We start from the raw sequence: 72089 nt of genomic DNA on the forward strand, positions 1-72089 counted from the left end.
AATTATCCCTAACTGCATGTTGAAAATTTTGTCTTAGAGAATCATAATAAAAAAATACCCAAATATAAATATATCTTATATAAATATTTATGGGGTGTTAGTTAGATATGAGATAGTAACAAATAAGAAGTAAAGGATGCACGAAATCGATTAGGAACAGAAATCGTTTCTTTGATTCTTCCTCCATGAAATCGATCGATCAAAGTGGAGCAACTTCTTTCCCAAAAAAAATAAAAAGATTAGGTATTTGAACATACCTGACAAATGAGATTCACATTTTGATTTGAGAGATTTTGATTTGGCTGAAATTTTTGCTAAGGAGAGAACTGATTCTAGAGAGAAGGCCGATTCTCTAAAGAGAGTTTTGTGCTTTCTATTCTTTCACTAGAGGAGAGTTTTGGGCTTTTGTTTCAGCAGACAATGTTTAATTAGGATAGGTATTTTTATTTTCCTTATTATTTTAAAAATAAAAATCTACAGTATATGAGCGACCCAGTCGTTGCAAGAGAGATTTACCACCGACTTTTCAAAAGTTGCCACAAAAACTATGGATCCAAAATTTATTTGTAGCGGGACTGAAAATTTCAGCCACATCATAGGCGACCTAAAAAAAGTCGATGCTAAACATTAACCATCTGTAGCGACTTATAAAGTCGCTGCTAATAATATAGCTATTGTAGCAACCTATAGGGTCGCTGCTATATGTTGCCACTAATAATCCAATTTCTTGTAGTGTCACTACCTTTCCTATCTTGGATGTCAATCTCAAATTCTTGCAACAAGAGCACACATCTCATCAACCGAGCTTTGGAGTCCTTTTTGCTCATAAGGTAACGAAGCACCGCATGATCCGTGTGGACAATGACTTTTGCACCCATCAAGTACGGGTGAAAATTTTCAATTGCAAATACAATAGCAAGGAGCTCTTTCTCCATAATGGTATAGTTGACTTGGGCACTATTCATGGTCTTACTAGCATAGTATACCGGATGAAATTTTTTGTTGAAGGGGAGGGGGAGGGGGTGACCGTATAGGAAGGGAAAAAAAATACCCGTATATAAAAATACTAGAAGATATGGGGATATTTGGGCAAATAGGATCATTTGAGGTCACTTAAATTTTGTCTACATTTAAGAAATCTTTACAAAAAATGAGAAAATTATTCACAACTTTTATTAGCGGAGCATAACTTTGATGTTCATTTTAGTTTTTATTTTTATTTATATTCTCTACTTATCTTGTTAAATTATTCACACGTTTTATGGAATGAACAATATTTGGTACTTCAATCTATCTAATTGATTTATTGACAAGTGAGGCTAAATGAGCAAAACTTGGTGTATTTTAAATAGTACTCAACTATTACTTATACTAGTGATGTGAGAGAATTGGCCCAAACAGCTAAAAAATATATTTTGCCTCAAGTCAATGAACGTGTTTGGCCAAAGAATTACAATCTATAAAGCTCTAGTAATCTGTCTCTACAGTTTATATTAATTGCAACATTCTGTTTGTTTTGCTTTTCGCAATTGATGTATTCATAAAGTATAGTTCCTTATTAGTTTTCTTTTTGATATTGATTTTATCTATAATTATATACACAGACGGAATTAAATTTTTAATTCTAGAGGCTCAAGATTTCGGTTTCAATCATTAAAACTCTTCATCATGTTTGAGATGTGGGTTCATAGCTCAATTTTTCCAGCAATTTTAATGAATTTTATACTTAAATCCATACTTGTATAGGGTAAAATATGCTATGCTACGTGGCTGCCCTAAAGAGGGACACGTGGAACCTATGACGGGGGATAGCCAAAACCGAAGGCAACGGTCCCGTCTGTCATAGGAAAGAATAACGCTCATAAAGATTCAATAAATACTCTTCACCCGATAGCATTTAATGGAGAATATTCCACAGTATTAAGTACGTTACCCGTTACAAGGAATTTGACATTTATACTCACTGTTACATCTTGATCTATGACCCTCATAATTGACATTAAATAAAAGAACGATCCTAGGACCTCCTTTCCTAAACGTATCTATAAATAGTGGGCTCATTGCCCCAAAACAGCCCCAACCGCTACGTCACTTGCATCACACATGAGTTCAAAAGGGACACTCTTATTGGAAGCGGTAATGATGGGAATAGTTGTCAACTTGAGCTTCAACAATTCAAAAGCTCTCATGCAATCATCATTGAAGTTAAACTTAGCATCCTTCTCAAGAAGCTTGCACAACGGGGTTCACCACTTTAGAGAAGTCTTTGATGAAGCGTCAGTAAAAACCCGCGTGGCCTAAGAAACTCCCCATACCCTTCACCGAAGTTGGAGGTGGAAGATTAGAAATTACCTCAAAATTTGCCTTGTCAACTTCAATTCCATTCCTTGAGATTTTGTGGCCAAGGATAATACCTTCCTAGACCATGAAATGACATTTCTCCCAATTGAGCACTAAATTTGTTTCTTCATATCTAGCCAACACTTTGTCCAAATTTGCAAGACAATCATCAAAAGAATCTCCAACCACCGAGAAGTCATCTATGAAAACTTTAAGGTAGTACTCCACCATGTTCGTGAAAATAGCCATCATATACCTTTAAAAAGTCACCAGTGCATTACACAAACCAAATTGCATCCGCTTTAAAGCAAAAGTACCATAGGGACATGTAAAGGTTATTTTCTCTTGATCTTCCGGAGCAATGAGAATTTGGTTTTAGCCCGCGTACCCATCAAGAAAGTAATAGAAAGCACATCCGGCCAATTTATCGAGCATTTGATCTAAGAAAGGAAGTGGAAAGTGATCCTTCCTTGTGACTTTGTTGAGCTTGCGGACACACCCTCCAACCAATCACTGTTCTTGTAGGAATCAACTCATTCTTGTCATTGATGACCACCGTCATGCCCCCGTTATTTGGGACACATTGAACCAGAGAAGTCCATGAACAATCGGAGATGGGGCAGACAATCTCGGCATCCAACCACTTGATAATCTCCTTCTTGACAACTTCTTACATAGCCTCATTGAGTCTCCTTTGATGTTCAATAGATGGTTTGGCATTATCTTCCAACTTGATCTTATACATGCAAAAAGTGGGGCTTATCCCCCGAATATCTGCCAAGGTCCACCCAATAGCCTTCTTTCTCTTTTATAGCACCGCCAATGTGGAATCTACCTGCATGTTAGTCAAACAAGAGAAAAGAATAATCGGTAAAGTAGAAAAAGGACCAAGAAATTCATACCGAAGATGTGGAGGCAATGGCTTCAACTCCAAGGTAGGAGGCTCTTCAATAGAAGTCTTTGTTGGAGGACTTGTCCTATTTTCAAGATCCAAGGACAATTTTCGGGGTGCATAGTTATACGACCCCATTCCTTGCAAAGAGTTCACACATTCCATGAAGCCATCCATCTCGCCATCATCAAATTTGAGCAAGACGACCTCCAAAATATTACCAACATTGATTATAGCACTTGTTTCATCAACAATAACATCGGTTACCAAGTCCACAAAAGAACACACTTCATTGATATTTGGATGCCGCATGGACTTACACACATGGAATACCACTTTTTCATCACCAACCCGGAAAGTCAGTTCTCCGACTTCAACATCACAAACAGCCTTACCCGTTACAAGGAATGGTCTCCCAAGAATAATCGGTACTTCATAATCAACCTCATAATATAGAATGACAAAATCCGCCGGAAGAATGAATTTATCAACTCGAACCAAAACATCTTCAATCACTCCTAAGGGTCTCTTCAGGGTACGGTCGGCCATTTGCAATCTCATAGAGGTGGGTCTTGGTTGCCCAATTCCCAAAGTTTTGTAAACCAAATATGGCATCAAATTGATACTTGTCCCAAGATCACAAAGAGCTTTAGCAAACTCGGCACTTCCAATTATACAAGGAATCGTGAAAGCACCGGGATCCTCCAACTTAGGAGCCATTGAATGCATAATTTCTCTCACTTGATGAGTGACTTTGATGGTCTCAAAGTTCATTGACCGCTTCTTTGTCACAATATCCTTCATAAACTTTGCATAACCGAGAATTTCTTCCAAAGCTTCAACTAATGGCACATTGATTGAGAGACTTTTCATCATTTGAATGAACTTCTTGAATTGATTCTCACCATTTTGCTTGGCAAGTCTTTGAGGGTATGGAGGTGGAGGCTTAGGCAATGGTGCCTTAGATTTTTGCACTACCGACTCCGGTATGTCAATAATGTATTCCCTAGATGGGTTCACCTCCTCTTGAGTCTCTTCCACACTATCATCAATATCAATCCTAACTTCATCATTAGGTTGCACCACATTGTTCGGGAACTCTTCTTCTTGCATCACTTGATCATCATCAACAAGTTGCCTTCCACTTGAGGTGGGTGCATTCCCGCCTCTTCCACTTCTTTTGATAATCGCCAAGGCATGCCTCGTGTTGTTACCACCCTTTGGGTTTACCACCGTGTCACTTGGTAGTACCTCCTTAGGACGAGAATTTAAGGCTTGAGATATTTGCCCCATTTGAACTTCTAGGTTGCAGATTGATGTTTTGTGTGAGGCTAGTTGGGCATCCGAATCGGCATTCTTTTCCATCATTTGCTTGAACATATTTTTAATACGCCCATCTCATTGTTTGAAGAACTCGAACCATGGGAAGGATAAGGAGGTGGGTTGCTTGGTTGTTGGTATATTGTGGGCCTTTGAAAACCCGACCCCCAGTTGCCTTGATTGTTATTCCATCCGCCTTGATTGTTACCTCCCCAATTTCCTTGGTTGTTTCTACTCCAATTTTCTTGATTGTTGTTGTTATGCCAATTCCCTTGATTGTTGCCTCCACTCCAATTTTCTTGATTGTTAGAATTCTTATTGCCTTGATTGTTTTGATGTTTCCATTGTTGTTGGCTTGGGCCTTGAAAGTTATTTCTTTGCCCTTGAAAATTATTCATATATTTCACCTCCTCTCTTGTTCATTATAGGAATCATCTTGCTCAAAACTACTATCTTCTTGCACATAGTTCTCTACTCGATTTTGCACTCGTGGACCCTTGGTCCTCCTTTTGTTCACCATCATGTTTACTCCTTCCATAACATTGACTTGCTTAGAATTTTGCACTTGATTTAGTTGGGCCTTCGCTAGTTGAGTCATGGTAGTTGTCAGTTCGGCAATGGCTTACCCATGATTTTGCAATTCTTTGTGAAGATGGATCAAATTCGGGTCACCTTGTGAAACATTGACCCGGGATTGCCAAGCCGATGACATTTCCGCCATCTCATCCAAAATATCACACGCCTCTGCATAAGGCATAGTCATAAAGTTCCCACTGGCTAGTTGATTCACTACACATTGGTTGATTGTGTTAATCCCACGATAGAAGGTTTGTTGAATCATGCTTTTCGTCATATCGTTGTTGGGACATTCCTTGACCATAGTTCTGTAGCATTCCCATATCTCGTGTAGTGGTTCATTCGGCTCTTGCTTGAATGCTAAGATCTCATCTCGAAGTGTTGCCATGTGTCCGAGAGAGAAAAACTTAGCAATAAACTTTTCTGCCAACTCATCCTAAGTGTGAATTGAATGGTTCGGCAATCGTTCCAACCAATCTAAAGCTTTCCCCCGTAGAAAGAAGGGAAAAAGCCTTAGCCTCAATGCATCCTCGGAGACATTTGTTTGCTTGCTCCCCCAACAAGTGTCCACAAACCCCTTCAAATATTTATAAGCATTTTGTGTTGGAGCACCGGTAAAGAATCCCCGTTGCTCAAGCAAAGTGAGCATCGCATTGGTGATTTGGAAGTTGCCCGCCTAATACGGGGAGGGACTATTGCACTAGCATAACCTTCGTTGGGAAATATCCGGTGTGGAGCCGCTCGTGGTAGAGGTGGGGGTAGAACGGGCACATTGTCATGAGGTACCCAGCCTCTCCGATTAGCTTGTGGTTCATGAGGTACCTCCTCTACTTACTCGTCCTCCGCATCCAAATTCCCCAAAGGCAAATTTTCGAGCTCATTGTTCACCATGGTTGTACTTAAGATTTCTCACACAACTTAGTAACATAGAAGGAAAAGAAGATATTCCAAAAACAAATCCAAATATATAGCTAATGCTATTTTAACTCCTCGGCAACGGTGCCAAAAATTGATCCACGTCCAATCCGCACTCAATAGTGAATGAAAACAATCGTTGGAAGAATAGTACCCAACAAGAGTCGGAGTCGATTTCCACAGGGAGTTACAATGGGTGCTAGGAGTATACCCCTGACGAGAGTGAATGGATTAACTAAATTTGCACTTCCACAAAAAGGTTTTGATTTCCAATTCTATAATTACTCTAACAATTGTAAGCTAAGATAAGAATCTAGAAGCGAATGATTGTTTTTGGTCTTTTTTCAAATAGTTAAAAAGCATAGGGATGTGACCATAACCTAAGTGTTCGCCTAATGGGTTAAATATGTTAATACTTATTTTATTTATTGGGGTGCATTATAGCTCTCAACTCTACATTACCCACTCAATACCTGCCGGTCAAAGAGTAATTTTGCCAATTTGGTTTTCTCAAGTCCAAATGGGTATCAAACAAAATAGTTGATATGAGCTCAAGTCAGGTTCTTACTATCTCTAATTTGAACCATTTAATTAGGCTAATCAAACTCTCAATTAACTCAATTCTTTGTTAGCCAAGTTATCCTAGATTAGGTCCCCCTTTCTCAAGTAGAGACTCACTCAAAAAGGCATGAATCAATGTTTGCAACCATTAATTCTAAAATTGAAGCATGAACTAAGCTAAATAATAAACACTCAATCATAAACAAACATTAAATTAATTACCCATAAGGTTTACACACTAGGGTTGGGTCACCACCCTAGTACGAATCTAGCTACTCATAGTGAGAATTGAAGAAAATAAAGAAGAAATGCTAATTAAACCCATAATCAAAGATTAAAATGATAAAATATAATGTTTAAACACTAAAATAACCACAAACTTCCTAAAATGACAAAATGTAACGGCTACAGCAGCTCACACTTCAAAACTTGACCTAAAAATGTGTAACTCGTCTATTTATAGTGGCACAAAAATTTCTGACAAATATGCCCATCGGGAGGTTCTGTTACCGCACAATTCCATGTGTAGTTCGCAAATATTTTGAGTTGGCAGGAGCTTGGATTCTACAGCCGCACATTTCTGGATTGCGGCTGCGAAGCATCTTCTGCGGCCGCACTTCAGCAAGGCTTCAGGACTTGGTCTTTTGCACACTCTCTGAACTTGGGATCATTTGTTAGTGCAGACCCTGTTCTGCGGCCGCACATTGGCCAAAGTCCTATTGGGTTCTTTCACTTGGTTTGCGGCCGCAGATGAAATTATGCGGTCCGCACTTTCTTTTGCGGCCGCAAAAATCCTTTTGCGGACCACACTTCTTTGATTATGCGCCCTTTATTGCCTTGTGAGTCAGAGCACTCTCTTTTGAGTCGGATTTCATCACGGGAGACCAAACTTCCAACATTCCTGCAATTTGCATATTTTCATTAGTTTTGAGAACATAAATAAATACTTTCAGACTAAAACAAAAACAAAAAGGTATTAATAAATAATCAAAATCCCTACTTATCAAATACCATTTTTAAAAATACTATTGCCGAAAATCCAAAACAATGTGCCTCAAATTAGGATTACAATATGACTACAAGTGTCCTACACGTGTCTCCTTCTAAAGAAACAAGCGAATCCAACACCCAAACAATTGATTCCTCAAATACCAACGATAAAGGACAAAATCATATCACTAAAAACTCTCACCAAAGCAACAAATTGTCCATTAACTACTATAATGAGCAAGCTGCCAATAATCATGTAGATCCTAACTGTGATAAATACAATCAATCCCCAAATAAACCTTGTAATAAACAACTTATAAACTCCTCTAATCACCACAATGCCAATGATTCCAATCTCTCTAAGGGGAAAATACCGTCCCATCCAAATACTCCGCCACATAATTCCAACCATGGACAACTTTGCAATAAACAATAAGCATTGGCATTGTGGTGAACAATATACTACACCCCTTACTCCATCGATAAATCAAAATCCAATTCAGACATTGCGAAACCAATGGAATCCTCCCAACCACTACAACATCTTCCCACCGTAGAACACGACATCAAATCTGACTTCTTTCCTCTAGAGGAAGTAACTCATCTCAATCCCATATTCATACCATGGGAAACTCAGGGGAATCAAGCATAATCCACTGCCTATGAATGCTCAACCAAATTCACCACCCAATGCTCCAGGACCAAAAGACAATGTAATGGGGACTAGAAGAGATAGTCTAACCAACCAGGGAGCTCAGAGCCGAATTCGTAAGTCTAAACGGTGTCAAGGCCAAATAACCATTGTTTTGCCGAAACATGAAATGTTCCAGCATAATATGCGGGATTATGGAGCTCCTACGAATAAACTTCCAGCATATTATGTTGTAACTCCAGGACACGGAAAGTTTCAGCATAATATGCAGGATTATTGAGCTCCAACGTATAAACTTCCAGCATATTATGTTGGAACTCCAGGGCACGAAAAATTCTAGTATAATATGCGGGATTATGGAGCTCCTGCATATAAACTTCTAGCATATTATGATGGAACTCCAACACATTATAAAATTTCAGTATACTATGCTGCAAGCTCATATGTAAAAAATTCGAACTTCAACATATTATGCTGGAATATTTCTGGATTTTTAACAGTATTTTGGTCATATTTTATCTTTACATGAAAAATGTCTAAATTTAGATTATTTTTGAAATTGTGGATAATTAAAAATAGAAGAATTAACCCAAATAGCCGCCCACTCAACTGCTTAAACTAGAAATAGCCGGTGGAGGTATAATATATGCATAATTTATGTATTATATCTGCATAATGAATATATAATCTATGTATATGGCTATAAAAAGTAAACAATGAATATGACCGGTTATTTGTGTAAAGATCCCTTAAAAATAACCAGTTATAAATCTGGCTATTTTTGAAATTCACCCAAAATAAGCTGATTTGATGCAAACAAATGATTTTCCTCAACAGCTCTATACTTTACAATTGGCCCAATTGTGAGGCCCATTAATTTTGGTTTAGCCATCTAAACTAGAGCCCATAAACATAGGATGAGAGTAACAGACTGGCCCGAAAAGCAAACGCGAGTAAAGTTGCTAGTAGTATTATTGTGCTTCTGGTGCAGTAAAACAGATCAAGAAAACGCAGAGCAATGGCGGAAGTGCAGAGAAGGGGAAGACCGTTGCCTCCTCCTCCAGCGAGAGTCCCACCGGGTCCTCCTCCCCTCAGAATGGGCCCTCGGGTCCAACCCGTTGACCGTGAAAAGGTCCTCCTCTCCTTTTCCCTGTAAAACTTTCAAGGGTACTTTGTATTATCTCTAGGTTTTAGAAATAATGCTTCTTCGTTTTTGGTATCCTTAATTATAGGTTAAATTTTATTTTAGAGTACCTCTAATTTTTCTTCTTGTATTAATATGCTAGCATAATCGGCATCTTATTCCTCAATGTCTGAAAAACATCCTCTCTTTTTTTGCATACTATTAGTTACTAAAGAAATCTTTTGCTTTTGTTTTTTGGTTTCTATCCCAACACCAGACTTGTCCACTCTTGCTTCGCGTTTTCACCAAGGTATGCACTCTGCCAAAGTTCTGTATAATCTTTCTTTATTCGGATTTTCAGTAGTATTAACAAATGTTTAAAGCAATAAGTTTTATTTCTTAGGTTTTGCATTCTCGTAGTCTCTTGTACTCTCCAGTGTTGTCAAAGGCTCATTTAAGGCGCGCTTAAGCCCTGAAGCTCATAAAAGCTACGGATGGTGTTTTGCCTCGCTTAAGCTATGCTTTGGTGTAGGGAATGCACTAAGGCGTGGGCACTCATTGCCCGTGAGTTCTATCTTGAATGGAGCAGTACTAAACAACAAATATAACCTGCACATAAGTGTATTAGTTGTTGAGGAAAACATTAAGAATGAATTTGTTACTTTTTCTGAAAATATATATATATGTGTGTGTGTGTGTGTGTGTGCCCTTCATTGCGCCTTTTCTACTAAAGCCCACACTTAAATTGTGCTTTGAGCTTAAGGCCCCAATAAACCTAAAGCGCTTTTTTGGCTTCTCGCCTTTGAGAATACTGGTACTATCTACAAAAGCATCTGTACATAATCTTACAATTTATTGGCATATTGTGTACTGTTTTACTATTACCATAAAGGTTACCCGTTCTCATATTTTTTGGCTTCTCGCCTTTGAGAATACTGGTACTATCTACAAAAGCATCTGTACATAATCTTACAATTTATTGGCATATTGTGTACTGTTTTACTATTACCATAAAGGTTACCTGTTCTCATATTTTTTGGCTTCTTCCTTCTTGGATACAATTATGTAAGTATTTGATATAAATTATTACCTTATCAGAAGAAATGAAGTATTTGATATAAAATACTCTATCAACAATAACCTAGCAAACATTTGCTTCGAAACTTGCAGATTGGAGGCCATCATAGTGATAATGATTTTGCCGTGAGAGGCAAGGAACCTAAAGATGAGGTCCAGATCTATACATGGATGGATGCTACTCTGCGTGAATTAACTGATCTGGTATGAAGAGATAACTATAATATGCTTTTCCTCTGATCTCCTTAATTTAGACTTTGCTTTCTTATTTCTCTATCAGTGTGTTCATTCCTTGACTATGCATCAGAAAGTTGTGCTTCAAGATATTATTACATTGTTGCAAACTTTCGCAATCTTCCTCCTGGGACATTGACTTGTAGGCATTACCAATCCAATAATTGTCTAGAAGAATGAGCTAGGCTTGGATTTTGTGAAGTGCTGAGTTACCTCCTGTACAAAATAACCGTATTTGAATCCAATCAGTTGATTTCCAAAATATGATTGAAACATAGGAGTATTTTGGACCCAAAATGGGCCAAAAAACTAGCTAAAAACAGAAATGGGTTGTCCAAACTATTATATCGCACAAAAAACTGCATATACAGTTAACTAGGCCTTAAAGGCCGTTAGCCGGCTCCGTCCGGAATTTATTAATTTTTAATGTATATCGCAGGAAAAAACTGCGAACAACCCATTTTTGTTCAAAATAGTTTGGACAACCCATTTCCGGCTTTTCCACCCATTTTGGGTCCTAACTCCATTGAGGTGATATGAGTTGGAATATCAGAATCTCAAATATGACAGTCAAGAGCAGTTGGTGTTGAGCTTGTCAAATCTGATTTTCTCCAAAAATTGAAAGTTAGGTCAGACTTTTTCTTTCTTCACAAACGTAGTAGTATTCTACATTGTATATTAGACTTAGACGTATCAGATGACTCAGATTGCCAACCAAAAAGCGGCAATATAGTGGATAGCTTTTAGTGTTTGCCTTAGTGGTTGTGCTGCAACTTTCTTCGCCTTCCTTTGTGACCCACTTTACTTATGTGGGAAATGTTTAAGTTATTTATGTTGCATCCATTCATTGAACTGTTTGGCAGGTTAAAGAGGTAGCTCCAGAAGCAAGACGAAGAGATGCAAGTTTGTCATTTGCTTTTGTGTATCCTGATAAACGAGGGCGGTTTGTGGTTAGAGAGGTCTGTCTCCCATCTCTTATATATGTGTTAATGTAACCTCATTGCTCCTTTGGATGGGGGGTGGGGTTGTTGTGCACCTACTTTTAAGCATTGAGAAACGATCAATGGTGCGGCTTGTTTTTTGAAATTGATGATGTGCATCTTACCCTGTGCCTATTGACCATTTCCATTTTTAGTGTAAGATGTCATTATCTGATAATGATATACTAATATTTACATTCTACCAGATGAAAATTGAGGCTACAGAACTAAAGGAGGGGATACTCACTCTATTGACTAAAACCTTCTAAAATGTTGGTAGATAGAGTGTCCACCTTTCAATTTCCATGGACTTCGAGTCTAGTATATGCGATAATGTCTCAGTTCAGCACCTTTCAATTTCCATGGACTTCGAGTCTAGTATATGTGATAATGTCTCAGTTCAGCGCTATTTGAACTTGCCTTGTTTGTCTTCCACGTTCAATTTACCTTTATCTGCTGATTTGGAGCTGTTAAATATTAACCTCAGTGGCCGGCCGCGAAGTGGAAGGAGCATCTTTCTGGGGAACGGTCTTGGAAGTCTTTGCCATTTCTTTAAAATGTAACTATGAAGGAGAATGAGGGGATGAAGGATGAGAACTTGTTAATGAAACCAAACACACTAACTTTAGAATATTGGGGGATGAAAGAAGACCGTAGTCTCTTAAAAGATCGAAGGTGGAAGTTTGAATGTAAAGTGAAAAATGAACAAAGCAGGAGATATTTATAGGGGTTCCGCGACGGTTTGCGTACAGGAACAACTAACCGACGGCTGACACGCATTTAAGGCCATTATGACATGACTGATGAGACGTTTCAGATTTTTTGTTATTTTCGTCACGGCGTATAGAAGAAGGAATCGGGGAGTTCATATCGTTTCTCGTCAACTCACTCTCCGAGAAACGAGGGGAAGCTCGAGACATGATGACAAGGGACCGGAATCGAGACAAGGGTCCCATCGAGTTAGAATTGCACATTTGTTCTCTAGCTTTTGCGAACCAACTTCGGTTGCTAATGTGCGAGAACTTGAAAAATTGCTGCAAGCTATCATCTGGCTTTTTTTCTCTTCTGGGAGGATTATATAAGAGTTTTTGGTTGTCGCGTTTTTCCTCTAACTTTCTTTAAGCTGTAATGAGTCTCCATTTCGAAATGTAGTTCATGTCTCTTGACTCTTAGTTCCTGCTTGAACTAGATTAATGAGGATATTATCACCAAAGATATACAACAACAACAATAACACCAACCCAGTATAATCCCACTAGTGGGGTCCGGGGAGGGTAGTGTGTACGCAGACCTTAACCCTACCATGAGGTAGAGAGGCTGTTTCCAATAGATCCCCGGCATCCTTCCCTCCAAGAACTCCCCACCTTGCTCTTGGGGTGACTCGAACTCACAACCTCTTGGTTGGAAGTGGAGGTTGCTTACCATCAGAGCAACCCCTCTTGTCTATCACCAAAGATATAGGCAGATGATATTGAAACAATTATGGCAAAACATGGTGAAAATGAGTTCATCGAAAAAAAAAACATGGTGAAAATGAGTTTGTGTTGGTTCCTACATCTTCATACTTCAGCTTTTGTAATGAGCAGAACTATATCAATCAATCAATCAATTAGTTAGCTGATAATCATTTCAGTATGATGCCATTTCGAATTTCCCGTATAATCTTAATTTATTTCAGAAGACAAAATGATGGAAAACTTGGAAGTTCTGGGATTTGGAATAATCCGCAGGTAGCTGAAGTGTTCCATCCTAAAAAGTTCTGGGGTGGTGGAACATTCTGTCTAAATATAGGGTGTTGGATGTTATAACTTATAACTATGTCTGTAATCTGTACTCCGCTGACCGTTCCTTTTATTAACCGTGAGCGTGTTGAAGCTGATTCCTGCCTAATCATATCAAGGAAAAGCTAATACTGGCCTGATTCGGGTTTTCTATTTGTTGTGAAGGTGGGGAGAACGTACTCTTATCCAAATGGGAGACGACCTGATAGTGGCAGCAAAAGCTTGAGTGAACTAAAATTTCAGGTAAACTTTGTTCGATATGTTTTTTTTCTTATAGGCAATGGTGAAGTATCCATTGAACTGTACTGAGTTTGTTTAGATTGTAGCATCAATTGCATATAGGATTCTGACTTGTTTTTAACCCCTGCAGATTGGAGATTACTTGGATGTGGCTATCACGTTCCAGTGACCTGTAACAGTACCCGCATTAAAAATAGAACCATCTTAGCTTGTAGTATACTTTGTGTTCCTTTTCTTAACTTCCCTATCCTTGATATGTATGTAGCCCCACTTATGCATTAGTTCATTATATGCTCTGGGCTAATGCTACCTTTTTCTGTAAAATTAACATCAAATCCAGTGTGTCGATGCATTCCAGACCTATATCTTGTATTCGTTTATATCTGCAAGATGGTTTAAGTAACAAGTATCTAAGGGTTTTTTCTAACCCATTGAAGACAAGGGTTCAATTTACAACAAAGACATTACAATAGGTGATCTTTCTTACTGTGGAAGATAGCAGGTATCCGATGAATTAACCGAGAATGCTACTGTTACATTAGATTGTGTCTGCCCATCCCATCCCAATGTGAAATCAACTCCGTTGTTACGTTAGACAGTGTCTGCTAGCAAGAATGCTCTTGACATGGGGCAAGTGTACAAATAGTCATTTTTAGGGATGCTATTTAAAAATTAGTCAGCATTTATTTTGTCTTAAAACTTTTAACTAAAATTTTTAACTTCAGCACAATTTAAAATATTTTTGTTTTAAAATTTTGAACTGAAAAACTAAAATTCTAACACACCCTTTGAAATGGCTACTGACTTGGCCAATGGTGACATTGGACTTCGTGATATACTAGTACTATCATTTTTGCTCACGACTGAAAATGTGCCCCGTTCAACGAAGGCTTAACAGCAATTTCATTATTTCGTGTCTTTATTCTGTCAAAAGCACAAATTCTCATAGCTTATTATATTACTCAATCTATTCTATTTTATTTTGTTTCTACGGCGGAGGGTCTATTTGAAATAAAATTACTATCTTTATAAGATAGTGATGAGGTTTGCCTATGCATTATATTCCCTAGACCCCGCTTGTAGAGTTGTAATTTATTCTATTTTATATAATTTTTTTTCTTCTTTAATCTATTCTAAAAAATGCTATTTTTACAATCCTATATCCATAAATATCATGACATACTTAAAATTGTAAGTTGCTATGTACTAAATTTTTTATTTCCTTCGTAAATTCGGTACGCAATCAACTTTTGTGGTATATAATCTAACAGGAGTACTCTTTGGCAATAAGATGGGAAATTTAAGAAAATGAAAAATATTGAGTTATTGAGTACAAAAGTGATTTGGAATTTTTGAGTTAATACAGGTAGTTGTTAATTTCATAGAACTAGAATTGAGAGTTGAGACCATAAGATACATTCATTAGGTTAAACAACTAGAGGATAAGTAAAGGATCTTAAATGAAGGGAGATATTACAAATTATTACTACTCCATTTATCTATTCATTAATAATGATTAATAAGTCTATGGCTTTCCTCACCACTAAATTATTAAAAGCTGCATAGTGTGGCCCCTGTCGGCGAAAGAACGACGTCGTTAATCTCCACTTTACACTATTTCTTAAACCAGGAAAAAAAGAAAAAAATCAGAAATTGAAAGAGAGAGAAGACAGAAGAGAAAAAGAGAAAAAAGCAAAAGAGTTGGGTACATTTTTTTATCTTCCTCAAACTCGAATTTCTCAGATCTCTTTCTTCTTCTTCTTCTCCTCTTTTTGGGGTACCCTTCTTCCCTTTTGATCCATCATTCTCTCTCTAATCACATTTTGATTTCAGGAGTCACCCCCATAGACCCACTCTTTTCATTTATTCTTCAGATTTTTTTTTCTTTTAGGGTTATGAACTTTTGCTAGCAAGAGACAGAACTATCTTGAAAGAGTCCCTATGTAATCTCCCTTTCTCTTTCTATTTCTTCTTTTATTTTGATGGGTCATTGTTGTTTCCTTGAAAAATTTTGACACTTCTTTTTGTGCTTAATTTTATGCCTTTATTACCTATTTATTTATTCATTCATTCATTCTGTATATCTGAGTGTTTGCTTATAAATTTGTACTTTTTTTTTATTCTTATTTTTGTGGATTTGAATGAATGTATGGGACACAGGATATGGCATTGAAGAGGGGATCATCAGGTTTAGGAGGCAGCCAAAGGAACAGAAGCACTAGATCTAGTAGCTTCCCTATTTTGGTTCTAATCTTCTGTTCATTCCTTGCTCCTTTGATTTTCTTTGTCGGCCGTGGCCTCTACACCTCGATTGGTTAGTTTTATATTCTCTCATTGAAGCTATTGTAATTATATTTCTGGGTTTTGATTGTCTGCCGATTAGTGCTTATTTCACTACAGGACATTGTGTTTTATTCAACTCAGTTAATACTAATTGAGTGTGATGTATCACAACAACACTTACGCCTCGATTCCAATGTAGTTGGGATTGGCTAATGAATCATCTATATCAATTTTGTTTTCTTGGGCCCCCCTTTTGTTCCAATTATTAATAATTTGTGTTTTAAGATAAATCTAGTTCTCAAAAACTAGAGGTTCTTGCACCGAAGAGTGTGGCCTAGTGGTCTATGAAGTGGGCGCAAACCTTGGAGACCAGGTTTCAAATCCCAACAAGGACTAAAAACACTACCTGATTTGCTATTGCATCGATACATTTGTGTATATTTTAGCTCAGTTTCTAGGTTTTCATTCTGCTATTATGCACACTGTTTCTGGTCACTAGTTTACTTTAAGTGGTTAACTTTCTCATTTATCCATTTCTCAAGGCCGGGTAGATAGGTGGTTCTCTAACATTTTCTAAAATCATATCAAATACGTATTTATTATACTTTTACTGTAACAGTTTGAGATTGAGAAACTAAATGGCAGATATTTCTAACTACTAATGGTATCTCAGAATATTAAGAATTTTAAAACTATTTCATTGGACTCCTTGAAAAGAAATTAAGAAAGTAGGTCACATACAATTCTTTTGCTGGAAGGAGTAAGTAGGGTTGTCGTTGGGCAGTTTGAGGTAGCCACTAGCCAGTACTAGTTTGGTTGTCGTCAATTGGTGTCTTATGAGTGGGAAAGCTGAGGTCACGGCTGCATAAATGGCTGTTTCAAGTGGGTATTCACTATTATATTTGTGGGTTGAAATACCCATGCTGTAATTGTTATGACTGCCACAGTTGTTTCACATATTATCCTCCCTGCGATTGTGTAAGTTGTTATAACTCAAGTTATTGTGCTTTTGCAGATCATAATGATGTTTCCACCACTTCAAGTAAACAGGTATCAGGCTTTGCTATATTGTACCCATGTATTAGAATTCCAGGCTGCTGAATGTAGTTGGATAAGGAAAATTTTCACTCTGCTGCAGGATTTAGACTGGAGAGAGAGGCTTGCTCTGCAACAAATAAAACCCTTACTAACAAAAGAGGCAAGTAATTTTTCAAGTTCTGTTTTTAAGTTTAGCATTCTCCTTTGGTCTACAGTGATGGTGATTTCTTACTCTAAGTAATTGTGCATACCTTTAGGTGATTGATATCATTAAAGCCAGTACAGATGATTTAGGACCTCTCAGTCTTGATTCTTTTAGAAAGAACAATTTGTCTGCCTCATGGAGATTTGTCGGGCAAGAAATCGTGGATAAGCACAATGTAGCTGATGTAGAGGTCAGGATTGAGCTTGGCTTTCCGTAACTAAAATTCTTATCTGTCCTGGAAAAATCATTTGACTAGCAACCCATAAAAAAAAATCATGTGACTAGCAAGATACTGATTTCTTTTCTTTTTCGATGTATCACAGGTAAATAAGCCAAGTCCAATAGCTGCAGATTCCAAACCAGAAATCACCAGAGGCAAACAGCATAATCCTGTTAAAGGTAAATGCTTTGTTACAGATCTGGTATTAATTTTAGTTGCATCATACGTGTTTCAATAATCAAGGGCTTTCTAATTTTCCAGGGGATAATTCCCAGTTTCTGGATTCACCCGCTAAGTTGGCCAGAAGGGTATGTATAGTTATCAGCTGATTTAGACTCACATTTATTTCTTACTTCTGATAATAGCAATTAGAAATCAAGAATTTTGAACTCATCCTTCACTGCACACGGAATACTTCCCCCTCAGGATCTTGCTTGCATTCCACCTATGAATAATTGAGTTAATAACTTTCCAACCTGCTCTGCAGCAACTGCGAGAGAGAAAACGTGAAAAGCGTGCTGCTGATTTACTCAAACGAGATGATGATGTGACTGTGAAGCTTGAAAATGCTGCCATCGAGCGCTCCAAGTCAGTTGACTCTTCTGTGCTGGGGAAGTACAGTATATGGAGGAAAGAAAACGATAATGAGAACACTGATTCAACAGTACGCTTGATGCGAGATCAAATGATTATGGCAAGGGTGTACATAAGCATAGCTACAATGAAAAAGAAGCTTGACCTGGCCCACGAGTTACAGACTCGGCTTAAAGAAAGTCAGCGTGTGTTAGGTGATGCAGGCTCTGATGCTGATCTAACACGCAGGTGATTTTTGTTGACTTTTTTGCATGCTCGATCACATTGCTTTTTGTCTCCGCTCTATACAGTGAAGAATAACACATTCATGTTCCCCTGTACAATAGTGCACATGAGAAAATGAAAGTTATGGGCCAGGTGCTATCTAAAGCTAGAGAGCAGCTCTATGACTGCAAGCTTGTGACAACGAAACTGAGAGCAATGCTGCAATCTGCTGATGAGCAAGTCAGAAGTTTGAAGAGGCAGAGCACTTTTTTGAGCCAATTAGCGGCAAAGACTATACCTAATGGGATCCACTGCCTGTCCATGCGTTTGACCATTGACTATTACCTCCTTCCTCCTTTAAAAAGAAAGTTCCCTAGAGGCGAAAATCTGGAAAATCCTGATCTCTTCCATTATGCGCTATTTTCGGATAATGTTTTGGCTGCTTCAGTTGTTGTCAACTCAACTATTGTGAATGCTAAGGTGAGGGATTCTGTTTGATATTTTGGAGACCATCGTCCACATATGCCTTTATACATTGCTTTGGATGTTTGAGAAACTCTATTGTATTTTCTGGCTTGTTACTTGCTGGTGCACTATCGCTCTATCCAATCCATGATAACAATCACCAAACATCAAAAAATTGCATGTTATACTTGGTTTCCCCTTGGATTTCTTTCGCTGCCTTGCATGTTTCTGTAGTTCATCACCTATTATCTTGGCTTTAACGAAATTAGCACTATGTTTGATGTTTCCAGTGGGTTGTTGAAGAATACGACGTGATATTTTGCAGGAACCAGAGAAACATGTATTTCATCTAGTCACTGATAAATTGAACTTTGGAGCTATGAACATGTGGTTTTTGTTGAATCCTCCTGGAAAAGCTACAATCCATGTTGAAAATGTTGATGAGTTCAAGTGGCTTAATTCTTCATATTGTCCTGTTCTGCGGCAGCTTGAATCTGCTGCTATGAAGGAGTACTATTTCAAGGCAGCTCATCCCAACACCCTATCTGCTGGTTCTTCTAATTTGAAGTACCGGAACCCCAAATATCTTTCAATGCTCAATCACCTAAGGTTTTATCTCCCTCAGGTTTATCCGAAATTGAATAAGATCCTTTTTCTTGATGATGACATTGTTGTTCAGAAAGACTTGACAGGATTGTGGTCAGTTGACCTTCATGGGAAAGTGAATGGTGCAGTTGAAACCTGTGGTCAGAGTTTTCACCGTTTTGACAAGTACCTAAACTTCTCAAATCCTCATATTGCTAGAAACTTTGATCCAAATGCCTGTGGGTGGGCATATGGGATGAACATGTTTGATCTTAAGGAGTGGAAGAAGAGAGATATAACTGGCATTTATCACAAGTGGCAAAACATGGTGAGAATTATTGTGCCTTTCCATCACTCTTATTTTCTCTTAGTTATTTCTCTATTTTGGTTCTAACTGTTTTCATACCCATATGGTATCAAATGAAGTAAAACCTTTACTTAGCGTCAGGATATGTGATTATATGTAAAAGTAGCGTATGGACTAAAGCAAGTAGCATATGGACTACATCGTGGTGTTACTCCTTCCAAAAATCTTTTTAGGACACTGCTAGAACACAATATTTAACCTAATATAGTATTGTACTTGATATGATTTCTTGCTAAGTTGGATTTTGGTTCTCTTCTGCCTTTGCATTAGAATGAAGAGAGGGTCCTCTGGAAGCTGGGAACTCTACCTCCAGGGCTGATCACATTTTATGGGCTTACACATCCGCTAGAGAAGTCGTGGCATGTGCTAGGTTTGGGATACAATCCAAGCATTGACCGGTCAGAAATTGAGAATGCAGCTGTGATACATTACAATGGTAACATGAAACCATGGCTAGAGTTGGCAATGACAAAGTACAGATCATACTGGACCAAGTATATAAAGTTTGACCATCCATACATTCGCAGCTGTAAACTAAGTGAATGAAGCATCGATGAGCTATAGTACAGTTGATCTACTCATTTATCTCATCTTCTGTGCGACAGACTGGTCACATTTTCTATAATTTGGTTGTGACCAATGAGCTCTTCTATGCAGCAATTTTCTTGTCTTCTTCGTGCGATGTGACCTAATTCTTTATTCTTCCCCTGTGAGTCAAATATATTCATTGTTGAGTTTCTGATGCCTTGTTCACCTGTAACGAGTCCCCTCTGCTTGGAGCTAAGCTCAACTGGGGTAACAAAGAGTTTGTAATTTTATTTACTCCAGTGTAATTCTTTGAACAGCAACTGACTTATATTCTAGAATTAAATCCAAGTTTAACCACTTGAGCGGGTATTTTCCCTTTTTAGGGTCTAATTAAATATAGCTTCTTGATCAAATTTTCATGATTCTTTAGGATCTAACCTTGTATTGTAGGGGTGTTCATCGTGCAGTTTGGTGCCGTGTTGAAAGATTTTGGTTTTAAAAATGTTGTACGGTATGGTTCTTTTCTTTTTTTCACTTTTGGGTTTCGGTTTGTACAGTTTGGTAACTTTTGGTATTACTTTTTAAAGTTGTATTTTATCAACCAAACTTATAATGGTGATTCATGAAAGTGATTTTTCTATTCAAGTTAAAAGAAGAAAAACACTACATCAGAGAACAAATTAAACCAAAATTGCAAAGTCTCTGTACACGCACATTTCAGACTCTCTCTCCCTCTCCCTCTTTCTCAATTCTTCTTATGGTGCATCCGCATGGTAGAGTTATAATCTCGCAATTTCAAGACACAACGTCGTAAAATTCTTTTTTCCCCCCTCTTCTGTTGGATCACTTGAAAGGTAAAATTATACTTATATAGTTACCAACAATAAGTGGAACTAGTAATTTTAAAAACAAGGCAAGTTAACTTTTATGGGGACATTGAAAAACTTTACTTAATAATTAATATACGAGACCTATGAGCTTCTGGTAGAATACATGCTTTGACGTGTGGCTACCGAACTATTGTGTCGAGGGAGAGCAAACTCGAAAATAAAGAAGATAAAGAACATCAAATTCTAGGTAAAAATTACGGGATCACAAAGATTCAAAATGTTCCATTATAACAATAAGAGCGTTACAAAAGTTCTCCAACAAGTATCAAACACGGAGCAACGATAACAACAAGAGTAACGACAAATCAATTGAAGGAGGAAAAGTCACAAAACTGGAGCTACTGTTCGGGGTTCGAAATCAGATGCTATGAGGCTCCAAATACGATCTCCACCGTTCAAATCAAATATCAAGATGTTACTAACACTCAGTCAAAATTTTAGCCCAATCCAACGGTTAAAGAATCAGAAAAATTGATTTGAAGTTGTCTGGTCGGAATAAAAATCTGCAACAAAACAAATATTTTTCTAATTTTATCTTCTCTCTTGATGAAAGCTCTCTCAAAAACCACTCTTATGTGCTTAAGTTTTTCAAAGATAATTGTACCAATGGGTCCTATTTATAGATCATGAGTGGTGCTTTCTCTTAGCAAAACCAACTCTAAATAGGAATAAAAATCGAATCCAATTCCGAATAAAAAAGAATAGGATTAGACCATTTGATCTATTGGTTGGTTACTAAAGAATACAATTATGGTTCTTTTGCATCCTTAACACAGCCAAATGTGATCATCATCATGATTCATGTGGGGATAAGATAAGACTAAAGGTTAGGCAACTATGTTGTTATCCTTCGAAGTAGCGATACAAATGATTATATCTTGTGTTTTCGTGGTGAACAAAATGCAAGACAAATCAGTCTATTTCTTTGAAACCTAAATTTTCCCTACCAAATAATCCCAAGTGCAAATGGCCAGTTTTGCGAAAATGAGCATGTGTCTATATTATATATTTGCAGATGTCACATCTTCTATTGCTCAGAAAAGTTAACAAGAAAAACAGAAAGCAAACGTGATTGAACATGGGCTGTTGCCCTCTTTCTGTTTGGTACGAGCCACTCATATATCTTCCCCATAAAAATTTACTGCTCTATCCTTAACACAAATACTAAAACAGTAACATAAAAAGTTTTTTGTTATCATTGGCTAGAGCAGATGTGTAACAATGGCATATTTCTTATGGGTCTCATCTTGAGCAGCTAGCCTACAACACACCATAGATCATATTAGTGCACCTCCAATCCAGAGTTATCAGGGTGGTTATCTAGGTCAGCTACGTTGGCTGAAGGGTGATCAATAACCTTTTACTGTTTTACACTACACACACATATATATGACGGGCCTCCACAAGCAGTGGAGCATGTGGTTTAATTCGATGCAACGCGCAAAACCTTACCAGCCATTGACATATGAACACAAAAACCTGTCCTTAACAGGATGGTATTGACTTTCATACAAGTGTTGCATGGCTATCATCAGCTCGTGTCGTGAGATGTTTGGTAAAGTCCTATAACGAGGGAAACCCTCGTTTTGTGTTGCTGAGACATGCGCCTAAGGAGAAATCTTTGCAACCGAAGTGAGCTGAGCAGCGTTGCGTGCCACAATATATATATATATATATATATATATCTAGTTTTACCTTTAGCATCGGGTTCTTATACAATGTACGGAAAAGGTCCAAATATGCCCTTGTACTATACGAAATTGAGCACATTTACCCTTCGTTAATACTTTAGCTCAAATATGCCCTTACCGTCACATAGTTGGTCCATATATACCCTTAGAGTTACACAGTGGCCCATATATGCCCTTTTCAAAACGGAATCCACCCAAACTAATTAGCTCTTTCATTAATTGTATTAAAGTGTATTACAAACACTATTTCCTTTTTATTAGTACTTTTTTTTCTTTACCTATCTCTTTTTTCTTCTTTTTTCTTTTCTTCTCTATTTCCTCCCCCCCCCTTTTTTTCCTTATCCGATTTCCTCCATTACTGATGTCTTCTCCATTTTCGTCACTAATTTCACTTGACAAACTCATGAATTCCAATTATTAAGAAAATTCTCGCATAAGAATATTTTAATAGATCATATGTTTGTCAATTTTTTAATTTTTACAGAACATATATTTAGTTCTAAAAAATTTAACAAAGTAAGATTGAAATAATATTTATGTAACAAAAAACCCGAAAAATTCAACAAAATCGAACAATCCAAACCGATATAATTGAACCAACCCGTTCCATGTACACCCCTAATTTACATAGTTAATAAAAAAATAGAAAATATCCATCTGAAAAAAGATGAAAAAAGACTAACAACTCAAATTTATAACACTACAACTTGAATTCTAGGCTTTTAATCATTAAATTATCTTTCTGAAAATAATTTAAATATTTTGGTCTTTTGAGTATTGTTAAAGGTTGAGATGTTTTTATTAATTTAAAGTTTAAACCATAATTTTTGGAATAATTTAATTTCGTTTATTTAGAGGGCTAGTGAAATTGAAACTTGATTACCTTATGGGAGAATTTTCTTAGTAATTGGAATTCATGAGTTTTGTCAAGTGAAATTGGTGATGAAAATGAAGAAGACATCAGTAATGGAGGAAACGGATAAGGGAGAAAGAAAAAGTAAAAAAAAAAGAGAAGAAAAGAAAAAAGAAGAAAGAAAAGAGAAAGGTAAAGAAAAAAGTACTAATAAAAAGGAAATAGTATTTATAATATACTTTAATACAATTAACGAAAGAGCTAATTAGTTTGGGTGAATTCCGTTTCGAAAAGGGCATTTATGGGCCAACTGTGTAACTCTAAGGTATATATGAACCAATTATGTGACGGTAAGGGCATATTTGAGCTAAAGTATTAACGAAGGGCAAATATATTCAATTTCGAATAGTACAAGGGCATATTTGGACCTTTACTTTGCCCATATATATATATATATATATAATGCTATAAGTTGAGAGTAAGCACTTTGGCATTTTCAAATTCCTAACTCTGGCACCCCTAATGAGAAGCATAAACGAAGTCACTCCCATGACCATAAGCATTCATTTTTCTTGGACTTAATTGTTTCACGGATTTTTTTTAAATATAAAATAAAGTGTACGGGAAAGTAACCAAGCACTCTTTCCGTTCTAGTTTATATGAACATATTTTCTTTTTGAATGATCCTTTTCTAAATTTGGAAACTTACAATTCTACTCCTAATGAGAAGCTTTTATAGCCACACAAATACTCTGGGTTCCTTTTTGACTTGTTTAGGACCACAATTTCCAAAAGTCTTCATTTTTTCTTAAACTCCGTGCCTAGTCAAACATGTTCACATAAATTGAAACGGAAGGAGTATATGAGAATAAGGTGATCAAGACTTCAGGAGTACTCTTACATTATTGTTTTGTTTGCAAAAACATACAGCAATTTGTACGTGTCTTTGGAGGATATGACTCAATTATAAGAAGGTAAGAAACCAATAAATTAAAGGTCGTGATAGAACAGTAATTAAGTACTCTTTCATCCTGTAATCTCAAGTTGAGCTCTGGTATGAAGTTGTCTTTATCATGGAGTGTTTTAAATCGTTTCCCTTTTCAATGTGGGATTTTCGATACAAATCCATATTTGATCAGGCTCATTGCAAATACTGAATATTGCATGGGAAATCAAAAATAGTTATAAGGAGGCTTAGATTGAGATATGTCATGTCAATACGCTAATTTGCAAAGGAGATGTGTATCACTATACAATACAAGATATAAAGGGGACAAAGACAAAAATTCGTACAGACACATAAAGAAGGGGCTGGATACACATATGAGCATATCTTAGCTTGTTTGATTTCTATTTTCTGTCTTTCGTTTTTCTTCAAACCTATACCATGAAAATATATATAGGACGAATATGATAAAAGAACATCAACATGATGCTTCGAATTGTCAATACTATCTTTGTATTTATTTCTGTTTCGGCCATACAATTTATCATGTCTCGAGGGTATATGTACTGTCCCTGTATTCTTAAAATTGCTTTTCCAAAAGTCTTCTCAAACCGAAGTAGACACAATTTGTACTACATGCTACAGGTTACCCCACCATTAATATGATGTGAATTTTGAAAGGCTACATATTGATGATATGCTATAATTACGTATTTTAGTCGATTATTACACTCTAATTTACTGCACTTTAGTTGAGTTTGCGCTTTAATCGCTACTGTTTTGCACTAATTGTGTGTTTTATGCCTTGTAGATTATAAACTCTAAAAAAAAAATCCTATGGAATAAAACAAAAAATAGCCGTTTATTTCCGTTTTAGTTGCATACGGCCTTTTATTTATTTAGGTTTAGGTTTCACTTTAAGTTTATAATTCTTTTACCAATAAATATTTACTAATGTCTCTTCTTTGTTTAGGTTTAGGATTTACTTTAGATTTAGGATCTTTTATCAAAATTTCCTTATGCTACAGATCTTTTGTAATAGCTTTGTTCTCGTTTTAAATTTGTATGTAGCTTTATTTTGTTAACAACTTTTATTTTCGTTTTAATTGGTGTAGGTATCTTACAATTGATCATTGGAAGCTCTTAAAATTTTGTGGGTTTGGATACGACAGTAACAACGTCTCTAGAGGCAAAATTTATTTATATTTGCGGTAAGCCTTTTAATCTTTAGTGTGTTTTTGAAGCTAAGTAATAATAACGGCTCATGTATTCTTGACATACTATTACAAATTGAAAAGTTATTAGTTTTGTATTTTTTTTACAATTTTTCATATATGATTTTCAGTTTAATGACTTATTTACAGATTTTGTACAGGTTATTTAGACTTTAGATCATTGCATTACGTAACAAAAAAATAGTTAGGAATTCTAACTCATAATATAAATTCAAGATCTTATTACTCCAAGATTATTTTGCCTTATGTTTTATAATTAAAATTGTTAATTGTTGTGCCAGCTCAAGTTGCTCAGTATATCAAATTCCAAATACGTGACTTGAGTATATTCGGGTGGACCAATTAAATATAAAAAGGAAAATATTACAAGATATAACTGGTAGTATCATGACTAGAAAATATAGAAGAGATAAAGTTAGTTAGATAAAGTAATACTTTCATCTTTTATTAGAGATTTGATAATGTCATGACCCAAAATCCCACCACAGGCGTCGTGATGACACTTAGTCTCTAAGACTAAATAGGCCAATCATAGTAATAATTCAAGCCATTTTTTTATTTGATAATCAAAACCAACAACGGAAATAATGATACAACCTCCCAAGACTGGTAATACCGAGTCACGAAACTCTAATTGAACACATGTAGTGATCTCAAGGATCGAATATACAATACTGTTCGAATAAGAGTTGGCAGTACAATAAAATGGAAAGACTCCAAAGGACTGTGACAACCAAGCAGCTCTACCTTGAATCCTTGCGATCAACACACAAACTCTGCTCGAGTCCAATATCTCCAGTACCTGGCTCTGCACAAAAATATGCAAAAGTATAGTATGAGTACAACACAGTCAGTACCCAGTAAGTGTCAAGACTAATCTCGGTGGAGTAGTGACGAGGTACAGTCAAGACACTCACTAGTCTAATAACATGTGCAATATATCAGTATACAATAATACTGGAAAATAACTAGCAATAATAGCAACAAAATCAGCCAGTGATATAAATAGCAAGGCAACAAAAATACCATAATTATTGCTCAAACGAATAAGGAACACAAGTATAACCAATAAATCATGTCCTTCAAATATAAATCTTTCACATATAATTATTTCGAATAAATACCTTCCCAATATACTTCTTTCAAATAAATATCTTTCGAATATAAAATTCTTTCAAATAAATATCTTTCGAATATACTTCTTTTAAATAAAAGTCACTCTGTGACACCTCATTTCATAATCATAAAATACGGGTCTCATCCCATTTTCATATTTTCGTAAGCCCACTTTCATATTTCCACGGCACCTCGTGCCCATATTTCTATCAAAATCGCACGGACAACTCACGTGCCAATAATAAAAATTATCATATTTTTCCCGGCACCTCGTGCCCACATTTCATATTTGTTGCGGTGTGCAACCCGATCCCATATAACATTAATCATACCTGTTGCGGCGTGCAACCCGATCCCATATAACATAATTCGCTCGGCACTAGCCAAATGCTCATAATTTCAACATAGATCAGACTATTATCAAGTTTACCGAAACAACAAGACAAGTTGCACAAGATATAAAAATAAAAACAAGAAAAATCACAACATCACATGAAAATTATCAATGCAATAACCTCATATCATCACATAAAAATTACAAACACAATAGCCCACATCATCACATATCATCCCTGATAATAGCCACCCTTATCTCTCCTATAGCCACCCTTATCACTCCTATAATAGCCTCTATTATCTCTCTGCCCTGACAATATCAATAGCCACCCTTATCGCTTCTATAGCCACCCTTATCGCTCCTATAATAGCCTCCCTTATCGCTCCGTTTAATAGCCTCCCTTATCACTCCACCAAGACAATATCCCAATACATATAACAACAGTGAAATGCCACTCTTATGCCCGCATAAAATCAACAGTGGAATGCCACTCTTATACGCCACATAACAGTAACCCAAATCACATCACAATTCACATAAAATATTATCACAACAACACAACATAATCAACTCGTATTTACAAATTGACCGTAGGCTGCAACCTTTTCAAAGGTACAACAAAATTAATCCATTTCACAACAGATAGTCCACGGCTCAACACAATGTATATAAAACCACAAAACAACAACAAGGATGTGAAAAATAGCTCCGCATAGGACAACGCCTTCTTTAATCCAAATTTTTGATAAAGATATTAATGCCTCTTTTTAAACTTATTTAATTAATTATTTACAGATAAAAAATCCATAATGTGATTATTTCCAAGAAATATCAAATCAACAAACATACAAAATTCACATAAAAATCCAAGTGGCAATCACACCAAATTATCATATAAAATACAATCTCGACAAACAAGGAATGAGGCATGACAAATCAAGGATTTACTAAGTTTCAATATTTTTTTAATTTAATACATAAGGGCGTCTACGAATTTCAACTGATATAATTTGTACATATAAACCAAGTACGTACTAGTCACCTCGCGTACATGGTTTTCAATTCCACAACTTTCACATAAGACTCAATGCCTAAGGGGTAATTCTCCCACTCAAGGTTAGGCAAGATACTTACCTCGACGAAACTAAACCGAGTCTTTAAATGATCTTCGCGAGTGAAGCCACCTCCGGACGGCTCAAATCCCAATGATTTCCTTAAAAATCCCTCGAAAATAAGATTGCCACAAATCGAGCTTTCTTAATTCAGCTCTTTAGTGGTATTAAAACCTCCCACTACTCTTACAACTTCAATCTACATCAACACAATTCAATTGGACCAATATTAGTAAACAAATTGTAACGACCCGAGTAGTCATTTTGAGTAATTACTCTTCTTTCTACTATTTGAAGTCTTGAATAGCTTCATATGATGTATTATGACGTGTGTGAATCATCGGTTTTGATTTTTCAGGTGTTTCGGGATTAGTTCGGAAGAATGAATTTTATGTTGGAAGCTTAAATAAAAAAGGATTGACCAGAGTTTGAATTTTGTGCAAACGATCTCGAAATAGAGTTTTGATGATTCCAACAGCTCCGTATGGTGATTTTGGACTTGGGAGCGTGTTCGAAAAATTTTTTGGAGGTCCGTAGTTAAATTAGGCTTGAAATGGCTAAAATAGAAATTTAAGTTAGAAGTCTGACCGGGGAGTTGACTTTTTGATATCGGGGTCAGAATCTGATTTTGGAAATTTGGAATAGGTCTGTTATGTCATTTATGACTTGTGTGCAAAATTTGAGGTCAATCAGACTTGATTTGCTATGTTTCAGCATCGAACCTAGAATGTTTCGATGTCGATTCTTCAAGAATATGTGGTATAAAAATAAGCAAATGAGATCCAAATTCAGTTTTTATTGAAGCATTATATTCGTATTGAAATTACGGAGCCATAGCAAAAAGAATCGTGTAATTCAGACATCGTATGAGAGAGTTATGCCCATTTCTATGTCAAGAATGATTTCCTGTCGCCGTCAGCGCCCAGGGTAGAGTGGGGCACTATCCCTAACGCTGGGACTGCTGAAGGTACTGGAAAAGGTACCACAGGCAGCGCCCCACGCCACCTGTGGCGCCACAGACGTAAAACCCCCATAAAACGGGGGTTTTCAGCCATTTTTGACAAAACAAAATTGGGGAGCCCGGTGAAGGCAAAATTTGGGCGATTTTTACTGGAAAACATTTGGGTAAGTGTTCCTTGTCCTATATTGATTATATTTTATGATTCCATATTCATTTACATCATGAATCCATGAATTTATGGAAGAAAAATCAGATTTTTATAGAATCTTCCAAAAATGTAAAATGAAGATTTGAAGGTCAATCCGATGTCAGAATTTGATAATTTTTGTATGGTTGGACTCGTATCGAAACGGGTGTTCGGATTTTGTGAGTTTTGTTGAATTCCGAGACGTAGGCTCCACTGTCGATTTTTCGAGCGGAGTTGGAAATTTTTGTAAATTGTTAAATTGTAAGCATTAGAGTAAGTTGTGATTAATTTGCACATTATTTGAATAGATACGAGTCGTTTAGCTTGAATTGAGGAGATAGGAAGGCGTATGGAGGTTGATACGTACGGAATGGAATTTCCAAAAATATTGTATAACTTGCTAGGTATTGGATTTGGCTTGTTCGAGGTAAGTAACTCTTCTAATTTTGGAGCTGAGGGTATAAACCCTGAATTATACATGTTATGTGTTTGGTGTTGAGGTAACGCACATGCTAGGTGACGGACGTGTGGGCGTGCACCGTGTGAACTATGATTCCGTTATTCCTGTGGTACTGTGTAGTTACCTGAACTTATCTGAAATCATGGAAATCTCTACGTACTAGAGCTATTGAGCTGAGAATCATGTTAAAATCATGTTGAGGCTATATGCTAGTATTATTGAGACCCAAAGAGGTCATATTGTTGAATTTGTTTAAATTGAAATTTGAAACTCAATTATGTTCATTCATTTCATATCATCTCTCAGTCTCTGTTGCTATTTATTGATTCATCATATCATCATTTTGGGCTGATTTTCATGACACTGTTAGCCCGAGAGACTGGAGAGATTGATGATTGAGTGAGGCCGAGGGTCTGATGGTGAGGATATTTATGGGATCGGGTTGCGCGCCGCAACATGTTTCATTGATTTATGCCATGATTGGCTTGTTATAGTGCTTGGGCAGAAAGAGCCCCTCTGTAGTCTGTACACACCCCCAGTGAGCGTAGGTACCTACTGAGTGCGAGTGCCGAGCGATTGGGAGGATTGAGTGACTGTGAGGACTGAGTGATTGGGAGGACTGAGTGAAATGATACTCTGAGAGTATGCATATGGTTTATCACTGAGTTGTATCGCATTGACATGCACACTTGACATACAGACATAGAGATGCATTATCCTCATGCCATTTGAAAAATGAAATTGCCTGTTGTGGAAGAAAGATTTTGGAAAAATTACTGTTTTCAAACTTACTCTTATTTTTGGAAACTTCGGTAAAATACTTGAGTTTTCACTAATACACTTGAAAAGCAGAGCTATTTTCAGAAATCATGATTAAGTCGAGCATGTTGTTGTTGAATTATTACTTGTGCTGCTTTAAATTATATTGTCATAAAATATTGTTGGCTATTGGTATTGGACCCCGACTTGTGTTCCAGCTCGTCACTACTTTCAACCTAAGGTTAGTTTTGTTACTTATTGAGTACATGGGGTCGGTTGTACTCATACTACACTTCTGCACCTTGCGTGCAGATATTAGATGTTGATGTTGCTGTGATCGACGGGAGCTGGATTTGAAGATATACATGTGTTCCGATCATAGCTGCCTCTTCTTCATGGTAGACTTAGATTTATAACAATCTGTTTATGTATATTTCGAACAGATGATGTATTTATTTCATACCAGTTTTGTAAATTATAATCTTAGAAGCTCATGATTTGTACTACCAGTCCTTGGGGAGTGCATTAGAGTCAGTTAAATATTTTTTTTGAATCAAATATTTGGAAATTGGCTTACTTAACGGGTTGGGTTAGGTGCCATCATGGCTAGTCGGATTTTGGGTCGTGACAAGTTGGTATTAGAGCCTTAGGTTCATAAGTTCTACAAGTCATGAGCAAGTGTCTAATGGAGTCTTGCAGATCCGTATGATGACGTCCATATTTATCTTCGAGAGGCTACAAGGCATTTAGGATAGTTTCCCATCTTTCTTTCCTTATCGTGCGGAATTGATTCAGCTTCAATAATAGCACTTTGAATTCCTTCCACGCATTCGTGTGCGCATGTGAGCGCTCGGTATCAGCTGTGTATCGCCAGCTTGTGATTTCAGGGATGATGTGCGAGGTGTGTATTCTATATTTTGGTGAAAGGCCGGCCTGGAGGACTTGAGGCCAGGTTTGGACCGTAGCTTAGGCTCGGTAGCTTCAGTTGTGACTTGTACATTTGGACTCATATGTCTAGTAATATCCCTATGAGTGGAAAATTTATGGCTCGATGAGCGGTCAAATGGCTATATGATGAGGATGATGTGATTGCAGGATGTGTTAAGATGGATTGAATATGTCGAAAAGTGTTTCCTTGGAATGTAAAGAGGGCCATTGGGTGCTTGATTTTTGCTTGATGTGACGTATAGTCTCGAATTGTGAGTGTGTCGAAGGATCTGTCATGTAGTTTAATTGTGGAGAGAATTAAATTTTCATGTTTTGTTAATGAGTTTGGACTCAAGAAAATTAAGTGATTGCGTAGTAATTGTGGATGCGAAAAGGTATAACAAGATGCCAATTTGAGGGTAAGTAGGTGTGTTTCTTATAATGTTGATTGTAGAGTTTCTTTTCTACCAGCGGGTTATGTATGTTGAGATTTGAATTTGAGTCTAGTTGAGAAAGTTGACTTGACTGTCAAGAGAATGAATGCGAGATTAACAGATGATTGAGGTATTTTATGGTTGGTGTTGCATGGGCTTGAGAATAATTTTAGGTTGAACTGACTGCGGTATTAAGACAGTAATAGAGTATGGGTATTGTGAGTTATCGAGTGTTTTAATCTATGGCTTTGAGCCAAGTGGGGGCCCCTGCTATTGACAATTTAATTTCATGGTTATATGTAAAGGTTTAGTTTTGGGCTGAGGCATACTTGTGGGTTAGTTATGATTTGCAGAGGTTGAGATCGAGGATGACTCGAATAAGGAAATTCCTGGATACGGGTTATATTGCACTTATGAAAATATGAAAATCATGGAATGAGTGAGTTGTTATTTTGTGAAGTATGTAGTGCGCACGGAGTATGAACTTCATCAGTTGTGTTAAGGCATGGTTACTTCTTTGGGGTGTTGTTATACTAATTGAGCATAGACAGTTCGGCCCGTTTAGGCGGTGAAATTGAGATTTAAGCAGAGTGGATGAATCTCGAGTAAGTTCTAATAGATTCAAGATTAATATGTAGCAACTGAGAATTTTTGGCGAATTTGTATATGGCAAGAATCTGAGATTTAAGTTGGATGGTGTCGAGACTTGTGGCAATTTTTTTTTATATTCATTATGGATTTTATAATTCGGTATCAGGAAGGTGATGGAAACGTCTTAAGACTCAAATAAGGTATTTTCAGAGTGGGTATATCGGTAGTGGTATTTATGGGGGTGCTTAAGAAGAATACAATGACTTATGGGCCTTAGGGCAGTGTGGTTTTATGTTAGGATGTCTTGTAGTGAGATTTGGGTAAGGATCGTAGTATTCTGACAAAGAGAAGTGTCAACTTGAGGGTAATTTAGAAGAAACTCAGAGAAAATAGGACGACCATGTAGTAGGTTGGACCAGTATGGTATGATAGGTTCTTTGGGTACCTATGAAGTGGTGAGGCTCTACAGATGTTTTTGTAACGATCAGGCCGGTCGTTTTGAGTATTACAACACCGTTTTCCCATTTACTTCTCAAATTGTACTTTACAGTTGTTGTGTGAATTGCCGGGGGTAATTGGTTCGGGCCCAGTGAGGTTTTAGAATGAATTGGAACACTTAGTTCCAAGGTTTAAAGCTTAAGTTAAAATAGTGACAGGATGCGTGCTTATGTGTAAACGACCTCGGATTCGAATTTTGATGATTCCAATAGCTCCGTATGGTGATTTTGGACTTAGGAGCATGTCCGAAAAATTATTTGGAGGTCCGTAGTGGAATTTGGCTTGAATTGCCGAGAGTTGAATTTTTGGGAAGTTTGACCGGGGGTTTGACTTTTTGATATCGAGGTCGGAATCCGATTCTGGAAATTGGAATAGGTCCATAATGTGAAATGTGACTTGTGCGCAAAATTTAAAGTCATTCCGGATTGATTTGATGTATTTCGGCACAAGATGTAGAATTTGAAAGTTCAAAGTTCATTGATTTTGAATTGAGGAGTAATTTGTCATTTCGATGTTGTTAGGTGTGATTTGAGGCCTCGAGTAGGTCCGTGTTATGTTATGGGACTTGTTGATACCATTGGTTGAGGTCCCGCGGGCCTCGGGTGAGTTTCGGACGGTTAACGGATAAAATTTGGACTTAAGGAAATGCTGGAACTGCTGCCTACTGGTGTGATCGCACCTGCGAATATTTTGATCGCAAGTGCGAAGCCGCATGTGCGTGAAATAAGTCGCAGAAGCGGCCAAGAGTGGGACTGGGTAGTGCTCGCAGGTGCGAGGAATTTGCCGCAGGTGCGAAGGCGTTGGCGTAGATGCGGACTGGGGCTGGCGTGAGGCGACCGCAGGTGCGAAGGGGAATGCGCATCTGCGAAGCCCGCAGATGCGAGATTTTAGAGGGACGGCTGTTTTCCGCAGGCACGCATTTTTGTCCGCAAATGCGGATGCGCAGGTGCGGAAATGCCTGGGCAATGTTAAAAACGTGGGTTCCGAGATTCTTTCTCATTTTGGACATTTTAGAGCTCGGTTTGGGTGATTTTGGAGAGGAAATATTCCGCACAACTTGGGGTAAGTGTTCTTAACTCCCTTGCGATTATATTCCATGAATTAATCTTCATTTTTGGTGTAAGATTATTGAATCTTCAAGAGAAATAGAAGGAAATTTCTATAATGTCACAAAACGAAAATTTCAAGTTTGAATACTGATTTGGAGTCAGATTTGAGTGGAATTAGTTTGGTTGAACTTGTAATTGGATGGTTTGTCGTATTTTGTGAGTTTCGTCGGATTTCGAGCCGTGGGCCCCACAGGTATTTTTGGGGCGTAATTTCGGATTTTGTGGAAAATATTAGCATTTTGATATGGAATTAATTCCTATGGACTGAATCAAATTAATTGTGGTATATTCGATCCGTTCGGGAGTTGATACGCGTATAATGAGATTTCTGGAGCATTGTTTAGCTTGCTCGACATTGGATTCGGCTTGTTCGAGGTAAGTAACTCTTCTAATCTTGGAATTAAGGGTATGAACCCTGAATATATGTATTTCGTGAATTGTTGGGAGGTGACGCACATGCTAGGTGACGGGCGTGTGGGCGTGCACTATAGAAATTGTGACATAATTGTTTATGTGGAATTTTGTTGTTAAATGATCTTGGCATTTTCCATGCGTTTTATGAGTTAGAGAAATTTAGTTGAAAAGCATATTAAAAATCATGATTGAGGCTATGTGCCAGTATTATTGGGACCCACAGAGGTTATATTGCTGTGAATTATTTGTTTTAAATTGAAAATTCATACTCAGTCATATTCATTTCATTGCATATCATAACTCAGTTGTATGACTCTATTTTGATGCGTATAAATGTTTTGGGCCGAATGCCTTATTTTACTAAAATGCCCGAGTGGCTTGAGAGGTTTATGACTGAGTGAGGCCGAGGGCCTGATTGTGAGGATGAGTGTGGATCGGGGCTGCCCGCCTGCAGCATAATTTATTATTATAGCACGTGAGTTGTCCGTGCAGCACGTGAGTTGTCCGTGCAGATTATAGCGTTTGGGCTGAAGGATTCCCTCCGGAGTCTGTACACACCCCCAGTGAGCGCAGGTACCTACTGAGTGCGAGTGCCAAGTGCCGAGTGCTGAGTGACTGGGAGGCATGAGTGATTGTAAGGTATGCCCGAGTGGCAAGAGTGATTGTGAGGTATGCCCGAGTGGCAAGAGTGATTGTGAGGTATGCCCGAGTGGCACAAGTGACTGTGAGGTTTGCCCGAGGGGCTGTATATGAGTGATGTTCTGCCCGAGGGGTTGTTTATGATTTTATCACTGAGTTGTATCGCATTGGCATGCACACATGACATACATGCATAGAGATGTATTTTTCCTCATACTGTACAACATCACATCATTCATGATTTCTCACACATTTTTGACAGATGGGCATAGTGATGCATTTGTTTTACACGGAATATCCGGAATGAAAATGAAACATATTATTTATTATTGAGAAGATTTTTGGAGAAATTTATTGTTTTCAAACTATTCATATTATTGGCAACTTCGGCAAACGATTTGGGTTTTCACTGATGTATTTGAAAGAAAGAACTACTATTTTCTTTTGAAATCATTATTTGGCTGAGTATTTTATCCCTGAGTTACTTATGGTATTATTTGCTTTATGTTGTTATGGATTATTGTGGACTATTGGTTTTGGACCCGACCTTGGTGGAAGCTCGTCACTACTTTCAATCTACATCTAGGTTTGTTACTTACTCAGTACATGGGGTCGGTTGTAGTGATACTACACTTCTGTACATTGCGTGCAAATATTGGCTGTTGTTGTTGTTGTGCTCGATGGTTGCGAGATTTGAAGATGCACCTACGTTCCTATTGTAGCTGCCTCTTGTTCAGGGTAGCCTTAGATTTATAAAAGCTCTGTTTATGTATTATTCAAACAGACTCTGTATTTATTTCATTTTCGCCTTGTATACTCTATTCTTAGAAGCTCATGATTTGTACTATCAGTTCTTGGGGATTGTATAAGATCAGGATCCTTATTCACTTAAATTTCTTTAATAATTATTATTGAAATTGGTTAGTTGGAATTTGGCTTACCTAACGGGATGGGTTAGGTGCCATCACGACTAGTTGGATTTTGGGTCGTGACAGTTTTAGTGGAAATATTCATGGGATGGTGACCTGCGTGGCTTGGTCGAGTTAGAGGAATTCAGTTCTGATAGCTTGGTTATGTGCAAATGGATTTCAAAGTGTTCTTGATGGTTACTACTATGGTTTGAACCGGATACTGTCTACCAGTGTGGGAAACATGTTGTATTGTGATTTCCTCCTGGAAGGAAGCAAGATATAGGTTTCTAACTAACCGGTATGTAATTTTCTAGTGACTCAGAGTTCATAATGAGATTCTTGCGCTTGTCACATGATCGCATGATAGATGTGGTGTGTTGTGTGAGATTAAGATTTACATGTACAAGTTGGCAGTTTAGTCTTGAAGGGAAGGTCACAAAGTTTGGAAAGAATGGTCAGTTTCAGTTATTTAGATGAATGTTATAATTGCTCGGTAATTTCTGAGAAGGGTACGCATTTCAGAAGGCGCATTGTGTTTTGACTTACGGATGGTCATCGGTATTGCAGTACTCACATGGGTGATAGACTACTGATATTCAAATTATTGCCATGTGGCACAGAAGAATTATGGAAGTATTCCTCGTGGGATGATCGTGTATGAAAGATGTGTTAGTCATTCGAATGCTAGAGTTGGGATCAGTCATGATGATTCATGCGTCCTATAGTAATTATAAATTATTGCGAGTATGCGAGTTGTGTGGTATATCACGTGATTACATCTGGAGTTATGGCTAAGGCCTAATACAGCTTATTAAGACATATACAGTGTGTAGATGTGAGATTCGGGGCTTGAAACGAAATGTTTGGATGTTGGAAATTGGATTCCAAGATTAATGGGCTAAGGCTAAATTAGTTATTTCCAGTTATGTGGTGTTGTCAGGCCTATATGGTATAGGGTGACGTGGGATCACCACAGGTATGTGCGTGGTAAGATGAAATAGTGATTTAATGGCTTGGAAAACAACTCTTGGCACGTTCGAGGACGAACGTATGTTTAAGTGGAGGAGAATGTAACGACCCAAATTATCGTTTTAAGTAATTACTCTCCTTTCTACTATTTGAAGTCTTGAATAGTTTCATATGATGTATTATGACGTGTGTGAATTGTCGGTTTTGATTTTTCAGTTTCGGGATTAGTTCGGAAGAATGAATTTCATGTTGGAAGCTTAAATGAAAAAGAGTTGACCGGAGTTTGACTTTTGTGCAAACGACTCCGAAATAGAGTTTTGATGATTCCACCATCTCCATATGGTAATTTTGGACTTAGGAGCGTGTCCGGAAAATTATTTGGAGGTCCGTAGTTAAATTAGGCTTGAAATGGCTAAAATAGAAATTTAAGTTGGAAGTCAGACAGGGGAGTTGAACTTTTGATATCGGGGTCAGAATTTAATTTTGAAAATTTGGAATAGGTCCGTTATGTCATTTATGACTTGTGCGCAAAATTTGAGGTCAATCGGACTTGATTTTCTATGTTTCGGCATCAAACCTAGAATGTTTCGATGTCGATTTTTCAAGAATGCGTGGTATCACATTAAACAAATGAGATCCAAATTCAGTTTTGATTGAAGCAGTAGATCCGTATTGAAATTATGGAGCCATAGCAAAAAGAATCGTCGAATTCGGACATCGTATGAGAGAGTTATGCCCATTTCCGTGTCGAGAATAATTTCTTGTCGCCGTCAGCGCCCAGAGTAGCGTGGGGAGCTATCCCTGGCGTTGGAACTGCTGGAGGTACTGTAAAAGGCGCCACAGGCAGCGCCCCACGCCACCTGTGGTGCACCAGACGTAAAACCCCATAAAACGGGGGTTTTCAGCCATTTTTGACAAAATAAAGTTGGGGAGCTCGGTGAAGGCGATGTTTTGGCGATTTTCATGGGAAAACATTGGGGTAAGCATTCCTTATCCTATATTGATTATATTTCATTATTCCATATTCATTTACATCATAAATTTGTGAATTTATGGAAGAAAAATTAGATTTTTATAAAATCTTCCAAAAATATAAAATGAAGATTTGAAGGTCAATCCGATATCGGAATTTGATAATTTTTGTATGGTTGGACTCGTATTGGATCGGGTGTTCGGATGTTGTGAGTTTCATCAAATTCTGAGACGTGGGTTCCACTGTCAATTTTTCGAGCGGAGTTGGGAATTTTTGTAAATTGTTAAATTGTACGCATTAGAGTAAATTGTGATTAATTTGCACGTTGTTTGAACAAATACGAGTCGTTTGGCTTGAATTGAGGAGATAGGAAGGCGTATGGAGGTTGATACGCACGGAATGGAGTTTTCGGAGTATTGTACAGCTTGCTCGGTATTGTATTTGGCTTGTTTGAGGTAAGTAACTCTTCTAATATTGGAGCTGAGGGTATAAACCCTGAATTATACGTGTTATGTGTTTGGTGTTGAGGTGACGCTCATTCTAGGTGACGGGCGTGTGGGCGTGCACTGTGTGAACTGTGATTCTGTTATTCATGTGGTACTGTGTAGTTACCTGAACTTATCTGAAATCATGGAACTCTCTAAGTACTAGGGCTATTGAGTTGAGAATCATGTTGAGGCTATATGCCAGTATTATTGAGATTCACATAGATCATATTGTTCTTGAATTTGTTTAAATTAAAATTTGAAACTCAGTCATGTTCATTCATTTCATATCATCTCTCAGTCTCTGTTGCTATTTATTGATTCATCATATCATCATTTTGGACTGATTTTCATGACATTGTGAGCCCGAGAGACTGGAGAGATTGATGACTGAGTGAGGCCGAGGGATTGATGGTGAGGATATTTATGGAATCGGGCTGCGCGCCGCAGCATATTTCATTGATTTAAGCAATGATTGGCTTGTTATAGCGCTTGGGCTGAAGGAGCCCCTCCGGAGTCTGTACACACCCCCAGTGAGCGCAGGTACCTACTGAGTGCGAGTGCCGAGTGCCGAGTGCGAGTGCCGAGCGATTGGGAGGATTGAGTAACTGTGAGGACTGGGTGACTGTGAGGACTGAGTAACTGGGAGGACTAAGTGAAATGATACTCTGAGAGTATGCATATGGTTTATCACTGAGTTGTATCGCATTGACATGCACACTTGACATACAGGCATAGCGATGCATTTTACTCATGCCATTTGAAAAATGAAATTGCCTGTTGTGGAAGAAAGATTTTAGAAAAACTATTGTTTTCAAACTTACTCATATTTTTGGCAACTTCGGTAAAAGACTTGAGTTTTCACTGATACACTTGAAAAGCAGAGCTATTTTCAGAAATCATGATTAAGTTTAGCATGTTATTGTTGAATTATTACTTGTGCTGCTTTAAATTATATTGTTATGAAATATTGTTGGCTATTGGTGTTGGACCCCGACTTGTGTTCCAGCTCGTCAAAGCTTTGAACCTAAGGTTAGGTTTGTTACTTATTGAGTAGATGGGGTCGGTTATACTCATACTACACTTCTGCACCTTGCGTGAAGATATTGGATGTTGATGTTGATGTGATCGACGGGAGCTAGATTTGAAGATGTACCTGTGTTTCGATCATAGCTTCCTCTTCTTCATGGTAGCCTTAGATTTATAACAATCTGTTTATGTACATTTTGAACAGATGATGTATTTATTTCATACCAGTTTTGTAAATTCTAAAATTAGAAGCTCATGATTTGTACTACCAGTCCTTGGGGAGTGTATTAGAGTCAGTTAAATATTTTTTTTAAATTAGATATTTGTAAATTGGCTTACCTAACCGGTTGGGTTATGTGCCATCACGGCTAGTTGGATTTTGGGTCGTGACACAAATTTCCAGATTTTTGGTCATTTAGGCATTTTATCTAACACCTAGAGTACATAGCATTTTACTACCTCTAGTAATGATGTTTCTTCATCCAACAATTCCTCCTTCCTACTAACAAGAGATACTAAACCATCCCTTGTCTACAAACAACCTTCTTTAGCACCATTAAAATCATCAATGAACTCACATCCACCCAATTATTACTAATTACAACACTCAATAATCTAGTTTAAGTATTTATGGCTTCCAAGAACCATCCAATAAGTGCTAATACTTATTTCTTGCTCACATACTCATAATAAATCCATGCATATAGTGTAGGATTACCTTTTGGAAGAAATCTTACCAAAACCCTCTTTTGAGTTCTTGAAAATATTTCTTGAAAATCTAAGGATTTCATGGTGGATTGCATTAGTTCTAGAGTAGAAATGATATAATGAAACACCAAATTTGTAGGGATTACTCACCTTAGAGATGGGGGGAGTTGGAGGTCTTGAGAGAGCGGAGGAAACCCCCAAAATTCGGCCAAGAGGAATGGAGAAAAATGAACCCCGAAGTGAGTATATAATATTTCGAGCGCTACCTGTGGCCCAGTTTCCAGATCTTCAAAATTTCCAGCGCTAGGGCTAGCGCCCCACGCTACCCTGGGCGCTGGCGATGGGAAATCTTTTCTATTTCGCCCGAAAATGGGCATAACTCTCTCATACGATGTCCGAATTCGACGATTATGGCTCCGTAATTTCAATACGGATCTAATGCTTCAATCAAAACTGAGTTTGGAGCTCATTTTCTTAATGTGATACAACTTATACTTGAAGAAACAACGTCGAAACATTCTAGAAATATTCAAATTCTACATTCGATGTCGAAACCTATCAAATCAAGTCCGATTGACCTCGAATTTTGCACACAAGTCATAAATGACATAACGGACCTATCAAAATTTCCATAACTAAATTCCGACCCCGATATCAATATCAACTCCCGGTCAAATTTTCTAAAAACCTTTCATTTTTCAACTTTCACCAAAATGCGTCGAATTGTCCTACAAACTTCCAAATCCAAATCCGGACAGACGCCTAAGTCCGAAATCACCATACAAATCTATTGACATCATCAAATTTCCATTATGGAGTCGTTTGCTCAAAATTCAAACTCCGGTCAACTCTTTTCATTTAAGCTTCAAAATAAGAATTGTTCTTTCAATTTAATTCCGAATATTCCGAAAACCAAACTCGACCACACACGCGGATCATAATATATTTTGTGATGTTGCTTAGGACCTTATGTCACTGAACAGAATGTTAATTCTCAAAAGGACAAGACATGTCGTTACATTCTACCCCTCTTAAAACATACGTTCGTCCTCGAACGTGCCAAGAATTATTCTGAGAACATTAAATTACTGAGTGTATTATTACACACCTACTCACGGTAAGTCCACGTCACTTAAATTTTAACATGGTTCGACAACACTATCTCGATTGAGATTATTTCTTTCATCCATACTTATAAGCTTTAAAACCAAATTTCTTACACTCCAATCATTTTAAAAAGGTCTGATTTTCACATCAACACACGATATTAGTCTCAACCGGCTATAGCAACTTCTGCCTACGCACACATCATACGTATTCCCATAACCACATCTCTGGTCATAATAGTTGTTCATAATCATTTCTAACATCGTCAATTAACCTCATATTAACCAAAACCTCATTTCGAATTTTCACAACACTGACAATGAGACACGAGGCATGAAGACCTCATAATTATTTACCCGAATTATCGAGTCATATTTAACGTCACCTGGGCAGTCACCTCGTAGGCTAAAACTCAATAATTACAGCACGAAATGGCTAAATATGCACAGAAGAACACATACAAAATTTATCAAATAAGCCTAACAGGAATGACTCCCTATTAGTACTATAGTACAAATTTAATTTCACAAGGGAGAATTTAAACACATAAATTTTCATCACAAGGATCTCGTCCTTTATAACTTCCACCGCGACTTGTAGCCCGGTTTAAACATTTCACATCATATTAAAATGCAAGGATCCCGTCCTCAACTCTGAATCACAAGTAATATGCATATCGTGCCAATCGAAATCCTTCCATTTCTTTTTCTTCTTTTAATAAATTTTTGATAAACAATTTCATAACACATAATGAACCCCCATACCGGTAGGGCATATAATTCATAAAATTGTAATCAATTATCCCAAAATTACATCAAAACCTACTGTAGCGAGTAATAGAAAGTCACTTTTGGACTCATAGCCCTTAATAGTGTACAACACAAAATGATAGACACGACTATCACAATAAAATCTCCCAACAGGGATAAACACGTGAGTTGAGTACAAATTCATAAACTTAACGTATAAGGAGCATGATAGGAGATCTCACCTAGATAATCGAGATTGAATAAAAACAATAATAGTGCTCCTATATTATGAATTAGAGCATGTAGCCTGAGTGTTCTGATGAAATAGAGCATGTACCCGCCTGTTCTCCACCCATAACTGACTGTGCATGTGGGGCAGTAACTGGAATAGAGCATATAGCTTGAGTGTTCTGATGAAATCCACCTCTCTCAAGTTTAGGATAATCTATCATGATGTGCCTAGTATCACCATACTCATAACAACCCCTCCGAAGTCGCGACTGCTCGTACTGAGTCTGTGCCAGACACCTGGAATAACCACTATAAGAACCCCGTACCGGTGATTCACTAAAAATATTAAGTGGAGCACTACGAGTACTCTGAATTACGGACTGGGCTGACCGATTGCCCGAGCCTCCTCCATGATGAGTGTTAGCTACAGAGTAGAATCCTCCAGAATTTTGAGACCTCTTAGCCTCCTTAGACTCCTTTTCCTCACTTCGAACACGTTCTAACATCCTAGTAATCTCTACTACTTGCTGAAATGGACTGTAAGTTTGCAACTCTCGAGCCATACATATTTTAAAATCATAATCGAGCCCTTCAATGAATCTGCGGACTCGCTCTCTAATTGTAGGAACCAAAATAGGTGCATGACAGGCTAACTCACTAAACCTGATGGCATATTCCGACACTGTCATGGTGCCCTGACGTAACCGTTCAAACTCTGTGCGCCAGACATCTCGGAGAGTCTGGGGAACAAATTATTGTAGAAACATTTCCAAAAATTGAGCCCAAATTAGTGGTATTGCATCGGCTGGTCTACCTTCTTCATAGACTTGCTACCACTGATACGCTGCTCCTGACAGTTAAAACATAGTAAAAACAACTCCGCTCACTTCTACAATAACTATGGTACGGAGAATACGATGATACTTTTTTTGAAATCCCTGAGCATCCTCTGTAGCTGTGCCACTGAAAGTAGGTGGGCTATACCTCTTAAACCTCTCAAGTCTCTTTTGTTCTTCTTATGATGCCTCTGTCTTGACCTTAGGCTGAGCCGGAATAACATGCTGTACCGGTACTATATCCAAAACCTGACCAATGTGAACCTGCTGCTCTAGGGTACGAGTGATAGGAGTCTGAACTCCTCCCCCAATCTGTGAAATATTTGGCAAAACAGAGATCAATCCCGCCTGAGTTAATGTACTAAACATTTTCAGGAACTGTGATAAGGTCTCCTGAAGTCCGGGGGGTAACAACAGGTATCTTTGGTGCTTTTCCCCTAACCGGAGCTACTAGCAGCTCCTCGAGTGCTGCTCTGACAGGTGCTCTAACTGCGGCATGTGCCCTTCCTCGGCATCTACCTCGTACCCGGCCTCTTGCGGCCCTAGCAGAATGCGCGGGTATCTGCTCAGCTGACTCGGTAGCACGTGTCCTCACGATCTGTGAGAGAATAGAGATACAAAGGCTCAAACTCCATAATAAACAAATTTCGCATGACAGGAATGAAAGAAGTGGAAAGTTCCTAACAATTCTGTAGCCTCACGAAGATAAGTACATACGTCTCCGTACTGATCTGCAAGACTCTACTAGACTCGTTCGTGACTCATAGAACCTATGAACCTAGAGCTCTGATACCAACTTGTCACGACCCAAACTCCCACCACAGGCGTCGTGATGTCACTTAGTCTTTAAGACTAAGTAAGCCGATCATAATAACAATTCAAGCCATTTTTTTATTTGATAATCGTAACCAACAATGGAAATAATGATATAAACTCCCAAGATTGGTAATACTGGGTCACGACCTCTAATTGAATACATGAAGTGATCTCAAGGATCCAATATACAATACTGTTCGAATAAGAGTTTACAGTATAATTGTAATGACCCAACCAGTCATTTTGCCTTGTTGAACCGTGTTCCCCTAAATAAGACTCCCCGCATGTGCTTTTACTATTTTATGACTTGCGGGAAGGGTTAGTTCGGGATTTGGAAGGGTTCGGGCTGAAATCGGAACATTTGGTTCCTGAAGGTTGGCAAAAAAGGCCAAGTTTGACCTTTAGTATTCGACCTCGGATAGGAGTTTTGATGATTCCATTAGCTCCGTATGGTGATTTTGGACTTAGGAGCATGTCCAGAAAATTATTTGGAAGTCCATAGTTAAATTAGGGTTGAAATGGCTAAAATAGAAATTTTAGTTTGGAAGTTTGACCAGGGAGTTGACTTTTTGATATCGGGGTTGGAATCGGATTATAGTAATTGGAATAGGCCCGTTATGTCAATTATGAATTTTTTGCAAAGTTTGTGGTCAATTGGACTTGATTTGATAGGTTTCGACATCGAATGTAGAAGTTGGAATTTTTTTAGTTTCATTAGTCTTGAATTGGGGTATGATTCGTGTTTTTAGCATTGTTTTATGTGAATTGAGGTTTTGACTAAGTTCGTATGATATTTTAGGACTTGTTGGTACATTCGAACGGGGTCCCGAGTGGCTCGGGTGTGTTTCGGGGTGAGTTTTGATCGAGTCTAGCCATTTCAGCACTCTGATGTTGTTCAGGAACTTTGGAAGTGCGGGAGGCACATTTTGGAGTGCTAAGGTAGAGGTAAAGTGCGGACCGCAAAGGAAAAGTGTGGACCGCAGAGGAAAAGTGCGGACCGCTGAGGAATTGTGCGGACCGCAGAATTCCTCTCGCGGCCGCAGAATTGAGATTCTGCAGATTCGATGGTCCGACTTCGGAAGCTTATATCTTTTAATCTACAAGGAATTTGGAGATAATTCAAAAACAAAAGTTGTAGCCCTCTAAGTCTAGTCTTCAGAAAGGTAAACCAATCATTATTTAGATATTTGTACAGTAAGTTCTGGTCAATTTTACTGAAGCCTAGTATTGCAGCCAAAGTTGAAGTGTGACCGCACAATTTGGATTTGTGGCCGCGGGACCTGAAATGTGCGGCCGCACAAAAAAATGTGCGGTCAGAAGAATGAGGGATCAGATTCTTGTACTATATGAATGAGGGTTAGAGTATTATTTCATATTTGGACTTTGGGAGCTCGGTTTGTGGCGATTTTTCGTGGGATTTTCAAGAAATTCATCGGGGTAAGTGATTCTATCTCGAGTTTGGTTAATATACATGAATATATCATTGTTTTCACCATTTAATTAGTATTTTGAGATGGAAATTAGGGGAAAATTGTAGAAATTTCATAAAAATGATTTTTTGGGATTTGAATGTCGATTCATAGTAGGATTTGAGTGAAACTAGTATGGTTGGACTCATAATCGAATGGGTTGTTAGATTTTGTGAGTTTCATCGAATTTCGAGATGTGGGACCCACTGCCAACTTTTCGAGCGGAGCTGGAAATTTTTATAAATTGTTAAATTTCAAGCATTGGAGTATATTTTGATTAATTTGCACGTTGTTTGACTAGTTTCGAATTGAACGGCACCGAGTTGGGGCTTTAGAGAGAAATTGTGACCGGAGAGTGAGCTTTGAGATGAGGTAAGTCTCTTGTCTAACCTTATAAGAGGGAATTTACCCCATAGGTGTTGTAAATAAATATTTGTTTCTAATTGTGGGGGCTACATACGTACGAGGTGACAAGAGTCTGTGCGTAGCGACTAGTTATGCTTATGTCCGGGTAGTTTTAGGACCCAATGCATGAACTATTTTGAATTTTTGCACCATACTTGTTAAATTAAAATGCCTAAATTATAGTTAATGAAATTTGTATTACTTTGTATATAAATCCTTAATCACGTTAAGTCAAATGCTTATAAAGTATCCTTCTCTTCTTGTGGAGTGGGCCGAATGCCTCGATAATAGATAGATGCATCTATGGATCATGCTGCACGTCCCTCGGCAGTGTACACGTCACTCTGGATCGGACCGTACGACCTTGGCTTAAATCGTGCTTAATAATAATACTTGTTATCTTGATATTTTGTTGTGGCATGTAAGATTACAACCTTTAAAAGGAATGACTTATTTGGAAATTATATAATTGTGAAAGAATTGATTGCTCCTTCTTATTGAGAAGATTTGAATTTATTTACACATCCAATATTTATTTAAGATTTTATCTGAATATTATTGACTCATAGTAAGTGTCGAAGTCGACCTCTCGTCACTACTTTTTCGAGATTAAACTTGATACTTACTGGGTACACGTTATTTACGTAATCATGCTACACTTGCTGCACTTTTTGTGCAGGATCTGAGACAGGTGCATCAGGCGGTCCTACCGGTGCACACCCCAGATATCCCGAGGCTTAGTGGTGAGCTGCTATCTGAGTTGTTCTGTAGCCCATGGAGTCTTTCTTTTGTATTTGTATTTTGTCTATTTTATGTTCAGACAATATTTAGAATTTTGTATAATCTACTAGATGCTCATAAAGTTGTGACACTAGGTCCTGGCACACACTAGCAGACTTGTGATTTTTGGAGGATTATTATGGATATTTTTGCACTCAGTTGCTTTGTTTTACTTTATTTAAACACTGTTAATTCTTAAATCATCTAATTAAGAAAAGATCTGTTTTACTCAAAATTTAAAGGAAGAGAAATTTGTCATGTCCACTTCATGGCTTGCTTAGCGGTGACGTTGGGCGCCATCACGACCTATAGGTGAAATTGGGTCGTGACAACAATAAAATGGAAAGATTCCAAGTAACTGCGACCACCAAGCAGCTCTACCTTGAATCCTTGAGATCAACATACTATCTCCAATACCTGGCTCTTCACAAAAATGTGCAGAAGTGTAGTATGAGTACACCACAGTCGGTATCCAGTAAGTGTCAAGACTAACCTCGGTGGAGTAGTGACGAGGTACAGTCAAGACACTCACTAGTCAAATAACCTGTGCAATATAGCAGTATACAATAGTACTGAAAAACAACTAGCAATAATAGCAACAAAATCAGCCAGTGATATAAATAGCAAGGCAACAAGAACATCATAATTATTGCTCAAACGAATAAGGAACACCAGTACAACCAATAAATCAGGTCCTTCAAATATAAATCTTTCACATATAATTCTTTCGAATGAATTCCTTCTGAATATACTTCTTTCAAATAAATATATTTTGAATATAAAATTCTTTCAAATAAATAGTGACACATCATTTCATAATCATAAAACACGGGTCTCAGCCCACTTTCATGTTTCTATGGCACCTCATGCCCCTATTTCTATCAAAACCACACGGACAACTCACGTGCCAATAATAAAAATCATCATATTTTCCATGACATCTCGTTCCCACATTTCATATCTGTTGCGGGGTGCAACCTAATCCCATATAACATTAATCATACATGTTGCGACGTGCAATCCGATCCCATATAACATAATCCACTCGCCACTAGCCACATGCTCACAATTTCAACATAGATCAGACTATTATCAAGTTTACCGAAACAACAAGACAAGTTGCACAAGATATAAAAATAAACACAAGGAAAATAACAACATCACATGAAAATTACCAACGCAATAACTCCACATCATCACATAAAAATTACAAACATAATAACCCCACTGCAACGACCCGACCGGTCGTCTTGAGTATTATAACTCTGTTCCCCCATTTACTACTTAGTTTATGCTTTACAGTTGTTATGTTACTTGTTTGGGTGATTGGTTCGGGTCCGGTGAGGTTTTAGAATGAATCAGAACACTTAGTTTCAAGGTTTAAAGCTTAAGCTAAAATAGTGACCGTATGTCGACTTATGTGTAAACGACCCCAGAATAGAGTTTTGATGATTTCAATAGCTTCGTATGGTGAGTTTTGACTTAGTCGCATGCCCGGATAATTATTTGGAAGTTCGTAGTTAAATTAGGCTTGAAATGACTAAAATAGAAATTTAAGTTTGAAAATTTGACCGAGGAGTTGACTTTTTAATATCGGGGTCGGAATTTGATTCTGGAAATTTTGAATAGGCCCGTTATGTCAATTATGACTTGTGTGCAAAATTTGAGGTCAATCAGACTTGATTTGATAGGTTTCGGCATCGAAAGTAGAAGTTGGAATTTCTTAGTTTCATTAGGCTTGAATTGGGGTATGATTTGTGTTTTTAGCCTTGTTTGATGCGATTTGAGGCTTCGACTAAGTTCGTATGCTGTTTTAGGACTTGTTGGTGTATTTGGTTGAGGTCCCGAGGTCCTCAGGTGAGTTTCAGAGAGTTAACGGATCGAAATTTGGACTTAGAACAAAGCTGAAAACTTCCTGCCTTCTCATGCAATCGCACTTGCGGAATTTGGCTCGCAGAAGAGAGCATGGGAGCATAGAAGCGGAAAAGGGAGAGTGGATCAGTGACTGCAGGTGCGGAGGAAAGTTCCGCATCTGCGTGACTGGAGATGTGGACGAGAGATCGTAGGCGCGCTTGGTACAGCAGAAGCGGACTGCTTCTTGCAGAAGCGAGTCCGCAGAAGCGGTCGTTTAATTGCAGAAGCGGGAGGTAGAGGAGTCTTGGAAAACCCCATAAGTGGTAGATTTTCCAAAAAATCGGAACCGCAGATGCGGTTAAATGTTCCGCAGAAGCGAAAACACTAGGCAGGCTACAAAAATAGAAGGGTCCAATATTTTTGTCATTTTGGACATTTTCAATACGGTTTTGGGCGATTTTTCAGAGAGAATTCACGAGGAAACTTGAGGTAAGTCACTTATGATCGTTGTTAGTCCATAATATTGAAGTATCATTGAGTATTTCGACTAGATTACGTGTTTTTGAGGTGAAATTAGAGGATTTGAGCCTAGGTATTTGAAAATAAGATTTGATGATTTGAAGGTCGAGTTGATGTCGGAATTTAGTAATTTTTGTATGGTTGAACTCGGTTGAATGGGCATTCATATTTTGTAACTTTTGTCGAGTTCCGAGACGTGAGCCCCACGGGCGATTTTTGAGTTAAATTTCGGATCTTATTGGAAAATTAGTATTTTGATATGGAATTAATTCCAATAATTTGTATTGATTAAATCGAATTAATTGTGACTAGATACGAGGCTTTTTGAGGCCAATTCATGAGGCAAAGGCATAACGAAGTAAAGAATTACATGGTTCGAGGTAAGTGACTTGTCTAACCTTGTGTGGGGAAAATTTTCCTTAGGATTGGTATTGTCATGAAAAATTGTGATGTGTTGAAAGTCGTGTACGCGAGGTGTCGAGTGTGTACACGGGCTAAATGTGGAAAATTCTTGTTTTAAATTGTGTAGATCTCTGTTACATATTAATTAAATTATTTTATCCGGTTATATTCATCATCATTGGTTTATTTTACATTTTAAATTTGCTTTACCTTTTCCTGCTAATTGCTTTACCTGTTTAGTTGAAGCTTTGTTTTCTTTTATTCCGTGCTCATTATTTGAAGGTTGAATTTCTTAATTTAATTATTATTAAAATGACGTATTTGACATTAAAAATTTGGTATTGAGGCAAAGTGGTAAATTTGTGAAATATTATATTTGTTGAGTTATTCACTTTCGAATATTTTGTGAGATTTTGTGTTCATTGTGATTGAGTTGTGAGCTCCTTATTGTGGAAACTAATGTTGTTGTTGATTTAGTTTGGCAAGTTGAAATATTTGGGCACTTGAGATGCAAATTGTGATATATTGTGATATTGATATGCATGCGGTGGTATAAGGTATGGGTGTTGAAACGCATGCGGTGAGATAAGGGTGGCTTGATACGCGTGGCTAGTAGGGGAACTACTTGAAGTCATGCGGTGTGATAAGGGTGGCTAAAACGTGGGATGCTATTTCGGAAAAAATAATTTTTTAAAAATTAAATGTGAAGGCTCCCGTGGTGATATAAGGAAATGAGATATTGTGAATTTATTTATAATTTTGGATTATGAGGCGGTACCTCGGGAGTGCCCTTGTTGATATTTCTTTATGGCTGCATTGCCTTTGGTTATTTTGGTGTTTTCCTTAAAGTTGTAAATTTCTGTTTTCCTTCCGCGAGGTGTTATTTGCCCTTATTCTATGTAGTTAAATTGCGACATACTACTTACTTGATTCATCCCCATTGTCATTATTATTATTATTATTATTATTATTATTATTATTATTATTATTATTATTATTATTATTATTATTATTATTATTATTATTATTATTATTATTATTATTATTATTTATTATTATTATTATTATTATTATTATTATTATTATTATTATTATTGACCTGACCTCGTCACTACTCCACCGAGGTTAGGCTTTGCACTTACTGGTTACCGTTGTGGTGTACTCATACTACGCTTCTGCACATCTTTTTGTGCAGATCCAGGTACTTCCTATCAGACCAGGTACCAGTGAGGTAGACTGTACGCAGAGACTTCAAGGTATATCTGCCATCGTCCGCAGACCTCGGAGTCCCCCTATATCCTTATTATGTTGTTTTCCAGATTCTCTTCAGACTCTGATGTATAGAGACACTTAGAACAAATTCTTAGAAGCTTGTGACTTATTTCTTTCGGGTTTTGGGAGTTGTAATTATTTGAATTGCAGTTTCATTTATTTCAGATTTCTATTATGTTATTCCGCATTAATAGGCTTACCTAGTCTTAGAGACTAGGTGACATCATGACATCCTACAGAGGGAATTTGGGGTTGTGACAAGTTGGTATCAGAGCTCTAGGTTCATAGGTGTTGTGAGTCATAAGAAGGTTTAGTAGAGTCTCGCGGATTGGTACAGAGACGTCTGTACTTATCTTCGGGAGGCTATGGAAATGTTAGGAAAATGTTTACTTCTTTGATTCTTTATCGTGCGCATTTATTGACTTCGAAATTCTAAATTCTTGTCTTTCTATTCTCTCATAGAAGGTGATGAGACGCACAACTGGATCCGATGATAAGACACCCGCACCCCCTTTTGGAGCAGCAAGAGGCCGGGGCCGGGGCAAAGTTCGAGGAAGACCACGTGGTGCAGCCAGAGCACCTGCATGAGCTGCTGCAGAGGAGCCACCAGTAGCTCCAGTTAGAGCGCAAGCACCTGAGACACCTGTTACTACCCCTGCACTTCAGGAGACTCTTGCCCAGTTTTTGAGCATGTTCGGCACTTTAGCTCAGGTAGGGTTGATTCCACTTGCTCTTGCCACATCTCAGGCCGGGGGAGGAGCACAGACTCCCGCCGCCCGTACCCCAGATCCACGGGTCCAGGTTGACCATGCCCCAAAAGTTATACCCATGCAGCCAGTTGTCCCAGTTCGGCCCGAGGTTAGGACAATAGTTTCAGAGGGGGAGCAGCTCAGGCTCGAGAGGTACAAGAAGTACCACCCTCCCACTTTCAGTGGATTGGCTTCAGAGGATGCTCAAGGTTTTCTTGAGGAATGTCACTGTATCCTCCGTACAATGGGTATTGTGAATTCTAGTGGGGTTTCTTTCACGACATTCCAGCTTAGAGGAGCGGCCTACCAGTGGTGGCAGGCATACGAGTTGGATAGTCCGGCTGAGGCAGCTTTACTCACTTGGACTCAATTTTCAGATATGTTCCTCAGAGTCTTAGAAATGCATGTCGTGCTGAGTTTGAGCAGCTGTGCATGGGTTCTATGACCGTGTTAGAGTATGCAGTCTGATTCAGTGATTTGGCTAGGAATGCACCAACCTTAGTTTCTACTATTCGAGAGTGGGTTCGCCGATTTATTGAGGGGCTCCACCCTAGTATAAGATTTAGTGTGGCCCGAGAGTTGGAGATGGACATCGCATACTAGCAGGTGGTGTCAATTGCTAGGAGATTGGAGGGTATGCGAATCCGGGAGAGAGAAGAGAGGGAAGCTAAGAGACCTCGAGATTCTGGCACATATAACAGTTATCGTGCCCCAGCTACAGCCCGTCATGGTAGAGGCTATGTGAGCCGTCCTATTCATTTATAACTTCCAGCTTCCAGTGGTATTCCGGCTACTCCCAGACCTCAGGTTCCATATTATACACTGCTAGTGTCTACTATACTTCTTGTACGGGGTGCTTTCAGTGATCAGTCCAGCTGATTAGGCTCGAGCCAATCCTAACATCCACTTTATTCGAGGGCTTATTTTAAGCGTGGTGACACTCGTCATATGATGAGGGATTGCCCTAGACTTAGGAGGGGTGCACCTCCACAGATTTCTCAGGCCCCACCTATTCCACAGGGCCCTCAGGCTTCTCAGGCCATAATTACTGCACCAGTTGGCACTTGATAAGTAGGAATTTTGACTACTTATTTGCACTATTTTACTTTAATTTTTGCTCAAAAATGCTTAAAGGTATTCCCGAAAACTGATAAAATGTGCTTACTTGTAGGAGCATTGGAAAAAGAGCCAAAACGATGAAATTCAACTCAAGAAGGAGTATTTTTGGACAAGGACTAAAACCAAGCAAAAAGACCAAAGTGCGGACCGCACAATATTGAGTGCGGCCGTAGACTATGAAGGACCTCTGACAGAATGCATTTGCAAAGTGCGAACCACATAATTATTGTGCGGCCGCAGAAGATGAGGTTCAAAGAGATGGAGTTCTGAGTCCACGAAGAAGTGCGAACCACACTATTATTGTGCGGCCGCATAATTCAAGAGTGCCATGGCACTCAGAAATGTGCGGCCGCAGAAGATGAGGTTCAGAGAGATGGAGTTCTGAGTCCATGAAGAAGTGCGGACCGCACTATTATTGTGCGGCCTCAGAATTCAAGAGCGCGGCTGCACTCAGAAATGTGCGGTCCGCAGAAGTCCCTCCTATCAAGATCAAATTCAAGAGTGCGGCCGCACTCAGAAATGTGCGGTCCGCAGAATCTGAAGAAGTGCGGCCGCAATCCAGAATTGTGCGGCCGCAGAAATCTGTCCTATCAAGCCCAGCTTCAAAGTGCGTACCACACACAGAATTGTGCAGCCGCAGAACCTCCACAGGGGCAATTTTGTCCTTTAATTTTAGCTGTGTATAAATAGTTCTTTTTGTCAAATGTAGGTTAAGTTTTGAATTCCAGAAAGTAGATAGCCATTTTTCCTTTACTGCTTTGGGAAAATTTGTATTAGTTTATCATTTTAACATTGGATTTTCATCCCTTTATCATCTATTATGAGTTTAATCTTATTTTCTTCCTTAGTTTCTTCATTTTTGCCTATGAGTAGCTAAATCTCTAGCTAGGGTTGTGACCCAACCCTAGTGTGGGTACTTAATGGGTTTTTGATTTAGGGCTTGTTTAAGGTTGGGTGTATGATATTTAGCCTAGTTCTTGCTTGAATTTAGGAATTAATGGTTGCAAATATTGATTCATGCATAATTGACTTAGTATCTACTTGAGAAAGAGAGACTAAGTCTAGGAAAACTTGGCTAACAAGAAATTGGGGTGAACTCAAGAAATTGATAGCCCCAATTAAAGGGTTGAATCTAAAGATAGTAAGACCCTGCTTGAGCATATATCAACGATTTTGTGAATTACCCATTTGGACTTGAGAAATCCAAATTGGGCAAAACCACTCTAACTACCGAGAGGTATAGAGTGGGTAATCGCGTGTTGATTGCTATATTATACCCCGACCAACGAAACATGCCCTAAATCCTACAACCCTTTAGGTAACCACCTAGGTGGAAGTCACAACCCTAGATCTTTTAGAAACTTGAAAAACAATAACACCAAAAATATCATTCTATACCCTTACATTTACAAATAATAGCATAAATTTTAGAAGTAAAAAGAAATAACCAAGTATGTGAAAGTGCATTTTAGGCACGTCATACACCTAGTCTAAGTATATACTTAATCCAATATAAGCCCTCTAAGGAATCGATCCCGACTCAAAGTTGGGTAATTATAATTGCATCGACCGCTTCACAATACCAATCAATGGTGTGAATTTGGGCGACATCAATTTTTGGCGCCGTTGCCGGGGAGCTAAAAACAAATTTAGCTATATATTTTGTTTTGTATGTGACTTGTCTTTCTTTCCTTCTGAGTTACTAACCTTTTTGTGAATCGATTGTAGGTACAAAAATGGCTCTCAACAATGATCCTCTCGGAAACTTGCCTTTGGGGGAGTAAGTGGACGATGACCAAGGAGAGGAGGGTCCTCTTGAACCTCAAGCAAATAGGTGAGGACGACCGCCTCATGACAATATTCCCATCCCTCCCCCACCTCCACCAAGAGCAGCTCCACACCGGGTGTTGCCAAACTAAGGATACGCAAGTGCCATAGTCCCGCCCCGTATTAGGGCGGGAAACTTACAAATTACCAATGTTATGCTCACATTGCTAGAGCAACGAGGATTCTTCACCGGGGCTTTGAGTCAAAATGCATACAAACACTTGAAGGGGTTGGTGGACACTTATTGGGGGAGTAAACAGACCAACGTTTACGAGGATGCTCTAAGGTTGAGGCTATTTCCCTTCTCTCTATGGGGGAAAGCCTTGGATTGCTTAGAAAGATTGCCAAACCATTCTATCCATACATGGGATGAATTGGCAGAAAAATTCATTGCCAAGTTCTTTTCTCCCGGGCACATGGCTACTCTTCGAGACAAGATTCTAGCATTCAAGCAAGAACCCAATGAGCCTTTGCACGAGATTTGGGAGAGGTATCGTACTATGGTGAAAGAGTGCCCGAATAATGCCATGACTGAGGCTATGATTCAATAAACCTTCTACAGGGGGATCAATACTACCAATCAATGCGTGGTCAACCAACTTGCCGGTGGGAATTTCATGACAACACCATATGCCGAAGCTTGTAGGATTTTAGATGAAATGGCAGATACTTCATCGGCATGGCAAAGTAGAGCTAATGTTCCTCAAGGTGATCCAAATGTGATTCACCTACACAAAGAATTGCATGATCATGGGCAAGCAATTGCTGAGTTGACCACAAAAATGAATCAATTAGCCAAAGCTCAACTTCAACAAGTTCAAGGTCCTAAGCAAGTAAATGCAATGGAAGGTGTCAACATGATGGTGAACAAGCGAAGGCAAAAGGGTCAACAAGTGCAAAACCGTGTGGAACAATTTGTGCAAGATGATAGTGGGTTTGACCAAGACGAATCATACAATGAGGAAGAGGAAGAAGTGCAATATGTGAACAACTACGAAGGGCAAAGAAACAACTCTCAAGGCCCGAATCAACAACAATGGCGATCTCAAGGACATCAAGGAAATTGGAACAATCAAAACCACCAAGGCAATTGGAGTGGTGGTAACAACAATCAAGGTAATTGGAACAATAACAATAATCAAGGAAATTAGAATAATCAAGGAAACCAAGGAAATTAGGGTGGCAACAATCAAGGATATTGGGAAGGCAACAACCAAGGGAGTTGGAATAATAATCAAGGGAATCGGGGGTCGGGCTTTCAAAGGCCCCCGATGTATCAACAACCAATTAACCCGCCTCCTTATCCGTCTCATGGTTATAGCTCTTCCAATAATGAGATGGGATGGATTAAAAATATGTTCAAACAAATGATGGAGAAGAATGCTGACTCCGATGCTCAACTACCTCTCACAACACTTCAATCCGCAATTTGGAGGTTCTATTAGGGCAAATCTTGCAAGATTTAAATACTCATCCTAAGAGGGCAGTACCTAGTGACACGGTGGTGAACCCGAAGGGTGGGAACAACACGGTACATGCCATGGTCGTAACCACAGGGAGTGGAAAAGGTGGGGAGGCAACAACCTCAAACCAAAGAAGAATTGTGGATGATGATGTAGTGATTCAAGAAGATGAAATTCCAAGCAATGTGGTTCAAGCTTACGAAGAAGTGAGAATTGATATTGATGAAAATGTGGAGGAGACTCAAGAAGAAGTGAACCCGTCTACGGAACACGTGATTGACATACCAGAACCGGTAATGCCAAAGGCCAAGGCACCAATGCCAAGGCCTCCTCCTCCATACCCTCAAAGGATTGCCAAGAAAAATATCGAGTACCAATTTAAGAAGTTTATTAACATAATGAAGAGCTTATCCATTAATGTGCCATTGGTTGAGGCATTGGAAAAAATGCCCGGCTACGCAAAGTTCATGATGGATTTGGTGACAAAGAAAAGATCAATAAATTGTGAGACTATCAAGATGACACATCAAGTGAGTGCTATTGTGCGCTCAATGGCTCTGAAATTGGAAGATCCTGGTGCTTTCACAATCCCTTGCACTATTGGGAGCGCTGACTTTGCCAAAGCTCTATGTGATCTAGGGGCGAGTATCAACTTTGATTCTCTACTCGGTGTTCAAAACTTTGGGAATTGGGCAACTAAGACCCACATCTATGAGGTTATAAATGGAGGATCGTACTATGAAGAGACCATTGGGTATTATTGATGATGTGTTGGTTCGTGTTGATAAGTTCATCCTCCCAACAAACTTTGTGATTCTTGATTGCGAAGTGGACTATGAGGTGCCTATTATCTTGGGTAGACCTTTCCTTACTACGGGGAAGGCTTTTGTTAATGTGGAAGCTGGTGAGCTCACCTTCCGGGTGGGTGATGACAAGGTGGTTTTCCATGTATGCAAATGTATGAGGAAACCGAATAGCAATGCAGTTTGTTCTTTTGTGGACTTAGTGACCGAGGAGATTGTTGATGATTCTAGTGCCATGATGAATGTTGATGATACTTTTGGAGGCCATATTGCTTAATCATGATGATGATGAGAAGGAAGGCTATGTGGAATGTGTAAATGCATTGCAAGGAATGGGGTCGTACACTTATGAACCTCGAAAATTATCCTTAGATCTTGAGAACCGGAAGACTCCTCCAACAAAGCCCTCAATCGAGGACCCTCCCACTTTGGAGTTAAAGCCATTGCCTCTACATCTCAGGTATGAATTCCTTGGGCCATGTTCTACTTTACCGGTTATTCTCTTCTCTTGTTTGACTAACGTACAGGTAGACTCTACTTTGGCGGTGCTACAAAAGAGGAATAAAGCTATAGGATGGACATTGGCGGACATTCGGGGTATAAGCCCCGCCTTTTGCATGCACAAGATTATTTTGGAGGAGGATGCCAAACCCTCCGTTGAACATCAAAGAAGATTAAATAAAGCAATACAAGAGGCAGTGAAGAAAGAGATCATAAAATGGTTGGATGCTGGGGTTGTTTACCCCATTTTCGATAGCTCGTGGATCTCTCCGGTATAATGTGTCCCAAAGAAAGGGGGCATGACTGTGGTCACAAATGACAAGAACGAGTTGATCCCCACAAGAACGGTGACCTGGTGGAGAGTGTGTATGGACTATCGAAAGCTCAACAAAGTCACTCGGAAATCATTTCCCACTCCAATTCCTTTATCAAATGCTTGATAGGTTGGCCGGTCGAGATTTCTATTGTTTCCTTGATTATGAACACGCTATATATTTAAGCAAATCTAAAATTGAAAATAAATTATGTGTGTTTTAATATAAAAAATATAGTGTGAGCTTTTGAGATTTTATAAACCTAAGAATGCCCACCTACATCGACTGCAATATAACTAGTACTATTTGTGCCTCTTCTTTGGTATTCCTTCTTCTCTGGTTCATATAATAAAGTTGATGTAATTCAATTTTTGAGAAGTGTGTCTTGGATAATTTCTAATGATATTTCTTAAACTTGTGTGCTATGGATTTATATATTAAGAAGATTATTTATTGAGTATTTAAAGCCGATTTGTGATTTGTGATGTCCAACTATGGCAGTTTGTGATTTGTAGAGATAATTTTTTTTGTGTTAGCTATGTTGTGATTTGTGATCTTTGGATGCTGTGAAATTGGCGGAAAACTGATTGGATTGATTCCTCTATTTTTCCTAATGTTATATGTTTACTTTCGATTGTTATAAGCTATTCATAGCAAATTATACTTAAAGAAAATCCCGTTAATTTAAGCGTAAGGTAATTCTATTTGAATTGTGGATTTAGGTGGATGTGAACTATTTGGTCATGAGGTAATTTTAGTTGTTAGATTCTCGTTACTAAAATTAGTTCGTTTTCTTTGTAGTTCTATCCTTACTGGTAATATGGATGTGGATTTTGCAGTTTAATCCTTTGTTTAAATGAATAACTCATTCAAATTTGTTATGCTTAAATCAATTTAAAGGAGTTATATGCATTTGTTATTTACATTTAGTTATCTATGATGGAACCAACCTCAATCATCTTTTATCTTTTCTGCTTCTTCCTCGTTTCTTAATTCACTAAGAATTTCTCCTCTTTTTACTAATGTATTTTTAGCTCTTATAATAATTGCAAAAAATAAAAGAATATCTTGAATGTCATGGACATTTCTATAAATAAAATATGGATGTATTCTGACAGAGTTAGTAAAGAATACATAGACGGAGTAGAGGACTTTTTAAACCACGCCTTTTCTGAAAAACAAGATGGAGAAAATTTTTTATGTCCTTGTAGGGAATGTGTGCTTATCCATCAAGTAAATCGAGCCACAACATATGATCATCTTGTGGTTAATGGTATTATGCCTTCATATAATACTTGGTTTTGTCATAGGGAGTCTCTAAAGGCATCAAATAATACTCAAGTAAATAATCGCAACCAATCAACTTTAAGGGGCGATGATATGAGAGGAATGATACATGATGTCTTTGGAGGCTTTACACATTTCATGGAGACTGACGTTAGTAAAAGGGGTCAGATGGAACCAAACCTACAAGAAAATACTACTCATCCATCTTGAAATCAATCTCATCCAGAGGTGGATAAGTTTGAACGGCTCATGAAGGAAGCAAACGAAGAACTATATCCTGGATGCAAAAAGTTTAGCAAACTGTCCTTTTTGCTGCATATCTATCGTACAAAATGCATGTTCAAATGGTCAAACGAGTCTTTTAATGCTTTGCTTGGACTATTGAAGGATGCGTTGCCTAAAGGTGAAACATTGCCTCCTTCTTTCTATGAGACCAAAAAGATAGTTGAAAGCTTAGGCTTAAAGTATGAAAAGATACATGTTTGTCCCAACGATTGCATGCTTTTTAGGAAAGAGTTTTCTAATAAGGATGTCAATGAATACAAAATTTGTGGGGCTTCTAGATGGAAAAATAATGTTAGAAAAATTCTAGCCAAGGTCCTAAGGTATTTTACTTTAAAGCCAAGGTTGCAGAGATTGTTTATGTCTTCAGAAACTTCTAAAGCAATGCGATGGCATCATGAAGAGCGCAACAAAGATGGAGTTCTAAGACATCCTGCAGCTTCTGAAGCCTGGAAGAGTTTTGATAGTAAATATCCCAAATTTGCTGGAGATTCTCGCAATATCCACCTAGGATTAGCTTCTGATGGGTTTAATCCATTTGGTATAATGCGAACTGTTCATAGTACATGGCCAGTTATTTTAATGCCATATAATCTTCCACCATAGATGTGCATGATGCAAGAGTTCTTCATTCTGTCCTTACTTATTCCTGGACCGAAAGCACCTGGCAATAATATTGATGTCTTTTTGCAACCTTTAATAGAAGATTTAAATGAATTATGGGATGTCGGGGTAGAAACATATGATTCCTCTACTAAGAAGATATTTCAAATGCGAGCAGCTCTTATGTGGACTATAAATGATTTTCCAGTATATGGTACTCCCTCTGGATGGTGCACTTATGGTCGGTTTGCATGCCCTTCTTGCAACATAAACACTAAATCTAGAAGGCTCAGACATGGCAAAAAGTTTTGTTATATGGGGCATCGACGCTTCTTAAAGTCGGGACATAAATATCGGAATGATGCAAAATCATTTGATGGGACTAAAGAAACAAGACCTGTACCTTGTCTAGTATCTGGGTCACTAGTGCTGAATCAAATTAAATATATAAAATTTACTCGCGACCAGTCGAGTGAAGGGGTAAGTGGGGTAATGAAAAATACATGGAAAAAGAGGAGCAATTTTTTCGATCTTCCTTATTGGGAGTCTAACTTGGTGCGCTATAATCTTGATGTGATGCGCATAGAAAATAATGTGTGTGATAACTTAATTTATGCACTGTTGGATCTTGGTAAGAAATCTAAAGACAACTTAGAAGCTCGTCTTGTAACGACCCGACCGGTCATTTTGAGCTCTAGCATGTCGTTCGGCAGTTTGAGTCCATGATCATTTTCATTTCAGGTATTATGACTTGTACGCATGGTCGGGATTGAATTTCGGGAAGTTCAGAGTTAAATTGGAAAGAAAATTCTCATTTCGAAAGCTTTAAGTTGGAAGAATTGACTAAGATTGCATTTTAGAGTAAACGGCCTCAGAATCGGGATTTGAAGGTTCCAATAGGTTCGTATGATGATTTCGGACTTGGGAGTATGTTCGGATTCAGTATCGGATCACCCGGGAGCGTTTCGACGCATATTGTGGAAGTTAGCACTTTGGAAGAATTTCATGAATTTGGGGTGGAGGTAAATTTTATGTTATCGATGTCCGTTTGGGATTCCGAGACTGGGAATAGCTCTGTATGGTGATCCTGGTATTTGGAGCGCGTCCGAAAGTGGATTAGGAGGTCTGTAGGTCATTTTGGAGTCATTTGGCTAAAGCTAGAAATGTGAAGGTTTTGCGAAGTTTGACCGGAAGTGGACTTTTTGATATCGGGGTCGGAATCTAATTCTGGAAGTTGGAGTAGGTCCGTATGGTGATTTAAGACTTGCACGCAAAATTTGGTGTCATTCCGAGTTGTTTAAGTATATTTCGGCGCATTCAGAGTAAGTTTGAAGAATTTAAAATTTCTAAGTTGAATCAATTTGGTTTGGGGTATGATTTTTAGTTTTGATGTTATTTTACACGTTTTGAGAGTTCGAGCGAGTCTGTTTTATGATTTCAAACCTGTTGGTATGTTCGGGAGGGACCCCGGGGGCCCCGAGTGTTAACCGGACGAGGTTCGGACCAATTTTGGAATTTTGAAGAAGAGCTCAAGCTTCCAGCTTCTGGTATGATTGCACCTGCGCATGGACAGCCGTAGGTGCGAGCCACAAGCCGCAAATGCGAAGGAAAGGAGCTGCCCGGAAACCGCAAATGCGAAGTATATTAAAGCACTTGCGAACGCGCAAGTGCAAAGGATTGGCGCGCAGAAGCGGAAGGATGCACAGGTGCGAAGGGATGGGCGCACCTGCGTTTGCGCAGAAGCAAGCAATTTTTCGCAGGTGCGGTGCTAGGCAAAAGGGGGGAAATGCGCACCTGTGAGGAATGTTCCGCTGGTGCGGAACCGTAGGTGCGAGTGTAACTCCACAGGTGCGAAAATCACAGAAGGCAGAACCTTCATTTAAGTCCGGAGTTGCGTATTTTTAGCCATTATTTCTTCATGTTCTCGGTGATTGTGGAGCATTTTGAGAGGGGATTTCAACTAGCAACTTGGAGGTAAGTTAATTCCCACCTATTGCAAGTTAAATACATGGTTTATATATGGACTTAGACATGGAAATTAGTAGAAATTGTTGGGTCTTGGTAGAAAACCTAGAATTTGGTATTTTTGGATTTTTACCACGAATTTGAGCATGGGATTGGACATAAGTCATATATTTGAGTTCATAAGGTTATGGGTAATGATTATCTTCAAAACTTTTCAGAATCCGGGCACGTAGGCCCGAGGGTGATTTTATCGCCTTTTCGAAAAGAGTTGGGAATTTTTGCAAATAGGATTATAATGAGTATTAGAGTATATATTTGTGGATTTGCTCATTTATTGACTAGTTTTGGAGCTTTGGGCATCGATTTGAGTTGATTGAATGGCTTGGGAGTCGGTTATGAAACTTTAGAGCGAGGTAAGTCTCCTTTCTAATCTTGTAAGGGGGAATTAACCCCATAGGTGAACTAAATTATTGTGTGCTTCTATTTGTGGGGGCTACGTACGCATGAGGTGACGATAGTCTGTACGTAGCTACTAGCTATGCCTACGTCCGAGTAGTTTTAGGCTCACATCATGCCTTGTTGATATTGTTATTGATTTATGTTTATTGTTTGCCTTGAGAGGGAGCGAGATTGAGTCTGCTTATTAAATGTTTTGGAAGGAGTTGAAATTGAAGAACTTAAGATTTAAAAGGTTTCATTTGGACTTCGTAATTTTGAAAAGAATTGAGGAATAATATAATAGCTGAAGAAATCTATGAGTAACCGCGTCGCATGTATGTTTCGCGAGCGGGTGATTTCCTTAAAAAGTTTCAAGTTGAGTTTTCATTATTTTAAAAAGAATCAAGAAAGAGATATGATTTAAATGTTAAACTTATATTTGGCCGCATCGCAGGTATGATTCACGAGCGGGGTATTTCCTTAAATTTATATTTGACCGCGTCGCATGTATGATTCGCGAGCGGGGACCGCATCGCATGTATGATTTGCGAGCGGGGAAATTTATAGATGCATCTATGGTTCACGCCATTTGACCCTCTGGCAGTGCACGGTTTAAATATTTATTGGATCGGGCCGTACGACCTCGGCATGATTTGCGCATGCTTGTATTGCATGCCTTGAAATTTATAAATAATGATATTTCCTCCTCGGCCTGAGTTAAATTGTTAAATAATGGGAGATAAATTTGGAGATTTCTTAATTATAAAAGAACTGCTTACTTACTTCAAAATATTGAGCTTGCAACCGTTCATATAATCCATACTTAATTATATCATTGATATCCTATTTATAGCCCATAGTAAGTGTCCGAGTCGACCCCTCGTCACTACTTCTTCGAGGTTAGGTGGGATACTTACTGGGTACGCGTTGATTTACGTACTCATGCTACACTTGCTGCACATTTTTGTGCAGGTACACATTTGTTTAGCGGCCTTGTGGGCACAGAGGCGCGATTATGGCGGGGACTTAGGTAAGCTGCATTCTATACGACGCTCGGCAGTCAACAGTGTCTCCTTCAGAGTACTTACATTTTTCCTGTCCAATTTGTTTTCCGGACAACCCTTGTATTTTATTTTACATTCTTAGTAAATGCTCATGCACTTGTGACACCGGGTTTTGGGATGATTATGGGTTGCACTGCATTGGAAGTTTTTAAAGATATTATTATGTATTTTGTAAACTCCATCTTTTGCTATTTAATTGAGAGGAACAACTATGATTTCAAAAATATTAAAATGAGAATTTATTAAGTATTTATTGTTGGCTTGCCTGACAGCGGTGTCTGGTGCCGTCACGACCTTTATGGATTTTGGGTCGTGACAACATGGTATCAGAGCACTAGCTTCACTTAGGTCTCACGAGTCATGAGCGTGTCTAGTAGAGTCTTGCGCATCGGCACAGAGACGTCTGTACTTATCTTCGAGAGGCTACAGGGCTGTTAGGAGCACTTCCCTTTCTTGATTCCTCATCGTGCGATTTGATTCCTCTAAGGATTATGTCTTCATTTCCTTCCTATTTGATCTTATTCGACGTGAAGCATTGGTTATAAATCGGGAATTGAGGAATTTTAATGGTACTACAGATGTGGTGCGGGATGTTTCTCCCTGCGCAATTGATTGGGCTATTATCGTCGTCTTGTGGAAGGATATTCTGTCAATTCAGCTAAATAGTTGTACTTTTGAAAGCTTTGAGTCTATGCACATGTTGCTATGATGCTCATGAGTTGTTATCGCACAGTATTGAGGTGATGGTAGGATGCTTGCCTATGTCTTGGGGCAGAGTATTATAAATGGTGCCGAGAAAGCGGCTGTCACAGGTCGCAATGTGCAGTGGCTCAGGACCGGATCGGCATTCCCGGTATTGATGGCTCGAGAAAGATGATCTGCGGAAGGGTTTAAAGTTGGTAGCGATCTATCGGTTCAAGTGCTAATGAGGTAGATTTTGATTTAAGGCAACAACTGGGCAGCAAAGGATGAGGAAGGACATGTGAGAGGTGTCTTGTGGTGGTTAAGTTCCTAGTAGGCCATGTGAGAGAAACAGAAGTCGAGTAGTTGCTTAAAGGAAAGGGTTTGACCAAAGTGGGAGAGTGGCAAGGTAGTATATAGGTTACGGGGTAGGATAGCTACACGTCTTGAGGAAAGTTTGGAGTGATTTGGGATTCATGGTGGACAATAACTAGGTCTACAGACTTAATTTGGAATGTTGGCTATTATACTGGGGGAAGATTGGATGCGACAGAAATGAGTTTGCCGATATGAAGAGGGATACAACATGACTTTGGATTGGAATGTATTGTCGCACATTTAGTTGATGTCCATGAGGAGTGAACAAACTTGTACAACTGGTGAATGAGCACGGGCTAAGGATGGTTTATTGGCTTTGTGGCTATTGTACTCGGTGCAGCGACGTTGGAATATGTCGGCATGTAATTTCCACAGGTGAGTTATCTCCTGTGAGCAGGTTAGCGGTCGCGTGGTGTTGACGAATCTTCTACGAAGAATTCTACTGGCTACCCGGTAAGAGATTGAATATGTAAATGTGGCTAGTGGTTCGGAGTGTTCATTAAAGTTTAATGGGAGGATTCCCAGGAATTTGGTGGGTTGATTGTGCTAGATCATGTCGATGAAGGAAGAATCTTGGTGGGTTCCAGGTTTATGCAATAGTTGCTTCAAGCTAATTGGGAGAGCCCCATCGCCTACAGTTGGATTGCATTGTCATCTATTTGTAAGATTTCTGGGTATCGGCATATTGATGGGTTGTTATGACTAAGGAAGGAGAACATCAGTGGTAATTTGAGCAAGCGATTTGAGGAATGTGTGCTATAGTTGGCCTGATCGATTCATGCTCAGGCTTTGGGAAGACTCAGGATTTATGCTTCATGTAGAGGCGAGTTACAAGGAAGATGATTTGGCCATGTGCTTCTTTGAGAGGGCGTTCATGTGCTAGCAGAGCCTTGGAGTTGATTATATTCAGGACCAAGTCAGAGTGGGTGACTCTCAATAATGGTCCTAGTATATTCAAAAGTTAAGGTGTGGTGTCTAAGGATTTCGAGTCCATAGTATGGTTGATTATCGATCTTTTGCATCGGATTTTGATAAAGGAGTTGTTGTTATTTCTAAGGAAGATCCAGAGTAAATTAGGAGAAGTCAGGTTTGGTTAGCAGTGGTTGAATTGGCATGATGATGGCAATGATCAGCTCCTTCAGCATGTTGAATTGTGCATGTGATTTGTGGCGGTACGTGTGAGGTTTGACGGCCGCCGTAATTGATTTTATTTGGGGGCATTCGAGCATTATGGCATGTTATGTGTAGACGGATCCCGGAAGGATTATGGTGGTTTAAACCACTACTTAAGGTTTGTATTTTCTGTGGTCATGGGAATTTGGCTGTGTGTTGCAATGATTCTCATGAAATGAGCTAAGTAAAATGTTTCTATATGATGGAGTGTTTACCCTATTAGTGGTTCCGGAGTTATGATGAAATTTTTGGTGCTCTTGCGCATTGGCATGATTAAGTGTAGTGATTAGCATGGGATTTGGAAGTTGAGGATCAAGGTTGCGGTTCGGTGTTGACAAGAATGTCACGAGCTCAGATGAGCGAGAAAGGACTCAAATGGTTAGAGTCAACTGGCATTGTTTTTGGCGTCACTTGAGATCGGTGCCTGGTGTGAAGAGGATTTGCATACTGAATGCGGATTCTTGAATTGCTTTACAGCATTGGTGTGGACGCTAGTATGAATGTACAGACTTGTTACCTGGTGCGGAAGGTCATGGGAGCATATCCCACGGGAAAATTGTATAAGTGTGACGTGTAGTCACTTGATTGATTGAAGAATGGAAACCAAGTATGAAGATTGTGGTAATATCGCTAATTGGGAATTCGTGCCTGGAAGACGCTCGGTTCGTCTGGTGGTGGACTGTAGAAGCTTGTTCCGGTTATGATGGATGTTTTTATGTGTTATGGGAAAAAGGGGTTATTATGGACCCTTGAAAGGTTATTAGCCTGGTACGGTGCGATCAGAATCGGCTTGAGGTCCATGAAAGGATTTAAATATGAATATGGGCTGTGTATCAGGCTGGATGGGTTCATTTCTGCATAGTGCTCCTTATGGAGGATTATTCAGATGTTGGATGTCGTTTCGTCGTCGGATTTTTCATGTAATGCTATTTTGTGCCGTGTGAGTTATGAAACGGCTTGTTAATTTCATGTGTGTTGAGGTTCCGCGTAGCGATGGTGTTATGTGAGCAGGATGGCTTTCCGGAAAGTGCACGGACAACCGCCATTTCCTCCTTTCACAATATTCTCGTGAAGTTTCTCACGAATCAAAGTGTGAATGTTTCTTCGAAGTCTCGCATTCTCTTTTAGATCGGAAGCGGGGTGGCAATTTATGTCGGTGCTGGCGCCTGCGGCAGCGCCTCTGGAGACCCCCCCGTTCTGGAGACAGCGGGTTCTGAATGACCTCCCTCTCACTTCGTTTGAGCTGAATTACATCCACCCTCTCACGGTTAAAAAAGTGGTTAACTATCTCGAAAAAATCCTTATCGTCCATCCGAAAAACGTGTCTCAATTACAGCTAACTCCCCCTCCCCTGTCTCTTTCCCTATCGAAAAACCAGTCCTACTTATTTTGTTCTACAAATGCTAACCAAGTGACACACTAGGGACATGGGTCATGAAAGAGGTTGACCCCCATCCTCCTTAACTATGTATGGCTAATGAACTCCTCGCTTTAGTCTGTTCTTTTCCTTCTTTGGGCTCAGGTCGATAGTAGCCGTGGTAGTAATGCCCTGGAGCCCAGTTATCGACTCGAGGCGCCTATCGGGAAAGTCATAATGGGACGTTAAACGTAATTCTAGAAGGGCCTTCCCACAAATAAACCAAGTGAAAGGTTTTTAGACTAGTCCCACTAAGATGGCGAGGATACTGACTTGCGAGAGAGCTGCTTTTGCCTCGGTAATTACCTAATGAGAGAGAGCCGATGCAAAAGTATTCCTTTATGCGAGGAAACGCCAGACAGACTGACCTTTGCTTACTTCATTTTATATAGACTGAAAGCTAGAGAGATACTAAGGTATAATGCTGCTACCAGAGAAGGCTCTTTCATGTTAGGAGTCCAGACCTACTATACCCGAGCCGCATCCCCGGCACACTTTCTATATCTACTAACGCTTTATCCTAACCAACTATACCTGATATAAAGCCGTTCTATAAAAATTCAAGACTAGAAGAAAGCAAGAAAAGGATAGCGATCGCTTTGGGAATGTCACAGGGGAGGAAGATAGAAAGGTAACCTATGACACCGGGGAATTACGCTTTTTCTCCCGCTTCAGGTTCGCGGATGGAAGGAGGGCGAGAGCGTAGCACGCACGCTCTATGCTTTTCACCATCTTTCCTTCTAGTAAAATATTAGATCGTACCCTCTCTCTATGTCTAGGGATTCCGGGGCATGAGTTAAGCATATAGTTGATTGCTCTTTCTTTCGATTGAGCGTCGGTACTTTTGGAGTCTCTCTCTGTAGGCGTGCAAAACAACAGAGCCACTGCTCTTCGGGGTGATGAGGTGGACAATTCCTTACTCCAGCTTCAAAGGAGCATCTTTGCATGAATCAATACTAACTCCTCAGTCAGCTGACCTTCGATTTCGGAGATTAGAGCATAAGAACTCCGTGACGGCGGAGAGGGGTTTCGCCTCGAATCCAAATGATTTCTCTTATTCTTTTAAGATATTTCTAGTTATGACTTGATCGAGGGATCAATTGACTACGAAATATAAAGTAACAAGACCATAACCCCGGGCCCCCGCCTTAAAGGATCCCAACTCATCACCCTCATCTCCAACTTATTCGTGGTTTTAAGGTGCTTTTGATTATTATAAAAACTTATTCGGAGACTAAGGCGAGGGGTCAATTTTGGCAACCAATACGTGGAGCCGGCCTCCCTGCCCGCACCTTCCATAATGGAAGTACGTAGAAACCTTGATCTATTTACTTCCTCCTTTAATAAGATCGAGATGAGGAGTGACCTTTTACTGGACCTCGAGGATCGGCTTAAACTTGAAACTGCCTCAGAAGCAAAGAGATGCAAAATAATTGAATTCATGGAGATCTTGGCATTTGATGAAGATGAACTGATATATTGGCATTCTCTTCCAACTCCGTATCCTAGCTCAGGGCAAACTATCTGTAGATGGCAAAGTTAAAAGTAGAATTGATCTGCACATCCCTCTATTCCAATAGAAAATGTTAGCCTTCATCCATGAGATCGGGGTATCACTACCAGTAGGGGCCCGCTTCCATAATAGACTTTGAAACCTCTCTTTCCCTTTCGATGTCCGATCCCAGATACCATGACTTGCCTTCAAACAGGCTTCACATTCAAAGGAGAGTAATCGATCTGCAGACAGCAAGGCCAATGAAGATAAAATTTACCGGGATCTGAATCGTGTCTTGTCCTTGAGTCCTCTCTATGCCTTTCATGTCCTTCTTTCCTTTGTTTGGGACTCACTAGCACACTCCTTGCTGCTTTCGTGCATGATGGCTTCTGATGAACCAATGATAGAGATCCTTCCCTAACAGCTGCTGTTCAATCCATCCCTGAGAGTGAGAGGAGTCGTAGGAATTCACATTTCATTTTACGGATTAGAATTCCTATTGTATAAAATAAATGTATTGGGCAATGCCTTTCTTTTCTTGAATTCAAAAATTCTCCGCCTTTTCTCAGCTTGACACCTACTTTAGAACCATCATTTTCTAAGTACGACAAAGCTTCCTTGTAAACTAATGCTAAGGCACGCTCGATAGAAAGAAGCTAGTTACTTCTTTGAGGTCATTAATTAGAACTTGCACGAGGTATGACAGTTGGGCCTGTCTTCTATCCGGTTCTTGAGTTCGGTCGAGCCTCTTTGAAATTACATCCATGCCTCTCGTCAAACTCGAGTTGCCCCGCTCCTTTGGCAGTTAAAGTAGCTCGCTTCAAGAAGTAAGATTATATCCCTAGAGGTATGTTACGAGCAGAAGTTCTCTTGCTAGTGAAAGTATGAGTAGCAAGGTTAGGACCGCATATAAATATAATAGGGGGTTCGAAAGAAATTAGATTCCCTAGAAGTTTTGTCAGGTTGGGAAATCCAGAACTCTTGTAAACCAGCTTGATAAAGGGTAGTGGTAGGGACAGTCTCAGTACTACTGAAAGTGCGATAGTCCTTCAAGCAAGGGACTTGGGCAAACAAAGTCCTTACTCATATTCCACCAACAACTCGCGTATCGTATAGAGCTTTTTCCTATCCTTTCCGCATAGACTTGCTTCGCACCTGCGTCAAAAGCCAGTTTAGTTTTACTCAAGAGTAAGAATGATAAAGCATTTCGCAAGCTTGAATCCCTATAAAAATCCGTCCCAATAATTTAGCCTGAAAAGAAAAAAAGTGGGGTAGAAGTTAAGTTTCTATTGAATTGAGTAAGGTCCTTTTGAATAGAAGATGCCCATGAAAAAGAATTTTTTAAAGGAAAATAAAAGAAATGCAGATTTCCCTATTGATTAACCTCTGAAGCGGATAAGATTCAAAGAAGTCTATACCTGCAGATGAAAGAGGAGCTTCTATGTGAACATTTCTAACAGTGGTTTCTCCTCCAACAATCAAGTAACTAGCACTGGTTATTCTAGCAACAGCTCTTACTGTAACAGAACTAGGACCGTCAACTCCAATTTTCACAGCGGGAATGTCTTCACCACAGATATTGCATTAAGAGCTTCTATTGCATCAACGGTGGAAATAGAGAGTAGGCTCGAAATATAATAGCTTGACCGCTTAGGCTTTTTGCACCTAAATAAATAGTATACACGCAAAAAAAAATAAGACGCGAAACTTATAGAGTCATAGCCTTCTAAGACTTTCTTCTCCAACTCACTCAATCGATAGGTTGAGGCAATCAACTGGAAATTGACCAAAAGTACCTGTCAAGCCTTAGAAGTCAAAGCATGCATCACATATCATCATGCATAGCTTATTAGTTGTAGTAGCTGCATAGGAAACATAAAGCATATAGTACTTTTCTCCATTGTCATGCATCAAATGATTGTCTCTCCTCTCTCAAAGTAGGCGAGCTTCAAGTTTGGAAGATCAATAAAAGCGAGAACGGGAACTCTTAGAGATGCTGGAGCGCCTAACCCGGTTCTTACCTCCTTCTACCGTCGCCCGCCTCTGATCAGCATTCCAATACTCCGAAGCACACATCAGATACACAGAGTAGTAATTGGCATATCCATTCTCTCTACACAATGCCAAGCCCCTGATTTACACCTAGATCTGGCCGGAGAATAGTAAAAGAAAGATCTCAAGGCTTTGGGAATATACCACTCCCAATACTCTTCCTCCCTCACCTCTATCTCCAAATCAACTGTTTGATATGCTGAATTTAATATCATTACCAATGATTACAAATTAATCAATATATACTAAAAAAATAGAATAGTTTCCATGTCGACGAATAAAAAGGGACTGTCTGGGATTGAAGAAAACTAGCATCCAGTAAAGCAGAAGAAAATTTTACAAACCCATTTCGGGACGCTTGTTTAAGTCCATAAAAGGGATTGATTCAGGCAGCAAACTGAGTTCTCCCCCTATGGAGAATATCCATGAGGGAGAGACATGTATACTTCCTTTTTTGGAACATGTTATGGCTTTACGCTCTAACTCACTGTAGCAACTCTAGGTGTCGTCGGGCCTAAGTTATCATTCTTTTTCCACTGTCTGATTGCGGTAGGGGTTCACGTAGGATGGTTAATCTAGGAGCAGGACCGAGACTTTGCTTAGCCAACACATCTTCACATTGCCTTCCCTCCAAATATGTCTCAATTCACACCTCCAATCCCTTCTCATTAGCTCTCGGATTCTCAGGATAATATTGAAATGTGGATCCTCAGGCCCAGCCATTGTGCAGCTTCTGTATAGAAACCAGGGAGTCCGTCTCAACTTAAATGAGTCTATAAACCTCCTCCCAGATGCTAGTAGTTTGGCTAAAAACAGATAATCAGAAGAAAATGATCGGGCAGGGATGCACAGTAGGAACTTGCAAAGCCAATACAAGAGAAAAAAAATATGTTAACCATCGGCAATACGCACTTGATAATACCCTGACCGCAAATCAAACTTCGTGAAGTATCGTGCTCCATTCAACTGATCGAAAAAGGCTTCAATAAGAGGCATAAGGTACTTGTTCTGGATGGTCACTTTGTTCAACACTCTATAATTGATGTAAAACCTGAAACTGCCATCATGCTTCTTCTGAAACAGAACCGGTGCTCCGAACATTTAGAGTTCTTGGTAAACTCCACCATAGTAGGAGAAAGCACTTCGAGTGAGTTCATGCTATGTGGATGAGGCAGCGAGTTGAATATGTGGGCTTGAAGACAACTTTAGAAGAGTGCTTGATAGAGACATTAACGCTAGGGATAAAGCCTTTCTTTCATAACCAAATGAAATTGTCTAAGGTGAGGATCCAAGACTGATGGGCACAGAATCCAGTGGTACTTTTTATTGATCACAAATCGCTTGTTATCGCACTGTACTCCTTTTGCAAGATCAACGCTTAGATGCGAAAAATCAAATGATGAAGGGGGAAATGAAATGACGGATTGAATCGCCAAAGCAGGTCTAAGACGAATAGATATGAATGACGAAATGAGGTCTTCCCCCTTACCTCAGTCATATTGGCATGATGTTTACCCGAGGAATTATGAAGATGAAAGAAAGAAAAGAGGAAAAGGGGGATACCCCATAGACCAAAAAGGCATAGATCGATAAGATCCAAGAAAATAAAATGCCCGCAGCAGAATCAGAAGACC

The 72089-nt window shown here is 38.8% G+C and overlaps 2 protein-coding genes across 2 annotated transcripts; both read left to right on the forward strand.

The window, feature by feature from the left end:
* The first annotated feature begins 9203 nt into the window (after positions 1 to 9203).
* LOC107818098 (histone deacetylase complex subunit SAP18) lies at positions 9204 to 14042 on the forward strand. Its single transcript, XM_016644039.2, has 6 exons — positions 9204 to 9378; positions 9647 to 9679; positions 10540 to 10650; positions 11544 to 11639; positions 13607 to 13684; positions 13812 to 14042. The coding sequence occupies exons 1-6, from the start codon at positions 9265 to 9267 to the stop codon at positions 13848 to 13850; spliced, it is 471 nt and encodes a 156-aa protein (XP_016499525.1). The 5' UTR covers positions 9204 to 9264; the 3' UTR covers positions 13851 to 14042.
* A 1279-nt stretch (positions 14043 to 15321) lies between these two features.
* Positions 15322 to 20527, forward strand: LOC107818097 (polygalacturonate 4-alpha-galacturonosyltransferase). The gene is made up of 11 exons (XM_016644038.2): positions 15322 to 15624; positions 15842 to 15995; positions 16980 to 17014; positions 17103 to 17162; positions 17260 to 17397; positions 17531 to 17606; positions 17689 to 17735; positions 17915 to 18249; positions 18348 to 18705; positions 19016 to 19603; positions 19913 to 20527. The coding sequence occupies exons 2-11, from the start codon at positions 15845 to 15847 to the stop codon at positions 20186 to 20188; spliced, it is 2064 nt and encodes a 687-aa protein (XP_016499524.2). The 5' UTR covers positions 15322 to 15624; positions 15842 to 15844; the 3' UTR covers positions 20189 to 20527.
* Positions 20528 to 72089: the final 51562 nt, after the last annotated feature.

The sequence above is a fragment of the Nicotiana tabacum genome, chromosome 19, assembly GCF_000715075.1.
Source record: "Nicotiana tabacum cultivar K326 chromosome 19, ASM71507v2, whole genome shotgun sequence".
NCBI lineage: Eukaryota > Viridiplantae > Streptophyta > Magnoliopsida > Solanales > Solanaceae > Nicotiana > Nicotiana tabacum.

Excerpts from the sequence above, each read along its gene's own strand:
- LOC107818097 (XM_016644038.2), top strand. The coding sequence starts at position 15,845 with ATGGCATTGAAGAGGGGATCATCAGGTTTAGGAGGCAGCCAAAGGAAC. Across the intron at positions 17,163-17,259 it reads AACCCTTACTAACAAAAGAG|GTGATTGATATCATTAAAGC; the intron begins GCAAGTAATTTT and ends GCATACCTTTAG. Across the intron at positions 17,736-17,914 it reads CCGCTAAGTTGGCCAGAAGG|CAACTGCGAGAGAGAAAACG; the intron begins GTATGTATAGTT and ends CCTGCTCTGCAG.
- LOC107818098 (XM_016644039.2), top strand. The coding sequence starts at position 9,265 with ATGGCGGAAGTGCAGAGAAGGGGAAGACCGTTGCCTCCTCCTCCAGCG. Across the intron at positions 10,651-11,543 it reads TGCGTGAATTAACTGATCTG|GTTAAAGAGGTAGCTCCAGA; the intron begins GTATGAAGAGAT and ends ACTGTTTGGCAG. Across the intron at positions 13,685-13,811 it reads TGAGTGAACTAAAATTTCAG|ATTGGAGATTACTTGGATGT; the intron begins GTAAACTTTGTT and ends TAACCCCTGCAG.